General features: G+C 35.0%; 4 protein-coding genes across 5 annotated transcripts; 1 reads left to right on the top strand and 3 right to left on the bottom strand.

The window, feature by feature from the left end:
* Window positions 1-12,716: 12,716 nt before the first annotated feature.
* LOC149898445 (uncharacterized) lies at window positions 12,717-14,471 on the bottom strand. Its single transcript, XM_090114927.1, has 4 exons — window positions 14,408-14,471; window positions 13,862-13,955; window positions 13,391-13,599; window positions 12,717-12,883 (listed from the first exon to the last, which is right to left on the bottom strand). The coding sequence occupies exons 1-4, from the start codon at window positions 14,469-14,471 to the stop codon at window positions 12,717-12,719; spliced, it is 534 nt and encodes a 177-aa protein (XP_089971053.1).
* Window positions 14,472-24,977: 10,506 nt separating this feature from the next.
* LOC149898443 (uncharacterized) lies at window positions 24,978-48,187 on the bottom strand. 2 transcript variants are annotated; one of them, XM_090114974.1, is made up of 6 exons: window positions 48,113-48,187; window positions 39,328-39,474; window positions 38,732-38,872; window positions 27,226-27,313; window positions 25,640-25,757; window positions 24,978-25,161 (listed from the first exon to the last, which is right to left on the bottom strand). In XM_090114974.1, exons 1-6 carry the CDS (start codon window positions 48,185-48,187, stop codon window positions 24,978-24,980), a joined length of 753 nt encoding a protein of 250 aa, XP_089971100.1. The 2 variants fall into 2 exon arrangements, with proteins under 2 accessions (XP_089971100.1, XP_089971101.1); XM_090114975.1 differs by having other exon boundaries at window positions 39,328-39,473; window positions 48,118-48,187.
* Window positions 34,397-38,674, top strand: LOC149898444 (uncharacterized). The gene has a single exon (XM_090114973.1). The coding sequence runs from the start codon at window positions 34,740-34,742 to the stop codon at window positions 35,493-35,495; it is 756 nt and encodes a 251-aa protein (XP_089971099.1). The 5' UTR covers window positions 34,397-34,739; the 3' UTR covers window positions 35,496-38,674.
* Window positions 48,188-66,720: 18,533 nt separating the features above from the next.
* Window positions 66,721-69,692, bottom strand: LOC149898442 (uncharacterized). Its single transcript, XM_090115067.1, has one exon. The coding sequence runs from the start codon at window positions 68,464-68,466 to the stop codon at window positions 67,000-67,002; it is 1,467 nt and encodes a 488-aa protein (XP_089971193.1). The 5' UTR covers window positions 68,467-69,692; the 3' UTR covers window positions 66,721-66,999.
* Window positions 69,693-72,089: the final 2,397 nt, after the last annotated feature.

The following is a 72,089-nucleotide window of genomic DNA, read 5'->3' as shown; positions in this document are numbered from 1 at the left end:
GTACCACGGGCGAAGCCGGGGCGGACCGCTAGTATATTATAAAGACGACTGACGGATTTTTGAATTTTTTGACTGACAGGCTACCGTCACCTACCGCCCGAATTGTTTTCGATTGTGTATGACTCTGAATTGACTCCTATTTCTTTCGAACAAGGTGCAAGATGCAAGTGCATTGTTTAGGGCACTTACGATTCAATGATTCGGGTGTTTCTGGAAATACGATAATTAGCGAAGATCTGCATGCGCATTATTAATTTTGGAGTACTGTAAGTTTATACGTAAACTCTCATAGTTCATAGTACGAAAGCTATGAAATGAATTAATAATTATTAATTATATATTATTAAGACAATTAATAAAAAACAGTGGTTAGTCCCCACCAGTAATCGAACTCAAATACTTGGCTCTACACTTACTATAAATTCCTCTACCAATAGACTTAAGTTTATGAAAAGCTCTATTATTCATATATTTTGTTTATATTTCAGCTATTTATTATTGGTAGAAACATTGTTTATAATAAACATTATCTGGCAAAACTCGAACTGTAATGTGGAACTATTTATTGATACAATTCCGCATAGTTATCTCTACATAATGTTCATCTACAAAAAAATGTTTTAATAACCAAAGAAAAAACAAATACAACGTAAATAAAACCTATAGAGAAGATTCAAGATTAAAAAAAATGATAGTAGAGTGGCTTTCAGCAACACATACTATATCAAAACATTTTTGTTTATTGTAAAAGTCATTGTTTATAAAAATAATACGTAGAGGTTAAAATAATAAGGATTATTAAATGGATAATTAAGTTTGTAGTGTGAATATTTCGTATTGTTAAGATATTCAGCTTGTTGGCAATGATTGCTCTCATCAGAAAACTGTTATATCAGTGATAAGAGCCTATTAATCGATTTGTAGTTTTTGAATATTATATCTACTACACGATCTTCTACAAACAAATAACATCATACTGTAAAAAACAATTCTTGTCCATAGAATATAGTGCAAGTTAATTATTTCATCATAGGTACAGTTGACTACATTTTTCTGAATTTTATAACCACGGCATTCTAAAAGCCCCGCTATAAACATACACCCTTGTATATCCCTGAGTTATATACCGTTGTATGTTTCTCAAAGATAGCATAAACCCGTGACTTCCAAATAAAGCGCGTGAAAGTGATGTGTTGTAGCTACGGCTGCGCTAGTCTGTAGTGCCACGGCGAGGGGTCAGGCTATTCTGGTCGCGTGACGTCACCAACACGTGTTCGAGCCGGTGCCACCAGACGTGGTTAGAGTTTAACTAATGGTTAAACGGAGTTTTTATTTATTTCATAGGAGATAATATAAATATTAAATATACCTACTGTATACATACGAGCTTACCAATGAGATTTTAAAATTATTTCTTGAAAATAATCGTGTTATTTAAATTTGGTTTGGGGCATTTAAATATCTGTAAGACAAAGATTTTTATAAGGAATTGAGTGAGTAAGTCCATTGTTTTTTTTGGAACGCCAAATAATCTTAACATAATAAATAATAATATTATGTAGGTATAATAAAATCGTGGTAAAGTCAAACAGTAGGTACTTACATTAATTTATGTTTTAATTTGTTAAACTAAAATATAAGTAAATTTAAAATAGTTATAACACAATGGAGTTCCATTGCGTAATTCAACTCAATTCCATTTTAAGTAATAAAATATAGGATTTTGATCCACTAGTTTCGTTTACATTTCGACGCCCCCCGCGAATAATCCGGTAATCGTAAAAGTGAAAATGTTCAGGAAAAATAAAAAACCATTTTTCCTTAATAACTCCATTAAACAACAAGTATCAGAGACTTTTAATATCGCATATGGAAGCTAATTTTTTCAGCTATCTGGTTATTTCAACAAAATTTAAGTAGTCCCAAGGGCTTCGTTATAATTTAGCTGGATGCATTTTACTATACTAGTGTAGGTCAAGCTCTGGTCAGTAATGTCACTTACGATATTGTTCGTGTAAATTTATATTTTCGACGGCAACAGTAATATCTTGTTGCGCTAATATTCGTGTTATTTGTTTTGTATACTGAACATTTGTAAAAATCTATTATTTGGTTATTCGATTGTTTAACAGTAACGTACATTTTATTGTTATAACTATTACTGTTTATTCGAATAGTTTACTTAAGTATTATTTGATGATTATTATAGTATATTTTATGAAATACAGGACATTTTAGTAAATGAAACAACTTTGGATTGTTTCACAAAACACGATAGTTATTATTATTATAAAAAATAGACACTGCACTGAAGACACGACTATTACACATGATTACATAATCATGAAAATTATACTATGGTCCTATTACAGTTAAAAATTTAATCAGAATCCTCATCAGAACCTCACAGAATGCGAATCTACCGTGACCAGTCAGTACTTGTGTGGTGTGGTGTGTGATGTCTTTTCCCGACTACCTTCTATGCAGCAGCAGCGCTTGGGAAAAAGAGCTTCGTGACTCCGGCCGTTCCTCCTACATCGTATCTCCTATCCCATTCGCTGATCGTAGCCTGTCTCAAAATACGCTTGACGAATGAAACAGGATACAGATCGTAATCCGATTTCCTCCTCAACCCCAGAGCGGCCTCCTTGGCTAACTCGTCTGCCCGTTCGTTCCCCGCCCTGCGTGCGCCTTAATCCAAAACAGGGAGACCTCCCGCCTCTGCAATGCAGCTTTTCGGAGGGCCGCCCGTGTTTGTACAGTCAGGGGATGAGGGGAACTCAGGGTAACCGCCTGGAGCGCCGATCTGGAGTCAATAAGGACACCGACCTTTGCCGCTCCACTCTTGCAGGCTATGTCTACTGCTCTTTTGAGCGCTAGGAGCTCAGCCTGATAGACGGTACAATACGGTGGCAACGCAAGCTTAATGGCCTTTGTCTTGGCATCACCTTTCCATACGGAAAAGGCGGCTCCGACTCGACCCTCAATCTTGCTGCCGTCCGTATAGACCCTGTGGACGTGGCTGTTAACCACGTCAGCATAGGTGTCCTCATTTATCAAGCCGAGCCCCAGCTCTACCTGCTCTGCCGAATGTGGGTCCTCAATCGCAAGAGCCATTCGTTCCACCTCCCTGTCCCTCAACACCGCCGGGTGCGACACACCCCTCTTGATCTCATAAAGCCTCGAAGCTTCGAGTATCCTGAGGTCAAGAGGGAGAATCCCAGCCAACAGCATCGCAGAGTTCAGGGAGACAGTCCGATATGCTCTGCAGATCTTCTGGGCAAAACCTCGTTGAACGGTGTTAAGCCTCTTTTGGGCCCCCATCTTTTCCGTAGTGGGTGCCCACGCTGCTGATGCATACAAGATAGTCGGTTCTATAACTGCGATATATATAGTCTTAACTACTTGGGAGTTAAGCCCCCAATTTACTCTAGCTGCTCTTGCTAATAGCTAATAACGGGCGATTGCCTTTTTGCAAACGCTCCCGACGTTTCGGTCAATATCAGGCCGCCATCAATAGTAAGGCTCAGTATCTTAATACTTTCGAAATATTGGATGTCCACACTCCCCATTACAAGTCGTGGCATGTCAAATTTTAATTTTCGTGTCGAGAGCAGGGCACATGTCTTGTGTGGTGCGAATTTTTGTTTATTTCTGACACCCCATTCGTCAATTTTCCTCAATGTGCAGTTTGTCTTCGTCTCTACTTCTAAAGCAGTATCTCCATCAAACACTAGCACAATGTCGTCGGCAAAAGCCTGACAAAACACATCCATCTCCTCTAACATCCACAGCAGAGGATCCAGCAAGAGGACCCACAGGAGCGGCCCACCTATGGAACCCTGCACGCACCCCTTGTTGGTCTCTCTGCTCACTTCACACCCGCAGGTATGCGGGGGACAAGAGGTGTGAAAGTTAGGTAACTTTCACACCTCTTCCACTCAGGTATCTGCTGATCACCCGCCTTACGTTCCCCGGACACCCATCTTCGGCCAACCGCACCTTTATGACTGGCCACCAGGCGCTGTCGAAGGCTCCCTTTATGTCCAGAAATACCACAACAGAAATCTTCTTCTCCTCCCTCTTATTTCTGATGTGGCCCACCAGTATATAGAGGGCGTCCTCGGTGCTCCTCTGTGGCATGAAGCCATACTGATGGGGGCTTTTAATTGTGGGCAGCAGGTAGAACCTGAGTCGGACGACCAGCATCTAATGAAGATGAAGGTTTCAATGTGGTCTATTCTGATGCCTGCCTCGTTTATCTATCAAACTTTCATCTCTTTTAATTTTTCTAAGGCCGTGTAAATCATTTGCTCAGTAATAGAAAGTGTTTATACCTTGCATAATACCTTACATACCAATACCTTGCATACTTGCACTCCATAATGAATGTATCTGGAAATCGATTTTTTAATAAAACCCCGAATAAGCCTGTACTAGCACTTACTTAAATAATGTAGAAAACTATTTACCTGAATAATATCGTAACAACGTTTACTGTCGAAGCATATTGATATTACTTTTCGTAAAGATCTAAAACCATATTATTCGTTTAAAATACATTTTAATGTTATTTTATGGAATATACGCGTAATTTTTCATATCTTCGTAAATAAAGATTCTGAAGAGAAAGAAGAAAATTTACATGGTGTATTTTAACTTCTAGATGCCGAAAAACGCATAACATGAAAAACCCCGTAATAGGTCATTACCGGATTATTCGCGGGGGGCGTCGATTTTGTAAACATTGTAACCGTTCGCGTTGTTACCAAAATATATGGTAAGTAACTGAAATGCATATTGGTACATGATTTATCAAATTTATGTTTATAATTTTCAAAATTTATTCTTATTTTTTTGCTAATAATAATAAAGAAAATGAATTGTTTATTATTTTATGTTCATATAATAAAGTGAATGAGAAATTTTGGAAATGTTCAAGCTTAACAATGTCTGCACAAAATATAAGAAAAAAAGTAATGGTTTCTGTACCTCTAAATAAATCATACATTAGCATTTAAATGCTTAAATAGTATTAGCGTGTAGCTTTAAAGCTTTAAAAAACTAAAAATACTTGAACTTTAAAAAGATAAAAAAGTTTTAAAGTTTCTGTGATGTTTATTTGTTTATCATCAATAAAATTAGGCGCGGACAGCTGTGTCTTTATTAAATCGCCAGATTTAAGTTAACTTAGTAAATTTTACTCATTTACATACCTTCGTGTACATTAAATAAATATATAGATTCAATGTTTAAAAAATCAAATATTCAGTAATTGAAAAAGAATATTTTTTCTTAGTTTCGTTGAATAATGCACGCAGAGCACATTTTTCAATAGTTCCCACGAAAGTCTGCAAATTTTTAAACGGTTTGTTAAACTCGGTTTAAAATATTCCCAGAATAGTGTCGACCGTCTCGTGCCGACTCCCGCGCAGTTTTTCAGAGCGCAATCTTTCAGTACCACACCTACTGTTACACATAGCGCATTTCATTTTCGTTTCTTTACAAAAAATAATAATTTTAAAACTCAGTGAATTTGATACTTGACAACACTAGTGTATTTTGTATTTATGTAATGTTTTAACTCGATTTAAATTTTAGTTTTCGTAAATAGCTAATGGTGACTAAAAAAGGCGTGTCAATAGTGTTTATTTATAGTTTTTGTTGACTAAATTACGAGCGTATTGTAGTAGCAATATAATACATGTTTGTTTGATAGTAGCCAGTAGGTTGAAATTCGTAAAATTAAAAATAGGTAACATCCGAAAAGCTTTTGTTGACTCTTTATACGGTGTGGTGCGAACTTTTTATTTTTAAACTTTTTTTCATACTGTTTACTGTACACAAATGTGCACTGACACATTGATAAATATCGTAATTTCATCTTATTTTCAACTAGATGCTTCTTAGCAGTTAGCGAATGTTAAATCTAACGTTGTTAAAACATTAAGACGTTGTTAAAACTATTGTGCCGCTCGCTACTCGTTGAGATCAAAATAAACCATTTATTGCTAGGCTTTGAATTACAACTAATTGCAAGAGCAATTGTATGTAGGAAGTGTTCTGTTATGTGTACATTTTATATATTACGAAATTTCGAACAACATTCAGGCCAAGTCTTGCCAATTTACAACGTTTTTTGTTTACTTTTCTTGGAAATGTTGATGGATATTCAAATAAACATATATGTACATCAAAATCACCTATTGGCAAGGGAAACGAATAATTATTCACATAAACTCGACGTCCTACGTTCTGATATATGATCTGCTTTTATTTGTTAAATTCCGATATCATTACGTTAAGAATTTATTGTTTTACATGTACCTAATACCTATATCCGATAAGCATAAAGTCATCCAGATTATAATCCAACTCTACATCAATTTCCATCTAAATCCTAACAACATTTTTTGTCATTCATGCATCCACCCGAAAGTATTAATTAGTACTACTTAATTCATACACATTTTGTTGTTTACATGTATCAGATAGGCAGACGTTTGAACACAGTGCCACGGCTCCCAGTAAGCAGTCACGCGGTCGATAGTACGATTATGTACAAATAGCGCAGATAAACATGCATGTGCATGATTTGGCTTTTCACATCATAATCTGATGATCTGATGTTAGAATTTAAAACTATGAGCTACCACATATATAATCATAAGTTATATTACCTATTTAACGGTATTTAATATAAAATATCTTTACCGCGCAACAAATAAACAGACATGCCTATCATTTTATAAAATATTCGCATTTATTTATAGGTACCTAACAATACGGTTTTATAATGGTTAAATTTACTCGCAAATTGTAAAAAGGCCATTGAGCGAACAATACAAGAAGTCAGCGGGCGACAATCTACATTTGCTCCAAATACTTGCGCTTTGTGTTTCGGCAATAAATGCGGTTTCTGGGTTAAACGCTTTTCTATCTGAATCACTTACAGGTAATAATAGTTACTTTGCCTCTTTACCCACTGTGCTAACCGATATCGACAACGTTAAAATAAATATGCAGCATAGCATTATAATTAAACAAAAGCTCTACTCCATTATTAGCAACGATAGTCTATTAGCTGGTCTATACTATTTATATTAGCATTGTCTGCACGTTTTATGTGATGAAATGAAATACTATTTGCTGAAAATTCACTTTGATTAATGTTTAGAAAACAATTATGTATTAGGGAGTTTTTGTGCACGATTTAAATTCCTCCTGATTATTCATACAAATACAAAACACACTTTTTTTTAATTACAGTGTTAATAAAAAAATATTTAATGGCCTAGGTTAATTTTCCGTTCAATAGTATTTCAGAAATGCGATAACTTCATCGCGCAGTGAGTGTGGCTGGAAACTGTTGAAGCGTGCAGTAAAGCATCAATGGATCGCGTCTTTGTGACAAATGCCTTATTTTGTGCTTTTCACGTCTGCATGTATCACATTGCCATTGTACTCGATTTTAAATGGCGTATTAATTGTAGTTTTTATATTGCGAATTTCAAATGCTCGCCACAAATACTTAGGTAGGTTATTATGTTGCTGCATGTTATTATGTGAACGTACCATTGATCGACAATCAATAAAGTTGATGTTCGATCTAATTAAATAAATAATTGACTATATAAAAGAAAGGCCATCTGTAAAAAATATTGTCTCTAATACGCTGAATTCATCATGGTGTTTACTTTTCCGGATTGCAGCAGTGAATAATAATTGTAATTCATATTAGAGTTCTTTTGAAAACTTTATTTTTCAAATTTCCTTATCTCCTAAACCACCAACACACGAAAAGCTTTATACTTTAGTGAATTTTAAAAAATATTGCGTAAAATTACTGAGAATATTTGTATAAATCGTGTACATAAGTTTTAATTGTTTACTACATACTTTTAATTGCATCTCTACCCCATTTAAACTGTGTCAAACCGATAGTTAAAAATACAAAACCTACGCTACAACCCACGAACGATCACAATATTAGCAACTCCACTATGTTATTATAACTTTTTAATGATTGCACTCTCTCGCACCCTTTCGCAACATAATATAACAAATACAATAAAAAGTATCGCAAAGCAGTAGCTAATCCCTTCTGACACAATAGGCCATATTTATATTTATTTTTATTTAATACTAGCTGTGCCCGCGACTTCGTCCGCGTGGAATAGTGACTGCATAGTAGTTACTACTTAACACACAATTATTGAGTAAACACGTCTTGAAACACGTACTTTCATATACAACTAAATTATAAGTACTTACACATTATTATAAAGTTAAGAAATAAAATAAATAATAACACAAAAGAACTGTTAGTAAAATTTATTACTAAACTGAGCTAGGTATAAAACTTAGGTACAGAAGAGTTCAAAATTTCCAGGATGTGGTTATTCTCCCGCTCCCATATCCCTTCTACTTTCACAGACGTTCAACTTTTCCCTTTCACCCCTAGTAAATGGCAGAACCGATTTTGATCTAAACCATGTCTATTGTCTAATCATACCTATATATTATGTACATGTCATATCCTTTCGTTTGGTACTCCATTTGGATTATTTATCCCCACTATCACCCCTAAGGTGCCCTATATGTAATAAACAGATTAACCAATTTTGATAAAACATGACTAATTGTAATTCACACGTCATTTGATATGCCGCTTGATTATATTATTTGACCACATTCGATTATTCATTCCCACTTTTACCGCTATAAATCAATAAATGGATGAACCGATTTTGATTAAATATGCCTCATCATACTTCTCACGTCAGGACATGCACTTTCATTTGATATGCCACTTGGGTATATTATTTGACAACTTTTATTCCCACTTTTATACCTATATCCAATAAATGGATGAACCAATTTTGATAAAATATGTCTTATTGTACTTTACACGTCATGTCTTTCATTAGATACGTCACTTGAGTATATTTGATAAAATTCATTTATTTATTCCCACTTTTACCCCTATATCAAATAAATGGATGAACCGATTTTGATAAAATTTGACTAATTGTTTCTGACATGTCGTCTATTTTCATTTGATATATATCACTTGGGTATAACCTACATTAACAACTAACATTCGTTTTTTTCATTCCCACTTACCCCTATATAATATAATAAACAACTAATGTAACAAAAAAACGCATCTAATTGGTATTACCCGTTAGCGAGCTACGGTGGCACAGACAGACACGCAGTGACGCAATACACACATAGCGGACATAACACCCCTCTTTTTGCGTCGGGGGTTAAAAATAATACCTACGACATAATTTCAAAGACCTTTTATATAGAAAATTTACCTAGAAGTAACCATAATGCTGCATATTTGTGCAGGTTTTAGACTTATGAGCAAAAATCTAAATAAAGGTCCTTTGACCCCCCCTACTACCCCCTCAGCATAACCACCCCCCCCCACGCTTTGGGACTTTCGATATGATCATCTGGACATGTCAAGGAATAACTTTAGCGTATAATTTACGTAATAAAGTAATTCATGTATTAGAATGCCTTAGCAAATGTTCGCTGTGATTACTTAAATGGTCATAACTTTTTTATTTATGAACCGATTGACATGAAATAAACACTAAATGTTAAATGAAGCTTACCACAATATATTAGTGAAAACCGCATCTAAATCGGATAAGCCGTTTCTGAGATTAGCGTGTTCAAACATACAGACAAACAGACAAACCGACAAACAGACAAACAGACAAAAATTTTTTTAACAACAGTTTTGGGTTTGGGATCTATTTAGTAATAACCCCTGCTAATTTTTTTTTACATATTTTCATTGTACAGACACCACTTTTCTAGAATTTTATTATATGTATTGATCTGTGCTTGTGGTAGAGGCGCGCCGCGGGCGGTCGCTTGCCATTAAGATTAGCCTTGTGGTTATATTCCATGCTATAATATACTTAAGCTATTAGTTGTGGAAAAAAAATGTTTTATGATGTATGTTATGTTATGTTATGGAAAGCTTCGCATATTATTAATTTACGTCATCCCTACAGACTGATACTTGACCATAAGCCTAGAACATCTTTGTACTCAAAGAACTGCCATGTTATGTGTGTTTAAATATATACCTAATAATATTCCAGACGATTTAAAGAAATTGGACGCAAAACAGTTTAAGACAAAACTTTATATGTGGCTATTAAGAAAAAAAAATAATTTAAGGGACTTTTTGGATGATGAATGTAAATATTGACATGTATAATAATTAATAGATACTTGAACTAAACTATAATAATTAATGTTTAAACCTATAATTTTTTTTTCTGATTATGCGGAGCTGTGAAACGATGTTTGCATGCCAGTGTAACTGGCGAATGTGCTGTACTTTCCTTATTGTAATAACTTGTAAACCACATTTGAGCAAATAAAGATATTTATTTATTTAGATTTTACAAAAAAATAGTGAAGCATTCATAAGTTGTACTTTTCAAGTACCTAGGTAGGTAACTAAAATGATTTTTAAATATTCTATCTTCTAAGAAAGAGATGAATTAATGCCATAATTAAAGATAAATATACTTTATACATGTGTAGTGTGTACAGAAATATCAGATAAGTCTAATATATCATAACTCTACTGTACTATATTAAAATATTTGGCATTTAGTCGTACGCAGAAACAATCGTACAGAAATCGCAATCAAAGCACAATGCTTATCTGAAGGTGGTGTGCAAGCCTTATCTTAAGGCTCATACGACACTCGGAAACCGTCACTTGTATTCATTTGTATTTCATTGTAAAGCTTAAACACACCGCACGTACTTCCGGCCAATCGACACACTAACCTAACACCTTATGAGAATACTCCCACCAAATATCAACCTTATCTCCTGTCGATAAAACTTAGTTTTAATTAAAGCTCATTATTGCGAATTTCTTTGTAATTGATACGTTTCGTAGGATTGTGTTCTCGCACAATGAGGACAATTTGTCGCTCTTTCTAAAGAGTATATTATTAGGAGATCAATTTCAAATGGTATTATTAACTTGGTCGATTCGCCGCCATGACCTTATTTTCCTTTTTACCTGGAACCAAATTATTATTAATAGCTTTATGTTACTTTATTAATTCTTATTTTACTTTATGAAAATATATTTTTTTCAAGAGACAGAATGTTTCTGCTCTAACAAATGATTGATATTTTTATAACACAGCAACCGTAAAAAAATTGAAAGAGACAATTCCAGAATCAAAGTAGGTAAGCAAAGAATATTGTTAGTATCTAAATCAATGATATTTATCAAAAAATTAGCTTAAAGTGGCAAAAGGGGCTCTCAAAAATATAAGGACAAAAAAACTGTCTTCACCTTCCGTCACACACTATCCATTTCAAAAGATAATTTCCCATCACTTAGTTAAAATGTAATTTAAGGAATTACAACCACAATTGACAATACACCTGATAATCCTTTGCAAGTCCCTTGCCCACCCAGCTCGTCTTATTTTTATTTTAATCCTTGTGCTTTTACAATAAGGGCTACAGGAATAGGATACACGCTTGAAGGACAAACCATAGTGTAAATATTTGTATCAATTAGTGAAGTTCAGTGGCAGAATGTTGCCATTCACTACGTTATCTATTCTCAGTTCACGGAAATTTCGATCCTATTTCAACATGTTTGAACTCATTTTCCTGTGAATCTATGTAGCCATATAATTACATTCTGAGACAAGCCAGTTTATAATTAGATATTGTTTCAGAACTGAGTAAAACACAGGTAAAATTCTCCGAAATTTCATTAATTTGAGATAATAGAGCTTTTCAAATTACACGTATTTGTACAATTTCTCTTTCCACGTTTTTATGGGCAAATGGATTATGTATTTGTAACACATTCAAGACCTTTAATGTTGTGTTCAATGTCTTTAACTGGTAAACATTTACAATGCTTAAAAAAACTTTGCACATTGTACAAATAAAAGCTTCTTCTTTATGTTATCATTCCACAACACGCTCATATTATGAACATCGTAAATAAATTAGCTCGTACTTTTAATTTCGTTTTTCTCTTCACCTGACCCATCCAAGTATGTCATGTTTCATGTGTTTAATTTGTATTTCCTGTTCGGTCTACATGAGAGAGTTCTCTAATATTGACGTTATTAATACTCCAGTGAACAACCCGGACGTGTTTACAAAACCTGTGAATTATTCTTTTGTGTGGTCTAAAGAGTTAAAATTAAGGTTTTTGAGACACTTTTAATACCACAAATGTTTATTATAGAATTATTTTATTGTGCATCGTGTGAAAATTAAATAAATAGATGATGGTGGGCAAGCAAGGAGCTTCTTTAATAGTATTATTATTCGGTTTATTTAAACGCTCTATTATGATTTAAAATTTGATAGAAATCTGCAGCTATATCGTTAAAATCGCTTTGATTCTTTAAATTAAATTAAAAAAAAAACTAATTTTCTAAATGCTCATGTCTGCTTGTTTGTAAAGGCAGCTTCCGTCTGTGAAAGAAAGCTTTCACATCGCATATTTTTCATTTCTGGACATTTGCTGGTCATAGTTAGAATAAGGATGTTAGACAGTAATAGCTTATTTTTTATCACAGCAAAACATTTAAATTTCATTTAACTACACACAGCTGCGAGTAACAGCTAGTAGGATAAGCAAATAAAACGACCATTATCACAATATCATTCGATCTTTATTGCCCTCAATAGAACTCGCCATCAGACAGCTTCATGGCGTACAGATGCAGCGCGCGCAGCTCGCAGAACTGGTCGGAGCACCAGCCGCCGTGCCCGTCCGTGCAGCGGCACGAGTCGCACTCGTCCATGTACTTCTCCCCCGGGATGCACTTGAAGAACGGGTTCTTTATCACTGCAACAGACAGAACATTGATCAATCATACAAATCGTCTCCTTGGTCATCTTTATCACGCCAAGTTAATCGGCGATTCCTTGGTTTGTGACTGAGATTCCAAGGCTCAATCGTGAAGTGATGATCCTCTCGTAATAGGCTTTAATATTTAATCAAACCATTAGAAAGTATAAATGTTTGGTAAAGCTTCATTCTGTAGTAACATTTTGGTAACAAACCATGAAGAGTAGAATTTCAAACTCACTTTTGTTTCCTTTGATACCCTGGCAATTTTATTACTTCTGTATCTTCATTCTACACTAATAGCAATATAACTTGGAAATATTTTACATTTCGGGCGTTTGTAATTACTGAATTAAAATTCTTCAAACCAACCAACCTCTGAATTAATTTTAAAGCCATATTATTCTTGTCTAACATGAGCAATGTACTTATATTACTATTTTGGACGAAGTCTTAGCCAGCAGCTACTTCTTTATTAAACGGGCTATCACCTACAAATCTTACCAGTACACCGCAAGCAAGGAGTGCTTCTCTCACACAGCGCGGTGACGGTGGGCTCGCAGTACACGCAGGAGGGCATGGCTCGGCACGCACCGGAGTCCTGGCTCTCGCACAGCAGGCAGTTGCGGTTCTCCGGCACCAGCGACTGCGACGTCTCCTCCTCCCAGTACTGGTGGGGGGGCTTCGGCTTCACGAATTGGGAGACCACGTAGCTGTGGACCAGTGCTTGTTAACTTACGTACTGTTAAACGAAAAGAGATGGGAAGCAATGTAATGGGCACATCAGAATTTTGTGATCGGTGTTATACATATTTTACATTTTGCATCATCAGATGATGCTTATTACATAGTTTGTAAGATTTTTTATTCCTATAATTATTGTATTTTAAGTGCCAATATGGCATAAGGTTTTACTCAGTATGGATAATTGATGTATTTGTAAATTAATTAAGTCTAGTAAAGTTCCATACTCACGCCTGTGAGCCGGGTCGGTATATAGGCGGCGAGTGTTCCCCTCCCGCCCCCACCGAGCTCAGAGTGCCCGCCATGGGGGTCCCGTGACGAGGCTCTATGGAGACAAACATCTAAATGTCACAAGATTCTTTATACATAATTCCTGTTTTCACATTCGAAACATGATCGTATGGTATTGTATGAGAAATCTACGTTATATATATTTTTTACCAAGTTTTACACTTAAAATGATGACTTAATTGTGGAAAAAGCGCAATATTCAGCTTTATGTAAATGAAAATCAAGATGACGATGGAGATGAAGATGAAAATGGAAATTGAATTGATTTCTTAAATAAAAGTTTAAAAGATTTTCAGCTATTAGCTTAGGTATTTTCAAATTTTGTCTTATCTGTTACCCTTAATAAAAAAATGAGCTGATGGCGTATAGCAGATGCGTCTTTCGTTCTTTGATATTAGCTGCTAGCGACAGACAAATACCACACACAAAAACTAAATGATCACAAAATTGGCATTGCGGTAGAAAAGTTTGGGCATATTTACTCACCTGCGGCGTCATAGCCAGCGGCGGTTTGACACAAACAGAAAAGAGCAATTAGCGCTGGATACATGTTTGTGTCGACGCGAGGTTTGGTCGCTATCGATCTCGCTGACCAATTAAATTTGTATTGGCTTAACCTCTAACACCACAGGGTGATTATAAATCTGTGCTCAGGCAAATAATTCGATAAATTTTGCATATGCATTCCAAGCAATATGTTTCGGTTTCAGATACAAAATATTTTGCACATCTGCCCGTGACCACATTCGTTGTAAAGTTTATGAAAATCAAACAAACAAATCAATGTTTTGCAAGGTTTTGGTCGTAGATATGTTATCATCACTTACTACAATTAATTTTAGCATACCTAATAAAGGAACCTATAAAACTTTAACTACACTTTTTAATTTAGAAACGCTTTCATAGATAAAGTTTAAATTTAATGTAAAAAAAACGGCCTGTGGTTTAATCCTTTGGTAAAAAAGAGCACCTGTACAATTGTCGACGATTGAGGCAATTAGCGCACTGCGAGCTCTTATTAGCGAGTAGGATTACGGCCCGATATCGGACCTACTTCCTATGCTCTCGATAACATACGCAACACTCCAAATGCATACAAAGAGGTTATTATTGGAAAATACCAGTAAGCTCTTTAGGCTATAGTCCACATTGGAAAAATTCATTTCAGGAGACATTTTCGTATGTAGGTACTTCTTTTCCAGGATATAAACGCTGATGCCTGATGATTTGATATGATTGATACTTCCAGATGAATAAAGATAAATGGCCTATCTGCTGTAGTCTTAGGTAATACCAAAGAAAACAATATTTTCCATTATTAGGTAGGTCTGTGTAGGTATATAAAATCTCATTATTGTATCAATTTGCGTCAGGTGCGAGTTCCTCCAGGCGTTATCAAAACAAGCATATCATTATGAGTTACTACGAGCATTATTGCCTCATTACTCGATAACGGCTAATCTCAACTCGATAAAACACATCAATTCCTAGAGGCGTCATCGCAACTTCATGGGATGGAATTATCAATTTGATTGCCGAAGTTTGGTATTTGGCTTTAATATCTTAATGTTCAGTATTTACCGTTTACATATATTGCTCGCATTCGATCATATAACGCAGAACTTTGGGTGGTATCACTGGTAACTAATTAGTAATCTGTGGCCAGACTCTACATACTTATTATAGTTGAAACTGCTCAGGCTAAACTTCCTTCCAAGTTTAGTAATGCATTCCAAAATCCGAATGACTGGCAAAAAGTTTCGATTCTCTCCGTTAATCCAACCAATTTGTTATTTTAATTATCAAGCTATCTAACATGTATAGATTATTAAACAATAATATCATTAAACGATTACAAGCAGTGGGCAGTGGGCAGTGGGAGCCCACAGCTGTCCACACTCTGTACTCTTATCAGTTACCTGCCCCGAGTCCCGACGCTTATCGCCTCGGCGCTATCTTGTTGACTCTCCATCAATTATATTTCAGGTTTATTACTTTCTATTACCCCTTCAATTGTCAGGTGTTTGATACGATTAACGGAATCACTTTTCGTACTGTGTTTAGATTAGTTTCATGTATGACACTCATTACTTTATTTTAGATTCATAACATTACTTTTGACCTTTTTGTTTATGTTAATTAGGATAGCACATTAATTTTAATTGTTCACACCATTCCATCGATAATTGTATAACAATATACGATGAACAAATCAAAAGCAAAGGGCATAGAAAGCGCCAACCTCCAGAACAATGTAAATAATGAAATTAAATAAACGAATTGAGCACGTTTATTGGCATAATATTGAATGCGCCGGATAAATGCGTTTCTCACGACGCAGATTATTGTCGAACCAGTGAATATTGACCTTCGTGAGAAGTTCGCACATTCGGACAAATAGCGGAGCTCTCAAAGGGTGAGCCACTGGAGTGAACATCATTTCATTAACTTCAATATTATTGCAAATTATAAAACATCAATGAGAGTAAGCAGCTCAAACTTTACGCTAATATATCTCCTTCGAGTAAATAATAATAAATAAATATTATAGGACATTATTACACAAATCGACCTAGTCCCACAGTAAGCTCAATTAAGGCTTGTGTTGTGGGTACTAGGCGACGATAAATATAATATTATAAATACATATATAGATAATAACACCCAGACCCAAGAACAAATAATTGAGTTCATCACACAAAATATATTTGCCCTGACCGGGGATCGAACCCGGGACCGTCGGCTCAGTAGGCAGTTACTTTACCACTGCGCCAACCGCGTCGTCTAATTATGTAAAAAAATAATTATGTATAAAGCTTGTCTAGTTATAAGTTTCAGCTTCTAGATTTTAAATAATTAATTTGTAATACTCAATTAATGTGAAATCTACAATTCTACTGCTCTTTCAGAAATCTATAAACCTGGAAATTTCAAGTTATTATCGAAAATCGAAATTAAATTTGGATTTATTTTATTTTCAGGATTTTAAACAATTTTTTTCATAATGTCGATTCAATAATATATTAAGTAAGAAGTTAATATTGTGTTAATTTCATGTTAGTGTAGAAAAGTTCTAAAATTTTGGATTTTTAACTTCTAACCTAATCTTATAACAACACATATTTTTTTTATAAAGGTATTCGGAATAATAGCGTACGATCTACAAACTCAGACTTCAATTAAGCAAGATTAATTCATATAAGATTTAATAAAGACATCGGTACTTGTAATGCTAAAGTAAGTAAGTCTGCTGAGAGTAAATAAACCGCAGTATGATCGAGTAATAACGTGAAGATAAATGCTCACTAAACGGTCAGAGAAAGCTCGACGCTCACTGAGCTGCAGACCCTTCTATGATTATTTATTGTTGTCAATTGTTTTGTAGTACTTACTGTAAATATTTCACTTTATAAACAATTTGTTATGTAGACGATACAATAAATATAAATTACTAGCGGTCCGCCCCGGCTTCGCCCGTGGTACATATTTACGTTTTCTCTACATAAAAACCATCCTCGTACTTCAAGGAATATAATAAAAAAAGAATTATCGAAATCGGTTCAGCCGTTCTCGAGTTATGCGCTTACCAACACATTTTGCGATTCATTTTTATATATAAGATAATTATTTTTTCGTATGTGTTAGGTACGCGTTATTTATTAGTTTGTAAGGTATATAAGTATAACCCTTTAACATTATAAGGTGTTTATGGGTCAAATGGAAACAAAATCCAATCTCCAAAAAATAAGTAGCTTAAAATAATTATAACATACGAATTAAATCGTGAAAACTAGTTTTATAGAGTTCATTTGACAAAACATGCACTGCAGCGCGACATAACTATTAAGCAAGTTAAGAAACAAGCGTTTTTAAACATAATTGAATAGCACATATTAACTCCGGTGTAAAGAAGGGTACAAATCGCTGTATAAACTTAATATCGGGCAAATTGCCGGCGGCGGGGTGCGCGGGGGGAGCGCGGGGTGCGGGGGGTGTACGGGGAGAGGGGCCGAGAGGGGGGGGGACAGCGGGCAAACATCTGAAGCTTTTATTGCGATGATCGCGTATTGATTCCGCTCATAAGCTGCTGTTACAAGGATAATTTCATCTAGCGTGCGACATTCGCCCGCCTTGCTGGCAGCTAGGGCTGCCACGGTGGACTTTTTTTTTGGTATAACATTCATAGCTTGTGAAAATCCTATTAAGGTTTTATATTTACAGCTCTCATCAGTTTAAGTTACAATTATTTACAAATTTAAATACTTATTTTTAAAACTTGATTTCTTATTACAATAAGAACCACCAATGTAACCAACAACATCTGAATTTTTCATTTTAAACTTGAAATTTTTGTGTAAAATTAAAATTATTTTACCACCTTTGTTTCATAAATATGATCATTTAAAGTCAAATGGTCTGATTCTATTACAGATTTAAAAAAATCCTTCACGCCTTGCATTCATTTCACAAAATATAAAACAAGATATGTATTACTTTTATCATAATATTATAAAACAATAATATGTTATTTATGGGAGCGCAGCAGCCCTGCGCCGCGAGCGGTTACATTTATTAGTTTATTCAGTGGCTGGCGAGCAGCAGCTTTATGAGTCTCAGATTAACCTTATTTCACTACATATTACGATGTTTGTGCTCGGATTGCGAATGTCATCTCCGAGGGCGCTGTTTATTACTTCTGCCTCAATTAGGGCTGCGGTAATTAAATATTGGAGGAGCTGCCTCATTTGCTTTTTGTGAATTAATAAACCCGACCTTTGTTTGAAATTGCTTTGTGGCGTTTTTTCGTTTTTGTTTCGGAGTCGCAGACAATTGGGGTTACTTTTCATTAAGTTCTGTTTATGTATTGTGTTGGAAAGTATAATTAAACATCGATAAAAAAACTAATTTTCGAAATTGAAAAGCACAGAAGAAAATCAAGAAGAGGTAATTTTTAGAAAGAGCTAAAAAAGAGGTGCTTTTCTCCCTTCTCAAAAAATATTGAAGCTATAACTTTAATTGTGTAAAACATTTAAAACATACACCACAAGGAACTATAGAAATGGCTCAAGTCTCGAATATTCCATGCACAAAGCTAATGATCCGATGGGCTACGATTGCGCGCAATTACTCCTGCAAATGTAATGAATGCTGTAACTACAACAAAGAGTGTCACCAACAGCATCCGATAGACGGCACTGCCAGGGGTCTTTACACCGCACGATTTGTGCACGACACACGACACGACAATGATTAAGTTTATGAGCAATTTGAATATCAGTTGAATAAATTTCATACGTACCGTACCTATATCTAATAATTTTCATTCGCTTAGTTTTATTGTACAACTAGCGGTCCGCCCCGGCTTCGCCCGTGGTACATGTTTACGTTTTCTCTACATAAAAACCATCCTCGTGCTTCAAGGAATATAATAAAAAAAGAATTATCGAAATCGGTTCAGCCGTTCTCGAGTTATGCGCTTACCAACACATTTTGCGATTCATTTTTATATATAAGAAGATGAACAATGTGCAAATTCTCTTACATTCAATACAAGTAAATACCTACATAAACTGTATGGGTGGTTTATATGAGAAAAAGGAAATAATTACACCTAGCAAGGACGAATCAAAAGAATGCACTGGTATATAATATCATCAATATTGTATTTTAATTAAAACAGCAGCGGCTCTATAAAAGCTGCAGTCTTTCATTCTCACTCAAAAAAAAATCTTCTCGTTAGTTAGCTTACACTAGTCTGATTTAAAACTAATTTTCATGATGATTACCCGATTTTCGTATCGGAGCGTGTACGTAATCTATAAGCTACAGAAATCTTACTGAGCCTTCTTAAACGATCTGTTACTATCTGTTGCTGTTGCTGAGCTGTTGAAACTAAAAAATATTATATGTAGTATGTATTTCCTTTTAAGTATGACCAGCCGTGCGCATAAATCGGTCAATGTAAAGATCCTTTAGAGCATTCAATGAAATGAGATTCTTTTGTCAGATATTCCAATTTCATTGTATCCTTCATCATCAACTTCAATAAATTGATAATTAATTTTTTGATGTAATATTACAATAATGTATTATGTTACAGAAAAGTTGCAGATGACTAGCTTTGATTAACAGCCTAGGCTCTTTATTTATCAGGGCCATTTTATTAATTGTCTAAATAGTATCCTTTATTTAATGAACTGTACCTAAGTATTCAATTATGTATTATGATAATTTTAAAGCGGTTCTGTAAGTAAATTATTGTACCTAAATTTCTAAATCTTGCATGAGCAAGTAACCCTTTTCAGTAGAGAAAATTGCCAAACGTTAATCACCAAAATATGTAACTGCAATATAAATAGGATCGTACCTTTTCGGTATAGCAAATATTTTAGTGTCCCTGTAAAATGAAATGGTGTGAATGTCAAACAACGACCGATGTTTGTCGATAATCACGCGGGTGCATTTGACGCTCACACCGATAAACAATGTCATCCCGTTACACTCCCCTCCCGCGCCTCCCTCCAAAGCCTCTGCAAGCTTTATTTCATTACAGGATTACTAACTATGCAAAATATATCCAGGTATTATAATATTATAAAAACGTTGGTAATTGTAAGTTAAACATTACAGAGACAGTTATGGGCTCTTCTAGATAGAGCCATAGAATAATGGTCCAAGATCCCAGAGCCGCAAGACACAATTTATTTTCTAAAGCATATAAGTTTTGAGTTATATTTGGTCATTGAAATTTGTCTGACTGATTAAAATATATAACATTGTAATAGTTACCTATCTTAATAACATAAAAAATCAGACATTTAAAAATAAATTAAGTTCATTTATTGGAGCTTTAAAGCGTCTGATAAAAGTTTTGGCTCAGGTGGCGCAGGTGTCACTGGTAGAGCTCCTCAAATATTCAGATATTAAAAAGTACACTAGAGACTACTGTGAACAGAAACTTATATGCTTTAGAAAATAAGTTGTGTCTTACGGCTCTGGGATCTTACTCTATAATAACTAGTAGCTATAGAGCTAGGGTCCGCACGATGCAGACCGGAGTTAAAGAATGAATTTATACATTTTAATAATTATAAAGACGTAAGCTTGGATGCTAACTCAGGGAAATCGGACCAACATTCTATTCCCGTGCGAACGGCGTATTCATCAGTTTCGTATGAAGGCAGGGCCGTAACTAGCACGTAATTATGTTGTTTTTATTATTTCAATTACGTATACTTTGTTATAAACTCGGTACTTAGCATAGAAATCTAAATAACAAGACACATAGAAGTGCTATAATGTCATAATTCGTATGAAAACCGCTGTCGCCAAAATCAACACATTCAAACCGAAAGCTAAACAGTACACACAAGTAAACTATGCCTTTTATTGGACAGCTTGATTTTAGTGAAAACTAACTTATCTATTAAATTAAGCTTTTGAACTAACGCACGAATTTACGGTTTATTTTAGAATAACATCCCTAAGTATATGAGACTTTTTGCTCCAATACGAACAAACGTGATAATAAGAATGGTCGACTGTGTCATTCATTGTTATTTCGATTACTATGGTGACACTCGTAATACTTGTAAATATTCTATAATTTTAAGGAAAAACGGCATTATCTAAAAAAAAATATTTTCCGATGAAATATTATTCCTTTATAAGTATAATTACAACTTGTGGAAGAATTTCCGCAATGGGAATTGCTGAAACACACCATGTATACACTCATACGTCTCCAGAGCAACTGAACAGTGACGAATGCACTGGTGATGTGAAAATCACCTGAGTGGCGACTTGACTCACGCACGCTTACGACTTCTAGTGTCTTGTTATTTAGATTTCTATGGTACTTAGTTATTACTTATTCCTATAATTTTTCCACTGAGAGAATAAACTTCCTTAAACGTACAAATTTAATTTTAAGATCGAAATAAAACCAAAGTTTGAATGAAACTTCAGAAGAAATTGTTTGAATACAGTAATGCTAATCCCATGTTCCCACAATGTGAATTTAATAAAAAGTTATAACAGACAAGATAAATCTTCGAAAAGTTCCAAGTGTGCACAGCGTAGCTTGCCGCCGGGTATTATCGTGAAAGTTTCACAATAGGTATTAGGGAGTACCGGGGCTCATAACTCGGGAGCTAATGCGCTAAACTGTTTATCGGAGGAGGCTCGCTAGGTTAATGGCGGCCCAATTACGGGTCGGTCCGCCCCGAGCCACTCCGCGTGACTCCGCGCCGCTGCTGCGCGCCTGGTACCCCACCATCGCTTGTTCTTGTGTGTCTAGCTTTAGAAAACAACATTTATTTTTATTATATCTTCCTAGTATTTTCTTGTTTCATTTTATCCAAGTATACATAAAAACACCCTGTAAGCCTACCTACTCGTCAAAAAATCAAATGGTATTTATCTTCAGATTTATTACATACTAGCTTTCCACCCGCGGCATCGCCCGCGCAGTCAAAGAAAAACCCGCATAGTTCCCGTTCCCGTGGGATTTCCGGGATAAAACCTATCCTATGTCCTTTCTCGGGTATCAAAATATCTATATACCCAATTTCATGCAAATTAGTTCAGTAGTTAAGGCGTGATTGAGTAACAGACAGACAGACAGAATTACTTTCGCATTTATAATATTAAGTATGGATTTTATGGTTTCAAACTTCACGTTGAGTGACATCCAGTAAGCAACCAGCAGTTCTTTTAAATTAACACTATTCAAGTTATTTATTCATTCTATGTAACAAGAGTCAGGCTTTCTTTGTAGGTAATAGACAAAAATACAATTTAAATTCATAATCATAATCGCTCTACACGACTAGAAGGTTCGTATACATTGTATGGCACAAAATGAAATTAAAGCGCACAATGGAGGCAGCCGTAAGCCGAGTGCTTAGCGCCCAATTTTTGCCAAATTAATCTTTCTTCAAACACTCCTCGCTGAGAGCTGGAGACGCAAAGTTAATCTTCGCTTCACTCCGCACCGCACTCGGTCTAGACAAAGAGGCGGGAATCGATCAATTTTTTACTTTATTGAGTTTCAAAACAATACTCATTTAATTGATTATATTCTTAAACGGTGTTTATAAAAGAGTAGACACTAAATATAAATTTATGAATATAAAGAGTAGACACTATATTTTACTAGAATTCTAACGCTTATGATGAAGAATAATAATAAGCTGCTCACTAGATTCAGTAATCGTGATTGAGGTTGCAACTTACAAGAGCTACACACTCCTACATCTGTAAGTACCGATAATAATATCCTGTAGGTACCTAACAATGCATTCATACTCACTTGTGTACAAGCTTGATCGAAATACTGTATCAAGTACGAATTAATTAACATTAAACAATAGCTGCAAAGAATCCCTTCTCTCGTAATTTTCAAAGGACTTTTTCAAGTCTATGTTTCTGCTTTTGGTGCATGATTGCTTAAATTATATACCTACCAGCGCGGCGATAGTACACATTCGCTTTGCAGAAATTATAGTATATTTTACACATTGTTTGTTACCGTCGTAGCGTTGATTGACACCAATGCAATGGCTCGTCTCTCAGGACAGATTACTAGGAGCACAGAAGAGGGAAGCTGAAGGAGCTCAAACAATAGACTCCACAATACAACGCCGTGGACCCCACACTCTAATGTTTTATGGTGAACAAGAGACGTGCACACACCGAACAATGAAATTAATACAAGAGGGATTACATTTGTTTGTCAACTCTTATTTCGTCTTATTAAGTTTATGGAAAGGGACAGTGTAAATAAAATAACCAGAAATTATATTCATCTAATATAATATTTAAAGTGCTACAATGTCAATTATTGCAAACCCACTAAATATCTACTTCAATAAATAGTTGCTACAGAGCCTTAATCTAATTGTTCTTACTATACCTAGAGCCACAAAGTCAGAAATATATTACAAAACTGAATTTTATTAAGTCCTTCAAAATTCGAAAAACGACTATTTTACACAAAATGAAATCAATTATGGATGTACTCTCTCTTTGGGCAATTAACATTACATAATTTACAGAATGTACAATCTTAAAATACACTTACATTTCTATTATTTACAATTAATTTTATGAAAACTTATGTTATATGTAATCGTTACAGCTATTTATTAAGTAACTACCAAAATCATAAATATGTAAATCTAAGGATTTTCGTGGTGTAGCAATTCCGTTGACTCTTAAGACAACATAATATTATATTATATACTTTTGGCATACAAAGAAAGTGTAAATAATTGTAACGTAACGCAATTAAAGAAACAAAATATTATAGTTTTCTTATTAAAGTCAACAGACATGCTGCATGTATCGATAGTGAGATCAGAACTAGGACATGTATATACTTATTTAAGGCACACGTAACTTTAGGGAAATAAACATAATGTTATCTATTTTTTATATTTACACAATAAGTTTTATATTGGTAGTACATAAATAATTTAGATTATTTCTAAATATTAAAAAAATCAATGACAGTAGATGAATTTATATCTACTTGTAGATTATACAATTATATTTTCACATTGCTTGGGACATAACCGATTGGTTCAAAAGTTTAAACGCTAAAACACATATCGTAAACATGAATGAACGATAAAATATTGATTAATATTTAATGGAAGGTGTGAACAAAGTAAATAATAACTGTTAGCACATTTCACGTACCAAATATCAGTTCTGTAGTGAAAATCAGTTTACAATTTACAATACTAACACTATGAATTCAAACTGTATCGTATAAACCGTGTAGATATAAAATACTTTAAAAATCATTTAACACTTATGAAAATTTTAATAGTCCACAAAATAAAATATAAATACCTTTAAAAACAACGACCGAACTAAGATTGAACTATCGATCAGATGAATACATAGGAAATACTATATGCGATACAAACAAACGTGCGTTTTAATATAGTATTTTTTTCGACTATCTTTACCCATTAAGTATAGAAAGAAATAACTCATGATGTAGTGTGTGTGTGTGTGCACGGTGAAGCGAGACGTGTGGAGCGGGTTACGTGTGCACGCGGCTGTACCGCTCGTGCAGCAGGCGCAGTGCGTCCGGCGCGGCCCCGAGCGGGCCCGCGGCGAGCCCGCTCGGCGCGCCGGGCGGGGCGGGCGCGGCGGGCGCGGCCGGCGGGGGCGACGGGGACCGCGCGGGCGACAGCGGCGCCGCCGGCGGCAGCCGCAGCACGTACCTGCGGGCCGCGAGAGGTTAGGTCATACGGGAAGACGCATTGCTTCGAGTAAAACGCACAGTCGGACAAAATACACACAGACATCGTACATGCACAAAATTCACGAACAGACATAAATCACATACATATAAACACACATATTATCTCATACGGACGAAGCACTCGCTCGGGAACATAACACACATAAATATATATAGCGAACGCCCAGACATAAATCACATACATATAAACACACAGTAATATCTCGCCCGGGAACATAACACACATAAATAGATATAGCGAACGCCCGAACGAACGTGAGAAACACACCCACATAGTGGATATAACACACGTACAGATATTATATATCCGCTATGATATTTACAGAGATTTAAAACACGCACTCACACTCAGACATAACACACGCACGTAGACTAATGAACTCAACATTCCCCTAGCATCCTGTAGCGGGCGCACAGCGAGCAGCCCTGGGACTCACCGGTGCAGCAGCGCGGTGAAGGCGGGCTCGTGCCAGGGCGCGGGCGCCAGCGCGCCGAGCCCCAGCGCCCACCACTCGCCGCCCGAGCTCACCGGCGCCACGCCCCACTCGCCCACGCCTGCACCGAACGACACGGTTTAACTCAAACTCAATCAAAATTAAAAAAAAAAAGTTTTTAAACTACCTTCGGATTCGAAAAGGAACAGCAAGAAGTCGATTTCTAAAATTTTCGTTCATGCAGTACAATTGAACATAATTTAAATTTATTGGCTGCCTACTAAAAGTCCTCCGGATAATACGACCTCACAATTCTGATTCATTTATCATTAACATAAGTTAAAAATAAAGACGGACCTAGCATAGAACCTTGCGGCACACCTGTTTGCTGTGTAAAACCTTTTCTCAGTTTCGGTAAGTTAAAAACTGTATGTATTAAATAAATGTATGTCGAGATTATGGGGATGATGGTGCGCATTATCCATGTACTGAATAAATAAAATAATAGTGATGATCACATAAAATAAAAAAATAATAATATGGTCACTATTAAATCCAATGTAATAGTCTGAATAGAAATATTATAATCAAAACTGACAACACTCTTTCTTTGTAACGATTTATGATTAAAATGATACGTTATTACAACGTATATCGATAAGTGAGACAATGTTTCCCATTGAGTGCGAGCCGCGAGGTGAGGCCACCTGCCCGCACCGCGCGCCGCTGAGGGGCGATTACACCTCACACTATAAACTGTTTTATTTAAACAAATACTGATTTTGACATTTTATTCTACCAGCTAATCTATATGAACCCTTGTGTAAACTTTCGTGTAGATCTAATCCAATGTAAACTCAAGTTGTAACTTTTAATTATTAAATATTAAATATGTTTGCTGTTTATATAGTACCTATACATACTTATAAGGTAACTTCATTTATAAATTAGGCATTACTTCTAAAATATCTCTATGATAGAAAGTTAAGTATTACAATTTTGAGTTCAAAATAAATACAAAAGTATAAAACAAAACTATTGATTGAACCCATTAATTACATTCACAAATACCTGTTTAGAAACATAAACGTGTTAAATCGTTAACAAGCAGTGTGCGGGGCGGAGCCGCAGCGACACGTCACACGACACGCGTCTCCCGATATCGGACCAATTAATGGCATTATAATAACACCTTACCGGGACATCCGCCGTAATGATACGTGTTAAAAGCAGATTTGTAAATAGATACACAACATGTGAACGAAATCGAAAAATAATGACCAAATTAACAATTTTTAGTTCGATTTATCTATCAAATTGGTATTTTACGCGCTGTAATTGTTTAGGCAACGAGCCATTTGCTGGAAGTTCATCAATTATAAATTGGAAATCAGAATCAGGCGGAGTAATTATAGTATCCAATAGTTCTGCATTAAATATGATATAGAAACTTATAGAATTGGGTCACTTTAATGACGTGTTAAATACAAACCTGGGATTTGGTTCAACTTATTTTTCGACATCTTTTTAAAAATATTTTGAATAAAAATATCAGACTATGGAATATCGGCCTTCAGTACGGCACTCACCATGTTCGTGATGCAGGAAGGGCGCGTGCTCCCGGCCCAGCGCCTTCTCCCGCTTGCGCCACTTCGCTCGTCTGTTCTGGAACCAAACCTGCAACATAGCTTGCCTTTACTAACTGTTTTTCAGATTGTTAATATAGCATCGAATCGGGGAATGATATCATTTCAAAAATAAATTAATTTGGGTTAGGCCTATGTCCTGCAGAGGGCGTCGCGTGGAATGGCGTCACATTCATGATTCACAACATGATTATGTTGAGAATTGTGATTCATCATCATCATTTATTTATTTATTTCATCATCAAAAATTAGTAACGATTCTAACTAATGTTCCTACATGAATCAAAATGATTATAAACTTGACAGTGAACATAATCGTGATTCGTGATAAAGTGATCCCACTTTATTCAGAAACTGTTCACTATTAAAATATCCCAATACGAGTCAGGAAGTATGATCGCAAATGGTGACGGTAACAACTGACAATGGGCCGCGCGGGCAGTCGGCAGACGCAGCAAGGGCGCGCTAAATGTCTCAACCCCGTCCACTTTTAATTTTTTTATCGCATAATTGCCGCCAATTTGTCGCCCGCTCTCCACTACAATGGGGACGTAATGAAAAGCAATTACGCATACGTGGTTTTCGCGCGATACAGTGCGCGACGCGAACCCGACCCTCGGCCGAGCGCTTTAGGGTTCACATTGCAGCGGCGTCAGCGGAGAATAGAAACAAATTGAGCTAGTCGAGCCACATTGCGCTAATAAAAAGACATTGTAACGCGAAGGCAAAAATGGCATAATTTGATAATTTCCAAATGAGTCCGTTCCGCTGCGGATCTCGACTCAAGCAAATTAGAGTTCACGCTCGATTGGCTGCCATCACAATTCACAATTGCCATTTGATTTGAACTTAATGGCGCGGTGCATTCTTCCTTGTGTTGACTTTTGCTTTTTACAGTATGTACTCGTATATAGACGACCATGCACGAAAATTCCCACCATAGCTAATAAAAAAAGAGCACAACTAATGTCACACAATATTAATATACCTACCAATATAATACGAGAAACTCCGTACGAACGCCAGTTTTTACTCTTTCACGCATAATCAGCTGATCGGATCCGTATAATAACATAATACACATGTATAATCTAGTCTGCATAAACTGGATCATCTTTTTTGCGGGTAGCTAGATTCTATATAAAATATTATGTAAAAGGGTAAACATGCAGTAAACTAATTGAAAGAGTTAATGGAAATTAAACACTAGATATTGAGTTAATTACGGGTTCTCACTTTGCCCAGTGTTTCGTGAACATTAATAGCAATTAAATAATTGAGCAAATGGTTGCGCGCACTACAGCGCGGTGGAGGGCCGCCGAGTGTCGCCTCTCGCACCGATCACTCAAACTCTTTAATACTTCTCAATTGCTTTCTGAAACCACACTTTGCGACGATCCCGCCCAGTTAAAATCGATCTTACATCTACACGATAAGGCTCAATGCCGGCGGCGCGGCCCGGCGTCGAGAGGCTTCGTGGCTCGTTTGTCGGCGAGCGCCATCTATGGAGTGGATTAAAAGCAATTTGCCGCTTAGAGTGCGATTTAGGGAGCGCTTTTGTTCCGGAGCTCGCCAGTATCGCGGCAAAACAATTTTCAAACGACCATAATAAATTCAAGAAGCCACAAAATTAACCGCATCGCAATTATCGCCGGAACCGTAATTACACTCTCTTAAAGTTTCATCAGTGCATCTGAAAGCGAATGAATTCCTCGTTACGTCCGCCTCCGCTCCCCGCGCACCTCGCAGCCCTGTGCTGTGTTTTTAAGTGTTTTATTGTCTGTGCGGTTCAAATTCCGCTCGAGTGTCCACGATATTAACAAGGGTTGCCAACAACTGTTAACTGTTTTCACTTTACCAACGATTGCTGTTGTAAAAACTTTTGGAAACTTATTGTCACTAGATGTAATCATCAATTTGGTTGCATTTTCTCATAAATCTCTTACCTATTGTTTATTTAATACAAAAAGATAATATAATTTAAAATAATTAAATTATAGATTATATTACCTAACCATTTCAATGTCTTTTGCATTCCTAAACATTGCCACATTTGTAGCATCATCAAAAATCTAATAATTGCGTATAGCATAATAATATGATATTTTTATTTCTTCCATAAGTAAACAACATATTAACTTTCAGACGAGAGGCAGCCCGAGACCCCCCCGGCCCCCCTCCCACTGGTAATTACCAAATTGCAGCGGCGCTCGCTTTAACTGCACCCGAAGAGCTCTCGGCGCTCAAACCGCTTAATTAAACTATTGTTACTTGCGCACTTGTACTCCATTGCCCATATCATACCTAACGAACGCTTATTTACGATTCAATTCTATTGTGATCGCAATACATGACTCTAATGGTAAACAGAATTAATAAAGCATCATACATAGTCTTGATTATTGTGAGAAAAAATTTACATTTACCTATAGTTCGAAATGAAATGCGTGGTGTAAATGAGAAAAGTTTGAAACGCAACTGTTCCAGTCGTCGCTAACTCGATATCGGAGCAAAGGGCCCTCGCGTCATGAATGAGATTCATCAAGCTAAGCCGAAGACGCTAAGCCCGACGAGTGTAAAGGATCAGAACTTGGGAGACAATGGAAACGAAATTCTAATGAGCGCCGTGAATGCACCTAACGAGCTGAGAGCAGATCGACGCGACGCGCCGTGCAGCGCTCGGCGAGACCAGGATACTGCCACACTCGAGTGTGTGCTACAGATCGCCATTCAGTGCATATTTCTAACCACAAAAGTTAAACGTTACTTGAGCGTTAGGATAAGGTACTTGTTAGTAGTTTAGCATTTAAACTGAAGAAATTACTGAAACATAATATGATCGTGAGGAAGATCGTCTGTGATATTTTCATTAAAATTCAAAGGTACCCGTCATTTCAAAGAAAAAATTAATTCAGTTAGATATATATACCTACCTACAGAAATATGTATAGACGCACCTCGGCAGTTTAACATCATATCTTATAAAAGTGAAGGTGTCAGTATTGTATTTCTTTTATTTATGAAGTGCTCACCCAACCAATAAGCACAATACCCGTGGCCGCTGCGAGGCGGAGTCAACGTGCCCACCGAGTGGCGAAACGCATAAAAAATTACATAAAACCGCTCAAATTATCACAATTAACCGCTACAAAAAATTTAATCGTTTATTTCTATTTAGCGTAACTAGTTGGACGTTTAAAGTAAACTACTGTGAATTAAGTCATTTATGAAATTGTGCATAATTATAAGATTTCATGCAATTGTTAGGGATTGCAAGCGGAGGAGGTAATCAGAGGCGATTAGCGAGGCGGAGGCGCGGCAAACATTAGCGCTGTCGACGCGAGAGCATAATGAGCGGAATTAGCGGCCATTGTACGGAACCCCCCCACCACCGCACCCCGCGCCCCGCCGGCGTGCACCCCCGCACCCGCCCGGTGCATACGTGGTGCTGACCATGATTTAATAAAATATGGTAAATATACAGGGTGTCCCAAAAAGTAGTGATGAACGGAAGCTGGGAGGTAGAGGACCTAGAGAGCTATCCGAATCACCCCCATGTATGTTATGCGATTTTTCGTATTTTCGGAGTTATGACATTTTTTTCAATTTTTCATCTATCGCTGAGTACGATGAGATTTTTATTTATGGTGACGTGACTTATTGCGCTAGATGCTTGATTTTTTTTTGTGTGGTAAGCTGAAAGATAGGCCAATTCAGTATGGTAACATTTACTATCGTTAGATCTTCGAATGGAATAAAAAAAGAATTAAATGCCAAGAAAGATAAAATTACCCAGTATGTTCACAACTTCAAGGGCCCATAAAAAAATAAAATCACATAAAAAAAGTTTTCCATTTGGCTTTTAAAAACTTGCTCTATCTATCAGGTAGCTACCCTAAAAATTTCATTTTATTATTCAGAAGGCTTCAATCGAAAAATTGAAATCTAAATGTGGTAAGTGCAAAAATTTTATTAACATGATGATCATTAAAACCAAATTAAAACCCATAAATAGGTGTTTAATTACCAGAAATTTTTAAAATAACCCCGCTGTTGCTCAATGCAAGTGCGACATCACCGTAAAAAGTTGTCTTTTAAATGTCTGAATGCCCTTTTATCATTTTTAATGGTTTCTTCTGCTACTATGAATTTCCTGGTTATTTCGTCCAAATTGTAGCATTCTCTCAAGTAGCCGAGGTCTTTTTAGTATCCCCATTGAAACAAATCAATGGGGTTTAGGTCGAGGGACCGTGCAGGCCAGGCTTTAAGGCAGGCGTCACCAGCGCATGCGCAGGCTGCAACGACCAATCCATCTTTCGGGGTATCTTTGCCCTTTAGCCTGGCCTCGACGGTCCCCGGACATAAACCCTATTGATTTTTTTCCGTGGGGATACTACAAAGACGAGAGACTGCCACAATTTGAACGAAATAACCTGGAAATTCATAGTAGCAGAAGAAACCATTAAAAATGATAAAAGGGCATTCAGACATTTAAAAGACAACTTTTTACGGTGATGTCGCACTTGCACTGAGCAATAGCGGGGTCATTTTAAAAATTTCTGGTAATTAAACACCTTGTTATTGGTTTTAATTTGTTTTTATTAATCATCATGTTAATTCAATTTTTGCACTTACCTCATTTAGATTTCAATTTTTCGATTGAAGCCTTCTGAATAATAAAATGAAATTTTCAGGGTAGCTACCTGATAGATAGAGCAAGTTTTTAAAAGCCAAATGGAAACCTTTTTTTATGTGATTTTATTTTTTTACGGGCCCTTGAAGTGGAGAACATACTGGGTAATTTTATCTTTCTTGGCATTTTAATTTTTTTTTTTATTCCATTCAAAGATCTAACGATAGTAAATGTTACCATACTGAATTGGCCTATCTTTCAGCTTAGCACACAAAAAAAATCAAGCACCTTCCGCAATAATTGACGTCACCATGAGTGAAAATATCACCGTACTCGGCGATAGGTGAAAAATTGAAAAAAACGTCATAACTCCGAAAATACGAAAAATCGCATAACATACATGGGGGTGATTCGGATAGCCCTTTAGGTCCTCTACCTCCCAGCTTCCGTTCATCACTACTTTTTGGGACACCCTGTATTTAGAAAATGCAATATTTGGTTATTTATAACACTTATGACACTGCTATAATCTATAAGAGCATTTAATTTGACAATCGGATGCGGTCGTTCGTTAGCGGAGGGTAGTCTGCAAATGATTAGACATTAAAACTCGAGGTGTGACGCAATCTAGCGCGCATTGTCCGCGCTGCGGTCGGCCACAATGCACGTAATGCTAATTACCGCGCGATTGTCGCCGCCAGAGCACCGCCCGAGCCGTGCCCACTGCCCGCTGCCACTAGCCCACGTATTGTCTGATTCTTAACACACCGCTATTCATCGTTCATATACGCCTACAAATTAAATTCACTAGAATTGCCAGTTTATTAAGTGTTTTGTTTATCTTCCTGGCCATAATTATCATGAGGCAAAGGAATGTTTAGTACAATTATTTGCAGTCTGTCTAATTATATTGTTTACATTTTGATAATCTTATTCGAACCAAAACATACAACAGAAACATTTAGTCCGTCGATATTAGGTTCCTCTTATTATTCTATGAATACCTTTTATACTCGGTTTTTAAAAGTACCAAAATACACCTTTACCCAATTAGACACGTAATTAATCTCTTGAATTCCATTCAGTTAAACGTGGCTAATTGCTATTAATATATGAAAACCGCACAATTACTGCGCTAATAACGCTTTATTACAAAATTGAGACCAATTTAGATTAAGCCCAAATGTGTTACGTGATATTTCTCCCTAATGAAATTAAACTGTTCACTCATAATAATTATGCATATTACATTTCTGTTACGAAATTGATATGTTTTTCGTGAAAATGTTGTAATTGACTTCAGTTTTGTAGAGGCAATCGTATTATTCAGTGTATAAACTGGATTTTGATAAATGTACGTATAGGTAAGCATTCACTTATATTTTTATTTTGCAATAAAATTAATAGAGGAGTTTTTAACATTCAGTCTACAAAGTGCTTGGTAGATGAAACAATTGCTACCAGACTAAAAAAAGTGAAATTTAAGTACATAATATGTACATGTTGGATTTAATAAACAATATAAAAAAATGTCCATCAAATCAAAACAATGTAGAATTTCGTAGCAATTTCGTAGTCCGCAAGAATATCTATTTTTACTTATTGCACGCCTCATAAGCGAAGCGGTGGGTAGGTACTACTGTCACTTCGCGCAAAACATCTGATTTTTCAAACTTAAAATGTCTTTATGTATCATACATTGCACTTGTAAGATAATACATACACACACATATTAAGAAAAAACACTATTTTTAACATTCATGATATTTTTGATGTCATTTTTGTTATTTAAACTAGTTAAAAAACAGTTTAAAAAAGTTCTGTCTTGGACGTCCGTGTGTCTGTATGTGCGGAGGATTTTCTTGTTAACACGATAGCGACCGAAATACTTTACTAATCGAGTCTTTTTTTTTTCTCTTACGCTTGAGTATGCTCAGGAATAGAACCCTTTCATTTTTAGGGTCTGATTCGATGTGGTTTAATTGTTATTAAATAAACAAAAATAATAATTAATAAATAATTATTAAAAAAAATTATGAGGCGTGCACTTTTGGATTTTCCAAATTATTTTTTTTAATTTATTATAATTTGCTTCACAGCTGGAAAATAACACATCTGTCTATCTCCGAAAATCACGTTTAATTATGTTACTTAGATCATTCACAAATAAAATTAACAACGTGGACCCCAAATGAGATCCTTGGGAAACTCCCGCTAGTATCGAATTTTTCCTTGTAACATACGCGTGAATCTTATTAACAAGGTGAGTACGATTTTGATACAACGCACGTACCATAGATATCGTGACCCGTAGATACTGTTTCAGATATCTTTTCCAACAAAATTTTATGGTCTATTAAATCAAACGCCTCGCTTCAGTTTCAAGTGAAAATAGCGAATGAATCTAGCCAGTATTTTCTTTTGTACGATTTTACGCGAGTATTGCACATTTAGAAATTAATAATTATTATTAATTTTGCTGTCTCGAGTCGTAAACATCACTTTATTGTCAGTCCGCATTTAATCTGATTTAAAAATAGTTCAAGTAATCCACTAAATACAATTTGCTGCGAATAATAACGGTGTAGTGGTGAAGTGCAAACTACAACAACAATTTGTGGCATTTTTATAAATTTGCACTGGAAACAAGATAAAACTATCCGCAAAAGAGTGAGGTTAGTAAACCGGCACATATCTGTCAATACAAAACACGACGAGTAATACGTCATTTGTGACTTTTTGACTTTGACACATTGTCAAAACAGCACCAGTGTTGCCATAGAATAAATTTAACTGATAAAGCGTCTCATTATACGATTATAACATGGAAGAACAATTTCAATTGTTATTTGATAAAATGAAAATTGAGATGCAAAACCAATCAGAAAAATTAACAGATACCATAACTACTACAATAATGGATAGAATAGATATTAAATTGGAACCTATTGTAGCGGAAAACAAAAGTTTGAAATTAAAAGTTGAACGACTTGAGAAAGAGATAGAATATATGAAGAGGGAAAAAAGAAACAATAATATTGTAATTTTTGGTATAAAGGAGAGGAATAATTCCACTACAGAATTATTGCATACGGTAATAGAAATGTTCCGAGATGATCTGGAATTAAACGTGAAACAATGTGACGTTAATAAAATACATCGCATTGGAAGATTTAATAAAGAAGGTGACAAAGCGAGGCCTATTTTAATTTCCTTTTTAAATAGCCTGAAGAAAAATGAAATCATGAAAAAGAAAAAAATACTTAAAAACAAACAAATTTATATTACTGAAGATTATCCCAGAGAAGTTTTGGAATTAAGAAAAGCTTTACAACCTAAATTAATTGAAGAAAGAAACAAGGGAAATATAGCTTACATAAATTACGATAAGTTGGTTATCAAAGAAAACAAAACAAATAATGATAAGCGCAAAAGGGAAGTATCTATGTCACCCCAACCTAACAACCAACCAAAAAGACAACAAACGACATCATCTAAAGTAAACCGTATAAATGCTTTTGATATAATGCGTGGTCGATCCAACTCTCTTTCTAACTACCCTTCAGGAACAAACCAATAACAACTAACCATCGGCAAACGGAATTCCACCAATAAAAAACAAAAACAGAATCAAACTAGCGCTAACAATAACTCTCCCCCAAGCCGACTGGTCATCGTGGGGGATAATGACCACGACCCTCTAAGGATGAATTGTATCACACAGAATAAAATGAAAAATATCTATATAGCTGCCTTGAATGTTAGATCACTGAGAACCCCAGAAAAATTATTAGAACTAGATACAGCATTATCTAAAAATAAGTGGGATATATTGGGTATCAGCGAAATGAGACGTCTTGGAGAAGGTATATTGGATAATGGACAGTATATTTTACATTATAAAGGCGAGACTCCGGGTATGTATGGAGTAGGTTTTCTGATTAAAAAGCACTTGGCGGACAAAATAGAAGAAATTAAAGGGATCTCAGAAAGAATAGCTGTCCTTAATATAAACATACCGACACAAAATAACAATACACTGTGGTCTATCATTCAAGTGTATGCCCCAACTGAATCTAACAAACCTGAAGGCATCGAAAAAATCGAACTTTTCTATAAAGAATTACAAGAAACTCTTAATAAGTGCAAGAAAAACATCATTATAATGGGTGATTTTAACGGACAAATTGGAGTATGCAATAAAGGAGAAGAATACGTTATTGGGAAATATGGATATGGCAGAAGAAGTAGTAATGGCACAAAATTAGTGACTTTTTCGATGGAAAATAAATTAAGTATCCTGAATAGCCTTTTTAAGAAAAAACCTGCGAGAAAATGGACTTGGGTTTCTCCCAATGGCGTAAATAGGAATGAAATTGATTTCATTTTATCTAATAATCCGAAAGCTTTTAATGACGTTACTGTAATAAAAAATCTAAATTTTAACACAGACCACAGAATGGTTAGAGCCACTTTTAAAGTAGGGAATATAAATAAAAGCCGAAGATTTCATAACAAATATGCAGCTCCCGCATACAATATAAAAAACACAGACACATTTTTAGATAACCTTAAAATTTCTCTAACTAAAAATGTAAAAGAAAATATACCAACACAAGAAAAATACGACAAGTTATTAAATACACTCAAAACCGAAACTAGGAAAATAAACAAGTCAAAGAACATACTATCGATAGAAACCAAAAATTTGCTTTGCGAAAGGAAAGAACTGATAAGAGAGAATAAATCAAATACTAACAGACAAAAAATATCAGAAATCAGTAAACAAATTAATGAACAGATAAGGAAAGACCGAAAATTAAGAAGAACGAATACAATGAGAAAGTATATTGAAAGAACGGGAGGCATTAAAAAAGCCCTGAAGGAACTAGATCAAATCAAATCATGGATGCCAAATGTTACGACTAAAGACGGGATTTGCACTGCAAAAAGACCAGAAATAATCAAAATTGCTTCCGATTATTATAGAAACTTGTACCAAAACCCTAATCCTAGTTCGCAAGTTTTCACGATAAAACGGGATAGACCTAATCAAGAAGTTGTACCAGATATAATGAAGGAAGAAACAGCCAGGGCTATAAATTCATTAAAGCTCGAGAAAGCTACCGGCCCTGATCATATTACAAACGAAATTCTCAAAAGTTCTAGCACAGTCATCACCCCACATCTAACGGAGCTATTTAATGAAATCGTAAGAACCGAATACATCCCACATGACTGGACCAAATCAACAATAATTCTCTTGCATAAAAAAGGGGACAAGGGGAATATCGGAAATTACAGACCGATAAGCCTTATTTCAAACATCTATAAAGTATTTTCAAAAATTATACTCTCTAGAATTACTATGACACTCGACGAGAACCAACCGAAGGAGCAGGCAGGTTTCCGAAGAAATTACTCGACGATAGATCACATTCATGTATTGAGACAAGTTATTCAAAAATATCAGGAATACAATAAAAAATATTATTTGGGATTCGTCGATTTCAACAAGGCTTTCGATTGTTTGCAACATGAATATATTTGGGAAGCTTTGGACAGACAGGGAGTACCTTCGAAATATATAAGACTGTTGGAAAATATTTACACAAAAAGTACTGCGCAGGTGAGACTGGAAACAACAGGAGAAGAGTTCCCAATAGAAAGAGGTGTTCGTCAAGGCGACCCGATTTCTCCAAAACTATTCTCGGCTGTCCTAGAGATGATTTTTAGGGGTCTGCAGTGGACAGAATTCGGCTTGAATATAAACGGCGAAAAACTAAATCACCTACGTTTTGCAGACGATCTGATCTTGTTCTCCGAGTGCCCAAGAGTTCTAGAACAAATGCTGCAGCAATTAAGTGTCGCCAGTGCTAAAGCCGGACTGTCAATGAACACATCTAAAACCAAAATTATGACAAATTCAACACAAACATATATAATAAAAATAGACAATAATGAAATAGAGTATGTAAACGAATATGTATATTTAGGGCAACTAATATCGCCATCAAATACCATGCAAAAAGAAATAGATAGAAGAGTAGCAAATACCTGGAGAAAGTACTGGTCCCTAAGTGAAGTCATGAAAAACAATCAAATGCCTATGGAATGTAAGAGAAGAGTATACAACACATGCATTTTACCATGTTTAACATATGGTTGCCAAACATGGGCACTGACCGATCGACAACTAAATAAATTAAATGTATGTCAAAACAAAATAGAAAGAAGCGTTATTGGTGTTCGGAGAATAGAAAGAATAAAATTGAATATAATTAAAAGTAAAACTAAATTCAAAAATGTACAAACTATATCTAAAATACTCAAATGGAGATGGACTGGGCATATGTTGAGAGATAAGGAAGAAAAATGGACAAGGACTATAACAGAATGGTACCCCCGTGATGGTATACGAAAAAGAGGAAGACAGTTCAAGCGGTGGGAAGACGATATTAAAAAGATAGCTGGCCCGGAATGGATCAGAATAGCTAAAAATAGAGTGAAATGGAAATCCTTAGAGGAGGCCTTTGTCGGAAGACAAGCTGCCATAGAAGAACCAAGTTTGCCGATTATATAGATTAACAACTAACGTAATAATATAATAGAGAAAATAGTTTAGAAACGTTTAAAATAATATACAATATAATATAATATAGGAATAAATAAGGAATACTGTCAACGGCATATAGTAGTATAAGATTTTTTGTAGTAGTTTGTAATGTTTTTGCAGTAATAAAGGCTTATTTTATTTTATTTTATTTTATTAATTATTATTAGACAAAAAATATTATCTGGTGCGTGTGAACGTACCTGCACGCGCGCCTCGCTGAGGTCGAGGCGCAGGGCGAGCTCCTCGCGCGTGAACACGTCGGGGTACTGCGTCTTGTCGAACGCGCGCTCCAGCTCGTGCAGCTGGTACGTGGTGAATGTGGTCCGGCTGCGGCGCACCTGCTTCAGAACGACCGATATTCATCCCTTCAATTTTATACTTCTTAGAGTTACTCTAATTTCCTAATCATCTTACTCTTACACTGATTTCATTGCTTCTACTACCTACACATTAGTAGAGGCTCGAAGAAGCTAGATGTTCTTTACTCAAATAATTTAGAAAACATGGAATTGAGCTCAAGCTTGAATGTTGACATTCATTTTAGACACACTAAAATTTGATTTTGTGACTCGAAAATCTCGACTAAATTTTCGATAATCCTTTCAGTAATGGACTAATATAGTAAAATTCACACACATGTTACTAAACTGATTGCGTTGAAATTGAGGTGTAAAAAATTCTTGCTTTAATTAAATTTCATCATCATATTCTTTCAGAATCTTGATCGGTTGATTTTGGCCAAACTCGTCAAAAACATGCTTACATATACCTACATAAGATAAGTTAAGCAAGCTACCTTGCGCGGTCTGCTGGCATCCAGCTCCAGGTGGTCGGGCAGCTCGGCGCTCGGCTCGGCGTCCGGCTCGACGCTGGGCTCGGTGTCTGGCTCCACCTCATGTTCGGAGTCTGAGTGCACGCTCTCGCTTTTCAACTCCACGCTGTCTGTTGTAAAGGAATTTGGAATTGGAATTTAAATCAAAATTAAAAATACTTCTGGATAAGATGTAGTTCTATCATCAGTTTTTCAAATTGCAACCGATTAGAAACAGAAAGATAATCCGTTCAATGAAATTGTACAGAAATAATCTTTAACAGTCATTGTTAATGTAAATCATGAATTATAATGAATATGTGGGTACATTTCTAGTGAATATTAATTTACGTATTTAAAGCATTAACTATCTACTTAAAGAATCAGAGAAACAAATAATAAAAGAAGCTAGGCTTAAAAAATACATGACAAAAATAGAACATAATTATTTAATAACAGAACAATTTTATAATTCACGGACGCACTATTTCATATTCTAAGTTCTAAACTTCTAACATGTATCCGTAATCATAGTGTTTCAAGTAATATTTCAATGAAACTAACATAAATGATGAATAATACTGGCATAATATTATAAGGGAACGCCAAACAAAGCCACGTGGAGTTTGCGAATAACATTATATTATAATCAATGGTACAATGCGACATGATAAACATGTTCATTTCAATTAGCATGCGATTACCGGGGAGGTCAATTGCTAAAACTTTTCCCATCGACCACGTGACATCGATCTTTTAATCCGAACTGAACCCGCTCCGAGCGGCCACCCCAAGCCCTGTAATTACCAAACCGTTCAACGTAAAGCCGACCCACTGGCCCGACAATAAGCCGCAAATTAGCGTGCGGCCGCGTCGCGATAGGGCTACCAGCAGTCAGTTGTCGACAAACAAAATACGCTTTTTGTAAAGCACTTAGCGTCACTCGACGTTAGTTGCGCTATTTATTTATTGTAATAGTATTTTTGTAGTTTTGTAATTGTTGCGAGGAATTAGTGCAATACAAAGAGATTACAAGTTATTGTGCAGAGACGAGGGGCGACTAATGCGGCACAGTTAGATCTCAACTCTCGACTTCACTGACAGTCAACGGCACATCTCCATCCTACATGTAAAACTAATGTAAAACTAATTTAACTATAAACACGGTAAAAAGGTCGCAAATATATAGAAATGATACAATAATTAATTAACACGTTCACTGCGGCACCTAAAATGCCAAACTTACCGTTGGTGCGGCATGTCTTCAATACTTCACATCGGCAAGTTCACCACTGTGCGTCATGAGCCATTTTTATCACATCGCACCTACTGACTTTGAAGGTTAATAATTTCATGAAATTTCAAGATATTTCAAAAAATTTTTTTTCGGATAATAGTATATATAGTCTTGTATATACCGCATAAATAGCTTTTAGTTTGACTCAATAGTTTAAAAGATATGAGGGAAAATGTAAACCCCTGATTTTGTGAAAAATTATTTGCCATCCCGCACTGCGTTGATACGGCATGTTTACAGTAATAGCGATGGGAAACACTGTAAAATAAAACATCGATATCGATATAAATCAATTTTGTATATTTCAGTCTGTTTGTTAACAGATAACGAGATCGTCGATACAAAAAAAAACACATATAAAACAAGGTACTTGATAGAGTACTATCAGGAAATTGTTCAGTAACTTTTGTTTTAATTTGTTCAGTAACTTTTGTTTTAATGTTTTATATTATTTTCACAACTGTCATCACATTTTTGCATTTATGCTACGAAATAAAAGAAAGTAAAAAAACTAAAGTCTCTAAGGTATCATTGTCATTTAAAAATTTGATAACGACGCGTGCGGTCCTGGTACATCACTATGCGAGATTGACACGCGGCGCGCTCGCAGTACAGTGCGGCATGAGGTGCTTGTCCATGGCAAAATATTTGACATGCCGCACACAAAAGAAACGGTTTCTTTTCTATGCGTGTGTCCAATATTTTGCCATACGATTTTTAAACGAAATTGAGTCCTACTTCAAACTGTGATCACAAAAATATATTTGTCTCTTTTCTAGTCATTCATTAACATATAAAAAACCTCGCCGCACCACGGTGAAAACTGCGATTTTGGGCGCCGCACTGTGGTGTAGTCGCTGATGGCCCGATACTGGACATGCCGCAGTGAACGTGTTAATTATACATTTCTGTGAAGTTTGGAGCTCGCATAAAATTATCAAACATTCATTGAAAATTTTAACAGGATCCAACCACTTTTCGTAATAAAGATACAATAGCACTTTTAGATTGTAGTGATTTCATAATGTAGGTAAATATTTCTCATGAATAAATTCATAATTCTTGAAAAAAGCTACAAAACGGTTCAAGAGTCATAGTCAAAGAAGATAAAACATTCATTGAAGTTGTTCTTGCTCAATGATTCAGGCAATATAATGAGTTAAAATAAAATAAACATTGAAATAAATCGTACCTACTCACCAGTCTGAAAAGCCTTTATCGTATAAAATGCTTGTTAAATTGATCCGATCAAATATATCGACGAACAGAGACAATATTTTATAAAAACGAACGAGTGCATCGCTGCTTCAAAAGCAGATTTGCACGGAGGCCGGTCTGTTGTTGGATTTTGAACCGTTTCCGGTTGTGATACGGGTATTCGGCGGTCGGAGGGGCAGCCGGAGGTAGGCAGTAGATACTCACCGGAGGCAGCGTAACGAGCAACACGTTGAGTGGCAATTTGACAGGATTAGCGCACACGTAGAGATCATCGGCGAGCCTTTGTATGTAATTGGCCAAAAGGTATACGACAATTTGTTTATCAATATAAATTGGCTACAAGTGCCCTGTATGTATCGGCCGAGATAAAACACCGTCACTGTTTCATTAAGTGTATCTACCACTGAAATAGTTCATATAGATTTTGAGAAAAATTTAAATAGATATTCAAACTCAACAATATTAATAGGTTGTAAATAGTAATGATAAACCGTCTCAATATGGTTTTCCTTTATTTCTCACACACATTCCTAGTCTATACTTATAATAATATTATAAAGAGGGAGAGAAAGGTTTGTAATTATGTATGTATGTATTGTATTCACGCATAAACTACTGGACCGATTTAAAAAATTCTTTCACTATTAGAAAGCTGCATCTTCACTGAGCAACATAGGCTATATTGCATTTTCAAAAAAATTAGAGATCCTTACCAAAAATGCAATAGGTAATGTAACCCTAGGGCGTTTAGCTACTATTATGTATTCTGTGCCCTAGGTGTAAAAATTCCTTAATAAAAATTCTGTCATCGCGTGCGCTGCGGAATCTATTCCTTGAAGTACAAGGATGGTTCTTATAAAAAAAAAAAAAACGTAAACATGTAGGTACCACGGGCGAAGCCGGGGCGGACGGAAAATAAGTAGAAGAAAAACTGCTATCACTGTAAGAAGAACAAGAAGCGGCGTAAGCAAGTATCGGTTATGTTCATCATTCCTATAACCTATTAGGTAGGTACCTATTCTATAAAAATATTGTTAAGCAAATTAATTTTTCAAATCAAATCAATCAGACAACAATCAGACAACAAAATCAAAATTACGTAACCAATTTACCTACATGAAAACAGTGGAATATGTATATAGAGGTGATGGGGTGCGTCTTACCGCTTACGATAGCTGAAACAATCCGTCTATGACAACTTTATATTATCAGCAGATGCATTTGAGTAACAGCTAACAACCTTCAATGCTAATCTTCATTTTCCTAAACTATTTGATATGGAATGAATTTCTCTCCTGCGTCTGTCTTCAGCATGTAGGTACCCTATAATAAGTACCTACTACCTACTACCTAGTAGTCTCGTAGGTTGATTCATTACGGGACAGCGATTAGAACTCGAAGCAAGAAAATATTCTTGCTTAGAAATAAGGAAAGAAACATACCTATTGTGTTTTGACTCCACAAATAAAATAATGCCATGAAAAAAAAACAATTGAAAGATGATTGAAAGAGAAATATTAAGAAAAACTTAAAATTGAAAACTGAGCCTACGCCGCGCTGTAACGAAGTTTCAACACTGATTATTATCAATTTTTATATCTCACAACTGGCCCAAAATTTGGTATTGTATAAGGTTATGAATCTCCTTGAGCACAATGCGCCCTCATTATGTTGCGCAGCCTCTTGCTGTCCGATCCCTGGCGTGTCTACTTGTCTGCTAGCGTGGAGTGCTCTCAGCGGCCGCGGGACGATAAGCACAATATTTGCCTCACACACAATGTGTCAACACAATATTACTAATACCCGCCATCATTCGGCTATTGCGACCCGCCCTACCGTGAACTATTACATATTTCAATAAGCATTATACCCCGACCCTCACGCGCTACTTTAATCTTTATCATAAATATTTAAAGCCTAAAATGCAGTGCATTATGTCATTTTGTAAAACTAATACAAATCCGATATAATGAAGCCGCGGGGGGCCGAGGGTGCTTTCAAAGAAAAATCGAAAATTACGAGTTATTAAAGATTATTTATAGAGTTATGATTTTTATATTTTAAAGAGTAGAGATAATGTTTGTGGTTATGTTGATACTGATAGATATTAGATATAATATTTTTGGGTTTATTTTGGACATGTATAGGTATTTTATTTCTAAATCTAATATCGATAATATAAATTATACCTATCTATGGTTACAAGGTTTTTATATTAAAATGGATCAATAATTAAATTATGAGTTCAATTAATTGAACTAGGTGATTTACGTAGTTATGGTAATTAATAATTATAAAATTTTAATTCAATCAATAATAATTAATTGAATGATACAGGACACATTATTTGTTAATTATTAATTAATTGGTGTAGGTATATTAGAATAAAAAGTAAGTATTATAATTAATTGATATAAACATAATATTTCAATTAATTATAATACCTTTTATTCTAGGTAGGTAATGCAATGGCATTACAAAAATAAAATAGTAATTACTAATTAGGTACCTACCTATAGATAATAATTGGTCAAATATTGTATCATATACCTACAATATACATAGATAAAGTTGTATCTAAAAAACTAAGCCTAGGATAAAAAAATATATTTTTATCTAATTATTTTACCTACAATCTACAGTTGTAATAAAAAGTAACCAATAATAAGTTTAACCCTCCAATGCCATCTACGGCTAGAATATTCGGACAACAATTAATTAAATATTATTTCAAAAATGTCATTTCGTATAAAAGTTATCTATAACGAACATCAATTGATAAGGTATCTGCAATTTTAACCTAGGGGTATTTTATATACTCGTACTTAGATAATATGGATTGTGGAGTGTTAGGTATAGTCTACTTATTTAGTGATTTACGAAATGTGATAAATAGTAATTAATAATATCAAATCTTTTTTATTTTTTACTTTTCTGTTTTTGAAGTCGGTTGTTTTTATCGCAGTTATTTTTATTTAATACTTTTTAGTGTATTTTTCAACGCGAATCAAACGAGCCCAATCTCGATAAAATTGAGTCAATATATTAGTGAGTTCCTATGGCCACCTTCCGATTCCATCATCAAATCAGCTCTATGTCATGATAATGTTTCATCGCTATCCAATTTACATACCTACGTATACAAAATTTCAGCTCAATCGGATACCGGGAAGTGAATCAAAGTTACTTGCTACATTTCAATTAAGTCATCGAGTACAGACAAAAATGCTCATAAAATAAAAACTACTGGGCTTATCCGAATAAATTTTTTATGGGACTAATTCGACACCATCCCGCATCGAACAAAAAAAGAATCACGTAAATTGGTTAAGAAACCTAGGAGTAGTCGGTGTACATACATAAAAAAAAGACGGGTTGCACTCCGGGAGTGCCGGCAGAAGTGAAAACTTGATTATTAACGTTGAGCATGTTTGATATCCATCCGTCTTACGCTTTTTCGATCAGGTCACGTGTCCTGACGCGAGTTTAAGATTTTATACCCAACGCCCGCCGCTAAAGAAGTTTTCACTTCAAAAAATATACCGGCCGAATTGATAACCTTCTCGTTTTTTTTTGAAGTCGGTTAATTAATGTTGTTAATTCGAGGGTAAAATATCTTCTCTGACAATTCTTTTTAGCTTCAAATAACTTCTACTTCTTCTACTGCTTTTATACAGGTGGAATCGACGAAGTTAAAAGTTTCGTTCAATTGTCACGCGATATAATATACCCACCGGCACAATTAGCGGAACAGAAAAAAAAGTGAGACTACGAGATAATAACGCATATATTTGACGAAAATGTAATTAGACACAAAATAACAAATTAATTAACATCTTTTAACAACGACTTTGAGAAGTCTTTCGTTATTTTTTATTGAAAAATAAAGAAATTTGAAATTTGTGAAATTTTTAGATGATTATGATTTATGACCCATCACAAAAAATAAAAAAAGTAAACATTAAATGATTTAACAATAAAATTAAAGCAAAATTAATAACGAGTGTTTCCCCCTCTTGCTCTGATTGCGGTTTCCATTCGTCTGGGCATGCTAAAGATTATGTTATCGATGATTTCTTGAGGCAACCGCTTCCACTCCTCAAGTAATGCGTTTCCAAGTTCATTCAGATTGTTGGGGGGTGGCATTCTGGATTTAACCCTTCTTTTTAGCAAGTCCCAGACATGCTCTATCGGATTCAAATCGGGGGAATTTGCTGGCCACTGCATCACCGGTATACCTACGTGGTTCAGACCGATTGTGCACTATGAGCACGAGCATTATCTTGCATTAGAATAAAGTCGTCACTCGTCACCAATAAATGGGGCAAATGGTACAACATGTTCTTCTAAAATGTCTCTGATGTATCGATCTGCTGTCATGGTCCCTCCTGTGACTATCACTAACTCCGTGCGAGCTCCCAAACATATCCCTCCCCAAACCATAATCGAGCCGCCACCATAAGCCACTGTGTGTTCAAAATTAGACTGTATGTGGCGTTCTCTTTTGAGTCTCCATATTCTTTGTCTCCCATCGATCTATTTTAAAAGAACTCTGCACTCATCAGTAAAGAGAACCTGCTGCCATTCGTTCAAATCCCAGACGATGTTCTCGCGCATCGGTTTCTGTTCCGCTAATTGTGCCGGTGTGTGTATAATGTCATAATGAATACAATGAGTGCAAATGTTCTTGGAATAGGTACCTACCACGTGACATCTGCAGAATATCTGATTTCACAGCAACTCAAGCGCTAGCTGCTGAGTAGGTAATAGGTATTAGGTACCTACCATCAACTATACTAAGATTATAAAGAGGTCAGAATTTTATGTAAGTTAATGTTTGTCCGCGCGCACAGCTTGTAGTAATAAACTTTTTCAAGAGCAATTTAAGTATAGAATGGGGCGGCAGGAAAATTTAAGTAGGTAGTAGGTACCCACATAGTTTCACGTTTCGTTTATTTTTAAAATACATAATAAAAGCTAATATTTAAATACTGATTAAGGTTATTCTTAATCTGTATTAAAATACATATTAGGTATTTTTCAAGTCCTGTCTCCTTATGGAGTAAGGAGACAGGACTTAAAAATTAGAGATTTGTTAAGCTGATCAGGTACAAACAAATTCAGTTTATGTCAGAAAATTCTACAAAATCTTATCTGCTTAATAATATATATGGAATGTACATTATTAAATTTTTAATATAATTTTTAGAAAAACTTCTAGATTATAATTATGCGGCTAATTTTTATTTCGTCGAATACATAATATTATAACCTTTAAGTAGGTAGGTACAGCTTAGTGCTTACAATTAATGATGGCTTAAAATTTTAATTTTTAATGTTGGAAATTATAAATATAAATTCATTTTATAACGCTTCTAGAAAAATCTGAGTGCCTAAAGAAATTAGTTCAATTAATTATAAAATAACCTTTTTCTCTACAGTAACTAATTGTGAATATTCTCTTCCTGACTATTTATCAGTGACTTGTATTGTTCTCTATTTATCTATTCCGAATTTGCTCGATATTAGTTTTAATAAATACTATAATGAAGCATTCCAATTAGGTAAGAAACTGTGCTCTATAAACCTACATAGGTATATTTTTACTAACACTCTATTTTTGAGCGATTTAATAGACTGATAAAAAAAGAAAATAGATAATAAATCCTTCCTATCTTTACTAATATTATAAATGCGAACATGTAAACACATTCGTTCGTATTTCTTTCACCTGGAAATCGACCGATTTTATGATTTTTAGTTTTTACGTATGGAGATAGCGAAAGCCTTCATTTGAAACATTTAATCACTTATAATACCACAAGAGCTTCAAAATTATCGGGTATTTTCCGATAGGTTCGTTGCAAACAAATGAAGGAGTCAAGTTTTTAGTCCAGGTTAAAAAATCACGAGCGCGAAGCGCGAGTGATTTTTCCTGAAAAACTTGACAACTTTATTTGTTTGCAGGGAACCTTGAGGGAAATGCCAGATAATTTTGAAGCTCGTGTGGTATTCGGGGGATTATTTTTCCGTCCCAAATGTCGGCCAATAATTTCACAATTGAATTCAACCTGTCAGTTTGACATCAACGACCAGAGAAAATTTTCAAAAAATTATCAGTATAATACCATGTAGGTTGTACCACGTGACGTCGAATGGTGCAATTCTATTGGTCGATATTTGGGTCGGAAAAATAATCATGAGAATTCCTTTTACCTCGCAAAGTCGCAGGTAAAAGCTAGTAAAAACATGATGATTACCATTAGAGACATGCCGATGTCCCAGTATGCTGTCGATGGTGTAGGCCACGCCGCGCCGCGCACTCGACATGCCGACACTATCGCACTAACGCACTACGCACTACGCACTATCGCACTTGCTGTCCCACACGGTACGTTTGTTTTATTGTCCTTTCCAGTCACTTTCACTTCATTATTCAAAAAACTAAAACCAAACTGTCAATAAATAAATCACGTTAATCTAACTAAAATTAGTGAAATTCTGTATTCGCTCGAAAAAATTAATAAATAATTATTTCAATAAAAATGTAATTGAATAATTGAATTCGCGCCTGCAACTCTGAAGTTTCGTAAGACGGCAATGAAATTCGCGATTGACGTGTGACCTCGCAGAACTTTTGTCAAACTTTGAGTGAGGTCTGTAACTCGACGCAGAGGTCCCGCCTCGCGAGGGTTAGCGGCTGTCCCGCTCTGGCGCGCGCGCGGGCCGTAGCGCCGTCCCGCTCGCGAGCCCGCCCCGGAGCGCCGCCATTGGCCGCCCGCAGTGGGAGGGGAAAGTGCAGCTCACTGCTACTTGATGTCAGTAAGATGCAACTAACCTCGCCGCTTATTAAATTAGCCCGTAACTATTCTAATTAGTTCGACTATATTTGGCCATTTAGTATTGTGGCTTTTCTATAGCATTTTTCTTTTCTTTTCTATATCTCGTCAGCCTTTTAACAAATAACACACGATATGCACTTATTTTGAACTTATTGATTAATCCTTTTTTTTAATTTCTATGCCACCGAGTTGAGAGATTAATAAGTATAAATAATGTATATTTAACTAGCGGTCCGCCCCGGCTTCGCCCGTGGTACATATTTATGTTTTCTCTACATAAGAACCATCCTGGTACTTCAAGGAATATACATAATAAAAAAAGAATTATCGAAATCGGTCCACCCGTTCTCGAGTTATGCGCTTACAAACACATTTTGCGATTCATTTTTATATTATAGATTACATTAACGAACGCAATTTTTTTTTCACAATTTAAAATTTTATAGTCAAACTGTAAATGAACCAACATTAGGTATGCACAAACCTACCTCATGCGTGCACAGAAAATCCGCTTCGTTTAACGAGATCATGGCAAACGCTTCTCTATCGTAGCTACCCACATAAAAAACAAACCCCACAAATTCCTGTCCTGCCAAATATCTATCCTAAGAATTCACGTAGGTAATCATAATTAGGATAACACATCGCCATTGTTTATCTACTAATCGTGTCTCTTACATAGGTTTGAGGTTGAGCCTCGAGCCTCGAGTAATCTTAAAGCCGAGTATTATTTGCAGATTTAAAATGAGATTAAGGAAATGCGTCATCGAGTCCATCGCTGGGGCGTGAGAACCGCTCTCGAGCCTCACTAATGCTGCGACGTAATCTTGAGATTACGTCTCGTTTTCGATTAATTTGAAGCATTGAAACACGAGCAGCATTGTTTGCGAGGCATTAGCAGGTGTAATCGGTTTGTCGAGAGCTGCCTCGCTGCAGCTTACGCCTTCCCAGTTCCCAGGAACACCGCATTAACCGATTTACCATTTATCCGTGTTGTTCTGCTCTTCACCACTTATTGCAAACGATTAATATATTTTATCGAGTATACCTTATATTAGAGAGCTTGTGTGACTTGTTAAATCTGATAATACCATATACCCATAATTCCATTCGCAGGATTTCGCTATGAACTTACATGCATAAGTGGTATTATTAGTACCTAGTAAGTATCTTATAATATGTGCTTTATTATTTTTATTTTAAATCGGACTGAAAATTGTAATGATTGTTTGCTTTGTTTGCAACGCCTACACTGCAATGTAGGTAGCATACTGTATAATGTATATCGTAGCTGTATAGGGAATATCTGGCTCGATAATCGCATTAGTTGTATGATGTATCTACATAGGTAGGTATCTAGATACGCATCTAGATATCTGCCCACTAGCCAGCCGTCTCCGGCGAGCTCTCGAGGCACAACATTCGATGACAACGAGCGACAAAGACAGTTCCGTTCGCGTCTCTTTGCCACGAATTAAGGCAATTTTCTCAAAGCCGGAAAATAAAATAATAGTCGGCCCATTAGCGATCTGTTGTGTGCTCACCCCCCCCCCCCCCTCCCCCGCCGCGAACCCCGCTACGGGCCGCTAATCGGCGGAAATGAGCGCGGAGTGAGTCTCTTTGAGCGGAGAGGAGTTTCGTTCCGACTCATTTAACGTCTCCGCCAGCGCCAGCGACTTGCCAACTCGCCAATTAAATACAGTCAATGACTCGTCTCTTCTTTACATGTGTCACTTTGGATATTCCATTGTGAGGGTTCTTATTGTTCTCCCGCGACTTCAACAGCCGTCGGCTCACCTCCGGCATCTGCTGTGAATTCTGATAAAAAATACGTAAATATATAATAGCGTAAATAAGATTTTAACAATATTGTGGTCAAACTAATCTATGTAACTAATTATCAATCATTTGATATGATACCTAGGTAGGTATATGATATTATGATCATGAATTTTGTCCTCACTAAAAGAAAAAACAATGTACCGAATAAAAACCAATAGGTACCCACTTATCACGATACACAATCATCATTATACTACCACTTCTGGGACACGGCCACAGGGGCCTCCCAGGAATCAGGCCTTAATCCACCACGCTGGCTAAGTTCGGGTTGGCAGTTGTCACATGTCGTCGAACTATTTGATCCTTCGACATGTCGGTTTCCTCACGACGCGACGTTTTCCTCCACCGTTCGAGCAGTGGTAATGTTATAAACATGCGCAAACATTGAAAAATCAGTTTAACTGCACACGCTCGCCTTGTCTCGAAACCGATTTGAAGTCAGAGTTCCTCACCACTGAACCACCATATGAATAGGTATGCTGACTACGAACCTTCACGAAAAAAGGTAATTCATATAATGCCATGCCGCACGATACCTTCATAATATTATGCAGCCTAACGGGTAACAGTAAACTAATTCACAACAATCAAGTAATTTTGATCTACTACCACAGCTACTACTGCCGGTCGTATTTTAATAATAATTTATACATGAAGATCGTGATTGTGAAAAACACAGACAAAGTCAGTAAGTATTTTGTCGCTCGGTCTCCAGTTATGAATGTTTGTTTGTTCTAAGTAGTTTACAAGCACTAGCTTTTAGGCTTTAGCCCACAGCTTCGCCCGAGTCGTCAAAGATAAACCTGCAATTTTTCCCGTTCCCATGGGATTTTTGGGATAAAACTATCCTAAGTGTTAATTGTGGCAAATTACAGGAAAATTTTCAGTCACGTCAGCAGTTTTTGCGTAAAGGAATAACAAACGAAGTACGAACATACAAAGTATCGCACAATTACGATATGAGTAGATTTGTCATTTGAGAGCAGCGTATACTCGTATAGCAGTGGCGGTAGGGAAGGCTTGCACATCCGCGCACGGGCGGCTGCAGCGGCTGATCGCGTCCGCTGAGCCGCCGCGGCCGCCGACAGCGAGTGAGGACATCCGCCGGCAGGGCTGCCTCACGCACTTATGACTTATCAATTATAATCATCCTATTAGATATAAAGGACAATTTGTTTGCTTTTTATTTATTTGACGTCGTGTCGTTGTATTTAATATTGTTCACTCAAGTACCTACGTTACATTATAGTTGGTTTGAATCAATTACAATATTATAACTTTAGTTTCATAGTTCGATCAAGTGTTTTACGTTGCCGATTTTATTTTTCATTTTTTTTCTCTTTTGCTATTTTTAGCACTACTACGTATAAAATTTAAAAACTTAGAATGTACTTTGCAATTTTTATCATTTACCGGATAGTAGGTACTCCAAAGCTCGCAAAAAAAGGACACAGAAAATACACTTTCGCCTTTATATTATTATTGGTAAGGAAGTAAGAATGTCAGTTCCAGTTTTAGATTTACGTGAAATGCGTGTATTTTGATGAATTAATTGCAATATTATCATAATACCTTCACACAGTTGCAGCAAATAGACGAGTGGGCAGCGTGGCAGCCCTGCGGCCGCGTCGCGCGCGACATCACACGCGACACGAACCCGCTAATTGCGACACCACCCCGTGTGTATGTGCGCCTGGTACTATCTACTCTCTGCGTAATACAATATTATACTATCTACAATATATTTCATTTTAAAAATATGTAAGTTTATAGAGATTGGTGAGGCTTGAAATTATAATTTGAATTTAAATAATAAACGAGAATGGCAAACTCCCATAGGACTCTGGGCCTGATAGTTACACTGATGATTTATGGGGGATTAAATAGATAAAAATATACAGATTCTATGAATATAATAATTATAGATCTGTTCTATGGGATAACAGAGATATTGGGGTGTAAAGTAACAAAAATAAAAATTAGTTTGCTTGAATTAAATGAATAGCATTGCCTTTTTCTAGATCCAGGTAAGTTTATTTTCTATCTACATTGTCTAGCTAATAATAGTGTAACAGCGGAACAGTCAGGTAATAGAAATATTGGATCCAAAACATATTATTCAACACACATTTTAACTTACCAAAACATCAACAATCACTAGGTCAACATTTCTTATATACATATCTTTATAAATGGATGAATCAGGATTCGCATTCATAATAAGACTAATCAATTCAAATAATATCTTTAGACTAAAAATAGACGATGTATGCAATTTTGAATATAACGTTACTAAAACTTCACTCAAAAGTCAAACAACAAACATAACAAATCACTCATCACTGACACAATTATGATTAATAATTTGACATTTATTAATGGCCAGCTACCTAAATAAAAATGTTATAATTATTATTGATTAAGGCTGCAGTCTAGCAAAATTGCGTTTTCAACAAGTTATTTGACAATTTTTTCCCGGCTAATGAAATGATAAACTGAATTTTTTTTTCTTGTTTATCAATAAGTGTTATATACGCAATGCGCGTGAATTTTTTCACATTTATAAAGTTACTTTATTTTACCTTAATCAGGCCTTCAAGATAAGTCTCTTTCCCCCAAAGACATTTCGAGCTAAGTTTGTGCACTCACTACGTTGCAACCGATTACAATTTACACAATCTGATCAGCGCATTATTATCCTTATATAGTCGTTATTAAAAACTGCTGAATACAATTGCCGAAAAACTTATGATTTTCTTAATTAGAACGTTATAAATTCATTATATTTCCCATTTTTTGCCTTACAAAATCTATTGATAAATACTGCTAAAAGTTATTTTTTCCATTAATTTATTCGAGTTGGTTGAAGACCAATGAGTATTAATCCTTTAAAAACATTTTTTTTGAATTTTGATAATTCTTTAAATATTAAAAAAATATTTAAAATAATTAGGAAAAATTCTAGCGAATTTCTTTAGTCGCGCTCCTTGGGCCGGAGCGTTCTGACGTGTGCTCTACGCTCGATTTTCCTTCATACCGAAGTGAAAGTTGTCATTAAATTTAATATTTTTGTTAATTGTTTATTTTTATCTTAGTTTTGTGCAAATATTCGTATTTTTAAACATTTGATTTCGATATGGAAAATAAACGAAAAAAATACGCGTGTAACTACTAGAAAAAAAATTATCTTCGAACATAAAGTTAATGAAACCAAATAGATTGCAAAGGTGATTGGCAATAATTTCTTTATTTTACGGGGTGTCAGTAAAAGGGTGTATATTTCTTTAAAACTAAAGTAAGTTCATAAATTTTCTTATAATATAATTTTTTTGAAGTTCCAAAAATGTTTATTTTTCGTTTGAGAAATACGAAATATAATATAAACTTGTATTGAGAACTTGAACTTCCCAAGTTCATCCGGGGAAATCCCCATACGAGGAAAATGATTTGTTTACTCCAAAATTGATACGAGGTGTTTAAATTTTTTCTTCTAGTCATTTTCAACGTAGCGGCATTTTTTTTGATTATTAATTTTGTAACTTAAATACAGGATGTTGGTTTTATATTCTGATCTTACAGACGCGCTGACAAATTTAGTCCGCCATTTCTAGTTTAGTCTACCAACTCTAAGTACCAATATTAAAACGAATGGATTATCATCACATCATCAAAACTCAGAGGTAATGGAAGATCACAATAACATAGAAAATTCAGTGGGTGTTGAGAACTAAACAAACAGAAGTAACAGAGACGCGAAGAATAAAAAAAGAGGACGAAAACGATAATTCGTTGATGCTTTCCCTTTTCGACGTATTGTTAGGGTACATCACCAATCTGCAAAAAACAAAACTGATGATTCCCAATTGCTGATTAAAAATGAAAAACAAATAATCGACAACAGTGGTGAAAATTTGCTGATCACAATGAAACATCCTTCAGTGGTAGCAGATTTACTCATTTAAAATGTATCGGTGAACAGCGTAAAGGAGAGGAGGACAGGAAAACATTATGAATGTGGATGGTGGATTGTATACAGGGTGTAATCGATAAGTATGTGCAGGCGATTATGACGTTCCTTATTATTGCAGGTATCAAAAAACTTAAAACTGATATCGAAATTACTTTACCTGATGAGCAAAATGACAATAATAACTTTTTAAAAGTATAACGAGAAATATCTAAAAAAATTACTTTATACACTCCCATATCAAAAAGGGAAAATGGGACTAGTAGAAGTTAAATGTCTAATGCCGGCAAAAGACATGAATGCGGAAGATGCGGTTAAAAAAAATTAATTAATATTTGAAATACAATGCAAAAAATAACACTTTTGTCATAGATAAGAATCATGACTATTTTTTCCAAATTCAGGGACAACTAAACGTTGCAGAAGCAGAAGTCTGCTTATTTGCTGTTTGGACTGGAGTGAATCATTCGTTAAAAATAGAATATATAAAAAAGTATGTAACGTTTAGGCAAAATAAAATGATGGACCATTATCAAGATTTTACATAAATTGCCTACTGTCAGAATTGATTGATTCGAGACTTCAGCATTCGATGTCCATCAAGGACCCATCCTATATCATTCAAGCGATTGAAAAAAAAGAGATAAATCCAGTGCAACCGATAAAGCATCAGAATGCTAGCAAAAGATTTATTAGGTTTATCAATATAAATCTATATATTATACATAATATGTATAATAAATCTGTAGAAGACGCGAAGACTGACATCTGCGCGGACGGAGTCGCGGGCGGAAGCTAGTCAGAAATAAATATCTTTTGTTTTCATTTGTGTATTTTTCTATTTAATATTTTTTTAACACAAACATTACATTTTTTTTATTATATACAAAATTTGTTTATCCGTTTTATTAGTTAAACTGAACAACTTTTACTAAGAAACTTAGGTCGAAAAAAATGTATAGAGTTATGCATTTTGTATGGAAAGCTTATTAGGGTTCCGTAGCCAAAATGGCAAAAACGGAACCTTATAGTTTCGTCATGTCCGTCTGTCCGTCTGTCCGTCTGTCCGTCTGTCACAGCCGATTTACTCGGAAACTATAAGTACTACAGTGATGAAATTTGATGGGAATATGTGTTGTATGAACCGCTACAAAAATATGACACTAAATAGTAAAAAAAAGAATTGGGGGTGGGGCCCCCCATACATGTAACTGAGGGATGAAATTTTTTTTTTCGATGTACATACCCGTGTGGGGTATCAATGGAAAGGTCTTTTAAAATGATATAAAGTTTTCTAAAAAACATTTTTCTTAAAGTGAACGGTTTTTGAGATATCAGCTCTCAAAGTCGTAAAAAGTATGTCCCCCCCCCTCTATTTTTATAACTACGGGGTATAAAATTCTAAAAAAAATAGAGGTGATGCATGCTAATTAACTCTTTCAACGATTTTTGGTTTGATCAAAGTATCTCTTATAGTTTTTGAGATAGGTTGATTTAACTGTAATTTATTATATTTGCTGCTACGGAACCCTTTGTGCGCGAGCCCGACTCGCACTTGGCCGGTTTTATTTTTTTTTATATTTCGTCCAAATTTCTTTGTAAAAGTTGATCAGATATATAAACATGAAGTTGAAGATATCAATAGAAAGTATTCGCAAATTTTGTGTACTGATAAAAAAAAAATCACCCGGTGTAATTTTCACGAAAATTGTTTCAAATTGTCATTTTTGGTACTTATTACGAATATTAAATTATGCATACGAATGATTTAATTTTTAAAAAAATTAAGTGGAGCAACTTTCCCTTAGTACATTTGTATTATTTACATATAAGATGACAGGATGCATTTGTTTGCACTACTAGACCAAGCCCTTAAGTAAAATATGTTTTTATTTTATAGAATGACCTAAATAAATTAAGATGTGTTAAAAAAAGTTAAGTTTTGCTTCTGATTTTTATAGCATTTGAATTCAATAAAACTAAAAATGAAAAATAAACATTCTAGACTACAAGCCCGCATAGGACAAAAATATGGGTCAAATGAACCAGCAGGGGACATATCTAGAACGATAGCAGAGCAAAAAATAATAAGATTCATCACTATGCCGTCACTTGTAAGCTGTCCAACTGAGTGCAGATGAGAATTGAAAAGTACAGGTACACTCGGTAAATTTTGGTCATATATTTTTGTACGGCATTCTTAACCATCGATAGATCCATTAAAAATAATAAGAAACCGCTCAGTGCCGTACAAAAATGGTGGTCCACCAAGTCGGAATTTTTATTTAATTTCCGAGAGTTACCGGGGGTAAATTTGGTCATTTGACCATGTACGGCATCTGTGTCATACTATTGCTATACTGCTCTTAATCCATTATTCCGCAACGCCGTACAAAAATCATGGGGACAAGGGGAAAAAATCGAGAGTTGTAATCCCCTCTCTTTCCCCACTCCAGGGGGTCATTTGACACAACACGAAATAAATTTATTTTTAAAGTATTTTATACATAGATAATATTTTTTCATGTGCCGTACATTTTCGTTGGTTCAAAGGGGAAAAATCTGAAAAAGAAAAAAATCCATATAACGAAATGTTTGCTTTATATTTTTATAATAAAATATAAATATACATTAATATTAAGAAGCTCGAGGTGGTTAATTATCACCTTGGAAAGTCGGAGTCAGGTGGAATGGACTCCGTTAAATTGATGAACTAATAAAAGAGCTATGAACGAAAAGATGCGAATTATATGCAATCAGCCCATGAATACAGGTAAAGTCACAAGCAAATGCTAGTAATATATACATATTCAAAATGTACAAGTAAAGCGCTTTCAAATGATACCAAACACTGCATATTTATCTTAACTTTATTTTTTTACTCTGTATGTTTTGTCCGCTAGAGGGCGCCAAGATTTTGTGAAACCCCATATAGCCTTTAGCTAGCTGGTCGCTGGTTATCCAGTGAACAATTCAGACGCTTCTAATGATATGTTATTTGTCGAATTCTGATAAGTAGTTTAGAAGTTACGAGGGAATAGATGAACATACATACATGACCTGTAAACAACCATAACCCTCCTTTTGCTTTGCCGTAGTTGGGTAAGAATATGTTAATGCCGTACTGTATCAAATGGCCCTAAAGCACCCTTAAAATTGTAGCTTTCGTCGCTTTCATCAGCCTAAAAGATGTGGTCTGCACAAAAATGTACGGCATCGTTTTTTCCTAATTTATCTATGTTAATACTATTTAAAACAACGGATAAAGTGTAGAAAACTATTATATTTCATTAATCTACGATGTTTAAACTTTAACAAAATTTCTGGTTTTGCATTTCCCTATAACTTTTTTTAGAACGGTTTCTTTTGAACGGCAATACTATACAACAATTGAATTTTACAATATCATGTTAAAAAAAAAGTTCCCGTACAGGGTCAAATAACCTTACAGCTCTTTATATCAAGAATTCGATGAAATTAAGATGATTATTGGTATACATTTAAAAGAACAATTATTTTTTGACGGCATTGCTTTTAATAGTACTTTTGAGTGCTAGATAATGTTTTGGAACCGAAGCCGTACTTAGTCAAATGACCCCCAGGAGTGGGGAAAGAGAGGGGATTGCAACTCTCGATTTTTTCCCCTTGTCCCCATGATTTTTGTACGGCGTTGCGGAATAATGGATTAAGAGCAGTATAGCAATAGTATGACACAGATGCCGTACATGGTCAAATGACCAAATTTACCCCCGGTAACTCTCGGAAATTAAATAAAAATTCCGACTTGGTGGACCACCATTTTTGTACGGCACTGAGCGGTTTCTTATTATTTTTAATGGATCTATCGATGGTTAAGAATGCCGTACAAAAATATATGACCAAAATTTACCGAGTGTACCTGTACTTTTCAATTCTCATCTGCACTCAGTTGGACAGCTTACAAGTGACGGCATAGTGATGAATCTTATTATTTTTTGCTCTGCTATTGTTCTAGATATGTCCCATGGTGGTTCATTTGACCCATATTTTTGTCCTATGCGGGCTTGTAGTCTATTCATTCGTATTAAGGCTGCAGTCTAGCAAAATTGCGTTTTCAACAAGTTATTTGACAATTTTTTCCCGGCTAATGAAATGATAAACTGAATTTTTTTTTCTTGTTTATCAATAAGTGTTATATACGCAATGCGCGTGAATTTTTTCACATTTGTAAAGTTACTTTATGTTACCTTAATCAGGCCTTCAAGATAAGTCTCTTTCCCCCAAAGACATTTCGAGCTAAGTTTGTGCACTCACTACGTTGCAACCGATTACAATTTACACAATCTGATCAGCGCATTATTATCCTTATATAGTCGTTATTAAAAACTGCTGAATACAATTTGCGAAAAACTTATGATTTTCTTAATTAGAACGTTATAAATTCATTAAATTTCCCATTTTTTGCCTTACAAAATCTATTGATAAATACTGCTAAAAGTTATTTTTTCCATTAATTTATTCGAGTTGGTTGAAGACCAATGAGTATTAATCCTTTAAAAATTTTTTTTTTGAATTTTGATAATTCTTTAAATATTAAAAAAATATTTAAAATAATTAGGAAAAATCCTAGCGAATTTCTTTAGTCGCGCTCCTTGGGCCGGAGCGTTCTGACGTGTGCTCTACGCTCGATTTTCCTTCATACCGAAGTGAAAGTTGCTCTACTTCATTAAATTTAATATTTTTGTTAATTGATTATTTTTATCTTAGTTTTGTGCAAATATTCGTATTTTTAAACATTTGATTTCGATATGGAAAATAAACGAAAAAAATACGCGTGTAACTACTAGAAAAAAAATTATCTTCGAACATAAAGTTAATGAAACCAAATAGATTGCAAAGGTGATTGGCAATAATTTCTTTATTTTACGGGGTGTCAGTAAAAGGGTGTATATTTCTTTAAAACTAAAGTAAGCTCATAAATTTTCTTATAATATAATTTTTTTGAAGTTCCAAAAATGTTTATTTTTCGTTTGAGAAATACGAAATATAATATAAACTTGTATTGAGAACTTGAACTTCCCAAGTTCATCCGGGGAAATCCCCATACGGGGAAAATGATTTGTTTACTCCAAAATTGATCCGAGGTGTTTTAATTTTTTCTTCTAGTCATTTTCAACGTAGCGGCATGTTGTTTGATTATTAATTTTGTAACTTAAATACAGGATGTTGGTTTTATATTCTGATCTTACAGACGCGCTGACAAATTTAGTCCGCCATTTCTAGTTTAGTCTACCAACTCTAAGTACCAATATTAAAACGAATGGATTATCATCACATCATCAAAACTCAGATGTAATGGAAGATCACAATAACATAGAAAATTCAGTGGGTGTTGAGAACTAAACAAACAGAAGTAACAGAGACGCGAAGAATAAAAAAAGAGGACGAAAACGATAATTCGTTGATGCTTTCCCTTTTCGACGTATTGTTAGGGTACATCACCAATCTGCAAAAAACAAAACTGATGATTCCCAATTGCTGATTAAAAATGAAAAACAAATAATCAACAACAGTGGTGAAAATATGCTGATCACAATGAAACATCCTTCAGTGGTAGCAGATTTACTCATTTAAAATGTATCGGTGAACAGCGTAAAGGAGAGGAGGACAGGAAAACATTATGAATGTGGTTGGTGGATTGTATACAGGGTGTAATCGATAAGTATGTGCAGGCGATTATGACGTTATTATTGCAGGTATCAAAAAACTTAAAACTGATATCGAAATTACTTTACCTAATGAGCAAAATGACAATAATAACTTTTGCACGCCTCATAAGCGAAGCGTTGAGGTGGGTACTACTGTCACTTCGCGCAAAACATCTGATTTTTCAAACTTAAAATGTCTTTATGTATCATACATTGCACTTGTAAGATAATACATACACACACATATTAAGAAAAAACACTATTTTTAACGTTCATGACATTTTTGATGTCATTTTTGTTATTTAAACTAGTTAAAAAACAGTTTAAAAAAGTTCTGTCTTGGACGTCCGTGTGTCTGTATGTGCGGATCCTTTTTCTTGTTAACACGATAGCGACCGAAATACTTTAGTAATCGAGTCTTTTTCTTTCTCTTACGCTCGAGTATGCTCAGGAATAGAACCCTTTCATTTTTCAGGGTCTGATTCGATGTGGTTTAATTGTTATTAAATAAACAAAAATAATAATTAATAAATATTTATTAAAAAAAAATTATGAGGCGTGCACTTTTGGATTTTCCAAATTATTTAAAAGTATAACGAGAAATATCTAAAAAATTTACTTTATACACTCCCATATCAAAAAGGGAAAATGGGACTAGTAGAAGTTAAATGTCTAATTCCGGCAAAAGACATGAATGCGGAAGATGCGGTTAAAAAAAATTAATTAATATTTGAAATACAATGCAAAAAATAACACTTTTGTCATAGATAAGAATCATGACTATTTTTTCCAAATTCAGGGACAACTAAACGTTGCAGAAGCAGAAGTCTGCTTATTTGCTGTTTGGACTGGAGTGAATCATTCGTTAAAAATAGAATATATAAAAAAGTATGTAACGTTTAGGCAAAATAAAATGATGGACCATTATCAAGATTTTATATAAATTGCCTACTGTCAGAATTGATTGATTCGAGACTTCAGCATTCGATGCCCATCAAGGACCCATCCTATATCATTCAAGCGATTGAAAAAAAAGAGATAAATCCAGTGCAACCGATAAAGCATCAGAATGCTAGCAAAAGATTTATTAGGTTTATAAATATAAATCTATATATTATACATAATATAATAAATCTGTAGAAGACGCGAAGAGTGACATCCACGCGGACGGAGTCGCGGGCGGAAGCTAGTCAGAAATAAATATCTTTTGTTTTCATTTGCGTATTTTTCTATTTTATAATTTTTTAACACAAACATTACATTTTTTTTATTATATACAAAATTTGTTTATCCGTTTTATTAGTTAAACTGAACAACTTTCACTAAGAAACTTAGGTCGAAAAAAATGTATAGAGTTATGCATTTTGTATGGAAAGCTTATTTTTGCACGCCTCATAAGCGAAGCGTTGAGGTGGGTACTACTGTCACTTCGCGCAAAACATCTGATTTTTCAAACTTAACATGTCTTTATGTATCATACATTGCACTTGTAAGATAATACATACACACACATATTAAGAAAAAACACTATTTTTAACGTTCATGATATTTTTGATGTCATTTTTGTTATTTAAACTAGTTAAAAAACAGTTTAAAAAAGTTCTGTCTTGGACGTCCGTGTGTCTGTATGTGCGGATCCTTTTTCTTGTTAACACGATAGCGACCGAAATACTTTACTAATCGAGTCTTTTTTTTTCTCTTACGCTTGAGTATGCTCAGGAATAGAACCCTTTCATTTTTCAGGGTCTGATTCGATGTGGTTTAATTGTTATTAAATAAACAAAAATAATAATTAATAAATATTTATTAAAAAAAAATTATGAGGCGTGCACTTTTGGATTTTCCAAATTATTGCACGCCTCATAAGCGAAGCGTTGAGGTGGGTACTACTGTCACTTCGCGCAAAACATCTGATTTTTCAAACTTAAAATGTCTTTATGTATCATACATTGCACTTGTAAGATAATACATACACACACATATTAAGAAAAAACACTATTTTTAACGTTCATGATATTTTTGATGTCATTTTTGTTATTTAAACTAGTTAAAAAACAGTTTAAAAAGTTCTGTCTTGGACGTCCGTGTGTCTGTATGTGCGGATCCTTTTTCTTGTTAACACGATAGCGACCGAAATACTTTACTAATCGAGTCTTTTTTTTTCTCTTACGCTTGAGTATGCTCAGGAATAGAACCCTTTCATTTTTCAGGGTCTGATTCGATGTGGTTTAATTGTTATTAAATAAACAAAAATAATAATTAATAAATATTTATTAAAAAAAAATTATGAGGCGTGTACTTTTGGATTTTCCAAATTATTTTTATATTTCGTCCAAATTTCTTTGTAAAAGTTGATCAGTTATATAAACATGAAGTTGAAGATATCAATAGAAAGTATTCGCAAATTTTGTGTACTGATAAAAAAATCACCCGGTGTAATTTTCACGAAAATTGTTTCAAATTGTCATTTTTGGTACTTATTACGAATATTAAATTATACGAATGATTTAATTTTTAAAAATTAAGTGGAGCAACTTTCCCTTAGTACCTACATTTGTATTATTTACATATAGGATGACAGGATGCATTTGTTTGCACTACTAGACCAAGCCCTTAATCTATATATATTTGACTATTTTACTCCTGAAGTCCTGACAACACTGACATCTCTGCTTGATAAGACCGGTAGTAAACGAATTATCTTTTTTTTTTTCAATGATTTGTTTTCCCATAGAATCAGAAGTCAATATTTTACAAATAATTATTAAAATTAACATAATGAATTTTAAATATATTATGATTTCTGTAACAGTTAGGCCCAGTTTCGCCATTCTCCTTTTAAAATTAAAAATATACTAAATTGGATGATCTACTCACTAATATAATTACCTATTGTATAAGTATTGAGAAGTTTACCGTCGCGGAGTTTATATTCTATCTATGTCATTGTCAGGCTATACTTAGTATCTACTTAGTAGTAATAACAATATGTAGGTAGTGTAAATTCCAATTCGCGGTGGCCCTAACATCGTGAACTTGACTTTCCATCAGGCGACCCGCCTGATCGTTTGCCTGCTAAGGCGATTAAAAAAATCCAGTCTAAAAATCCAAACTCCAAAGTAACTCGATGTACGTACAATCTACATAGCTAAACACGTTAACCACTAGAGCGGCGAAGCAGTGAACATTAGAACGAGTGGTTCAGTTGGTAGTTGGCACTAATCGCAGCGGAGTCTCAGCGCCGCATTGTGGCGTCGAGAGCCCGGCCTCCGCCCCGGCCCTCCGCCCTCGACCCTCAGGTGCCGAACAATGCTAAGCGGATAACACGCTATTGAGTACTTAATGGCACCCTGCGATCCATTAGCGATCGCCTTCGCGCCAATATACCGATCGCGATATACCACGAGCCGTCACCGATTTCAATTTTTTGCAATAAACATTCACCGTGGCTTCTTCCGAGTAATTTTATTTAGTTTTTGTAGTTTTCGTTGTAGTAATCCAGTGAAAATCACCAGAATTTCTACACGGGTTATGGTTTGACTATACTAATAAATCGCTTAATGCCTTACGTCGTGACTCGTGTCATCACTACATAGCTTAGCTACATAGTATAAAACAAAGTCGCTTTCTCTGTCCCTATGTCCCTTTGTACGCTTAAATCTTTGAAACTACGCAACGGATTTTGATGCGGTTTTTTTTATAGATAGAGTGATTCAAGAGGAAGGTTTATAATTTATATGTATAATAACATCCATTAAATAGTGGAAAAGTACTGTTATTTTTGAGGTTTCTAATGTGATGTCGTAAAAAATTACATTTTTTCCGCTTACATTGCAAACGCAGGCTGAACCCTACGAGTTTTATCAAAATAATGTACTAAGTTTTATACACATTGAAAAGGTCTACAGAAAACTAGACCGGGAGATACTGACACAAAATTTCGAGTCATTTGTAACAGGATGGCGGTTCTACAGGGGTCTTAGTACGCAATGACAAAAAGAAAAATGATGGTGTGAACGCTGGTACCGGTGGGTTAGTCGCGTGGGCGTTAGTCGAACTCGTCGGAAAAATAGCGAAAGTCAAACGATTTGTAACACAAAAATTTTAGAATTTACCGATAGCCCATAAAAAAGAAGTAGGCGGTAGTGTCATGCCATACTTTTCCGGTATGACTTACAGCCCGCCATACCGACGCGAATGTGTTGATTTAAAAAAAACAATTATTCAACCATTTGTACCAAGCTAACTTTTGCACAGGTAACCATCGTCGTGCAGCCATTTACGAAAATCGCCATGCCATACTTTTCGGACGATACCAAATGGTCGCCATACCGCCGAAAATCTGCAAATTTTTTTTATTTCGCCTATCTTTTTGTACCAGTATTGCATTTGGCTTTTTGGAGAGTATTTGATAAAATGTGACCATTATTATATTTGCCATACTTCTAGTAGGGGGAAAAAGTGCTGTCATACTTGAAAAATAAATTTATTATTAATTTATATAAGTGAAGATTTCCAACACCTAGATCTTTGAAATTTTGTATTTATATTCGTTGATCCTCAAACTTACAGGAAAAATAAGTGCCATACTGTTACAAATCGTTTGACTTTCGCTATTTTCCGACGAGTTCGACTAACGCCCACGCGACTAAGCCGCCAGTACCAGCGTTCACACCATCATTTTTCTTTTTGTCATTGCGTACTAAGAACCCTGTAGAACCGCCATCCTGTTACAAATGACTCGAAATTTTGTGTCAGTATCTCCCGGTCTATAACATTAGTTTATAAGTCACGTACTAACATTAATGGATCTCTGTCATCTAATTGTTTAAAATAAATAAATTTAATAGTAATATTTAATACGTTATTTGATATTTCGTATAGTTTTGAATAATAACACGAAATAATGAGAGCAATAAAATATTCTCGAACCGGTGCGGTGGTTAGTGTTTTGACGATTCAAAAGCATTCGTGCTTTTCGTTCTCAATTGAAACCACATAAGCGCAGAAAGGCGTAATGGGGTAGCGATCAAGATTAAATATTATTTAGCAAACCGATTACATACTTTGGAAACAATTAGGAGCGATTGGAATCCATTACAGCACGGCTCGGTATCGGTTAATGCGAAAGCACTCAGGGCCGAGGGTCTCGCGGCACAATGCGCGGCAACAATGCGCTAATGGGTCGCGCTACGTCGCGCCGCTCGCGCCGCGCCAGCCAGGGCTGCCTCCGCTCGACCACCCGTGTCTTCCTGCGAACTGTCAGACGTTTACAAAGTTAATACTATTTTTTTTTTAACAATCACATCAAAAAGGATTGTCGAAATCGGTCCAGCCGTTCACGCGTGTTGCGGAGACGATAAATAGGGATTCTTTTTTATACAGGTATAGACATGAACAGCACTGCTTTGATTTCGTATTTATATTTAGATATTTTCTACCCAATACTACATTAAAAAGTAACGCTATTAATGCGTTATTAATTATTATTAAAGAAACTCAACTTGCCCCACTCAGCGCGAAATCACACTGAAATCAAATGTGTTATTTAATCATTTAATTCCATATACTTACGTATTACGTAATGCGTACAAATCGAAAGGTACCTATTGATTCAATTTTCTTATATGTATAAATTTATTGAAAAGAAATGAAAATTTAGCAACCCTGAATAAAACATGCAAAATATATCAATATTGGAGTGAGTATTGAGAGGTTTAAGTAATTACTCTTTCACAAGTAGGCATTGCTCCTTCCACAATACAATGCTCGCTTAACCTCCCCCCCCCCCCCCCCGCACCAAGCACCGAAAACGAAATACATATTACATATTTAATTATTTAGATTTTAGATCTTTATGCGTTTAATATCAAATGCTTGAGGAGTGATTTACGATTTATAGCGCACTTAGCTAGCTAAACTTTTTGCTAAATAGGTAGGTAGGTATGTACTTATGTATAAAAAGTCCAAAACATTGTAGCACAAACTACCTATTGAAGCTGTTCCTTCAGAGTTCTGCCACTCGCCAGTTGAACGTGCATGGGCAGTACAGTTAGCTAGCTACTAGCTGTTATTATTCTGACATTCTGTGGTACAGTGCCACTGTTTTTTTGCGATTATATACGTCCGGGAGTCGGGATCGCAGGGAATACCTAGGTGTGCAAAAAAATACGCGTGACCTGTCCCGATAAAAACGTTTGTTATAAGAAAAGTATATGTAGCTCAGATTTAGAAAATATATTAATAGATAGGTAATCAAGTAAGTCATCATGTATGAAAAAATATATACTTACCTACTTTGAACTTACAATTTGATATAATAAAAAAATACATACCTAATTGTACTTTTTTGACTGATTTACTGGAAATTTAATTCTATTACGACAAATTTATGCCCTCGAGTCCACTTTTAGTAACTTATTTTGAAACTAGACTATACGTCCTTTGAAATAATGTCAAATGATACATGATAAGTCTAATAAATAAACAAATTTGATGACTCGGCACTACACTACACTAGGTACCTAGTCAAGTTCGAGCGACCGCGTGATGTCTTTTTAAAAAAAGATTTATTTAATTTAAATAAGACTTTAATTAGCGTCTTTACAGTGAGAAGCTTAAAGTATAACTGACTAAACTTAGACTAAAACAATATCATGGTATGAAGATCTCGTCTTCTTGGAAACGATTAAGGATGTCGTCGCGACGTTCGAGTGGGCGATTCTCCATAATCATTCCCTTACAAATCATAACACTGCAACAAAGAAAACACATTCCTGCACGTATTACTATTTATGTAAACTATTAAAATATAGAGTCAGCGGGTTTTGGCTGCATAACTCCTCCCTCCGTAAGTTCGAGATTATCCTCAAGGGGATGGGGATGATTTCGAACATTACTGTTTCGCGTAACCTTCTTAAATGATTTCCTATAAACTATGAATACAAGACATAAAATTATAATTAAAATTGTTAGAACTATGTTTCCTATACTTATACCCTTAAAATCTATAGCACTATTTTCACTATTTTCACTGATTGTCCTTTCACTCATAACTTCACTTTTCTTCAACAGTAAATTTAAAAGTTGGATATCAGTGATGTCGATTTCCTTTAAGTTTAACGGTTTTCTTTCACCGGTTGATGCTGCTTTCCTTATATGTGGTAAATTAATAATCGGTATATTGGTGGAAACAATGTCCTTCCCTTGAGATTGTTTCTTTCTCAAAGTGCGGTCTTGTATTTTGACATAGCAGTAATCATCTATAGTGATCAGGTAAGTACCACGGAGTTTTTCATGGCTTACCTCATTATTACAAAACTTTGATATAATTATTTCATTTCTGGTGTAGACGAGCCATCGATCAAGTTGTAAAAATTCAATCTTTAGATCTCCAATGCTAACTGGTAATAAAAGGCATGTACTTATATTTGTTGAGAAATTAATAAGATCTATAATGCATTTGTCCTGCAGTAGGGATGTGCTTTCCGTTTCAGGACAAAGGAATCGTGCCTCATCTAGTTCTGCACAGGGCTGCGCGAGCATGCTTATTTTCAATCCTTTCACTAAGGTATAGGGATACTTAGGAAGGATGATGGAAGTAATGTTATCAAAATCATTATGAACAGGTAACGGTATCAATTTATAGTAATTATAAGTTTCATTATTAATTAAAGGTATATGCATTATGAATTTAACCTGGTTTTGCTTTACATAAGCTTTAAGCTCGATACTTTGCTCTATTTTAACAATATTCTCTAAGTTTACAGGATACACTAATTTATTCGTAATTTCTATTTCTTTAAGGATATACACAAGTTCATCGGTATCAATAATTGATTGATGCAAAAGTTTAATTTTTGCAAAAGATAATGCGGTTTCAATCTCATTCAATTTAGTATAAATTATTTGAAAATTATGTGTAAAAATATTATAAAAATGAATTAACTTATGACTTAATAATAATGTTTCCGTTTTATTTAAATTTATATTAATTTCATTAAGTTTTTCTTTAATTTGAATGAAATTGCTTCCTGTAACATTTATAATATTGCTAAATTTTCCCATCATTTCTGTAATGACAGTCACCTTGTAATCCATAGCGTTTTGCTTGTTATTTAATTTACTAATTAACTGTTCATATTTTATGGCATCGTCATTATCCATATTACCAGTAATTGCTTTAATAAAAGAACCAATTGGATTAAGTAAACCACGTTTTATCCTAACTGATGGCACTAATTGCTTATATTTATTAATAGTAATATTCATTATAAAATCTGTTTGAATTTGTGCCTCTTTAAAATCTAAATCAAAATTCTTAATATTAAAACAACTATTTATGTATTTCTTTAATTCTATATAATTATTTAAATTTAATTCTAAATCCTCGTATATAGGTTCTAAATCTAATATCTTAATAACTATCCATGTGTCGTACGTAATTACGGCATTTCCTTCTTTTAAGGGTAGAAGGCCTGGATTGTCCCTAATCTGCTGCACGTGAAGGGCCTGGCTGAGGATCGCCTGAGCTACCAGCAGTACACACCTGCGAAGGGCGTTTTATGTCTTTAATTGGAACTGTAGTCTTTCGTTTTTGAGTAACGATAGGTACCACGTTCCTATGAACTGGTCCTGCTACCTGAGCTTTTTGATAGCGGGGTTTATCCTTACTACGACGTGTATTTACGCCTTTTATAAATACCGTATCGCCTAAATCAATGTCTATTTCTTTTTCACCACCTCGTTTATCGATGGTTTGTTGTTTTTGGTCAATTATTTTATTAGTTAAATATTTATAAAGATATCTAGTTTTTCTAACATGATCTTTAACTAACTGTTGAGTATATTGTTTATTAAAATCTACGTGAAATGCGTCATTTGACTCTGTATGACCGAAAACTACCTCGAATGGCGTTAATCCCGTTGTACTATGTATGGTATGATTATATGACATTATTGCATATGTCATTACTGATGCGGCGTCGGTAATCTTCCGCTCATATTTCGCGATTCTATATATTTCTATGATAGTAGAATGAAAACGTTCTACTATTCCCATCGAATTTGGGTTATGCGGTGTCCCTATATGTATTTTAATTTTGTAAAATGCTAATAATTCTTTTAATAACGTGTTGTTAAATTCGGCGCCTGGGTCTGCGCTTATTTTTAGTGGTACACCGTATAATGAAAAGTATTTTATCAGTGCTCTTACCACTTCGGGGGTTGATCTAGTATCAATTTCGAATGCTTGACCTAATTTACTAAAAGCGTCTACTATAGTGAGGTAATATTTTCCTTCTATAGTAAATGTGTCGATGAATAATTCCTGAAAAGGGTATTCTTGAGTCTGTGATAACTGTAATTCCGGTTTTAATGGATTTCTGTCGTATTTCATTCTTTTACAAATTTCACACGAATTTATCACACTCGCTACTGTTTGATCCATGTTATTCCAATAATACGTTCGTTTTAAATGAGTTAATGTTTCTTTAATACCTCTATGACTATTTTTACCTTCATGATATTTTAAAACTATTTCGCGTTGTTCCTGTTCGTTACTAACATAGATAACGCGTTTTGTACATTCATAAAATTTAACTGTTCCCTTTTTAAAGAGGTTAATTGTAGCTGTGGTAAATTGTTTCCTATGCGTTTCGTTTTCGAAAAAGAAAAAGTATTTTATTTTTGGTTTAGTATACTCTTTAAGAAATTGTTTAACAAGATTTACATTATCTAAAGGTAAGTGTACTTGCATTATTTTTTGTCTAATTCTATTTGTGATTTTAACTGATAATTCATTTCTATTCCAGGGAAATACGAGAACCTGATTGGGCTTCGTGTCCACGGCTTCTTGTAAAATAAGTATACCTTCTGTGTCTATATCTTCAGCAGAATGTATAGTGCTACTAATATCATTTTTTGATTTTTCAGATGCAGTTATGGTGCTACTTCCTATAGATAAAATACTATCGGTTTTTTCTGAATTTGGAGGAATTTCCATTGGAGTTTGATTTATATTTTCTAAATTCCTATTTGAATCTAATGGTGTATTTAAATTACGTCGAGGACTATGATTACTTTTATCGACGTTTACCATCATTGATATATTATCCTGTTCGCCTAATGCGTTAATCCTAATTCTTGATAATGCATCAGCGTTTAAATTTTGTTTTCCATTTTTGTACACAATATTATAATCAAATTCTGATAAGCGTAATTTCCATCTTGTAAGCTTGCTATTCGGTTCTTTAATTGAATTTAACCACGCTAATGGTCTATGGTCTGTGTAAATTGTAAATTTATTACCATATAAGTATGGACGAAAATGTTTCGTAGCCCATACAATAGCTAATAATTCTTTTTCTATTGTACTATATCTTGTTTCGGCATCATTTAAAGTTCTACTTGCGAAAGCTATCGGTTTATCGCTACCAATAGGTCCTTGCGAAAGTACGGCGCCTAATGCAAAGTTAGAGGCGTCGGTAGTTAATACAAATGGCTTTGAAAAATCGGGAAATTGTAAAATTGGTGCATTAACTAATAATTGTTTACATTTTTCAAAAGCTTCTACGTATTCTTTTTTTGTATAATCTATTTTATTCTTTTTCTTTAAACAAAAAGTTAAAGGTTGTGTTACCTTTGAGAAATCTTTAATAAATTTACGATAATAACCGACTAAACCTAAAAAGCTCTTAATTTCAGTTGCTGTTTTAGGCAAAGGAAATTTTAATACTGCATTGATTTTATCATTATTTGGCATAAGGCCATTTTTTGTAATTGTGTGACCTAGATAAAGGACTTCCTTTCTTAAAAATTCACACTTATCTAGCGTAACTTTGAGATTTGTTTCCCTAAGTCTTTCAAAAATTTTCCTTAATTTTTCCATATGTTCCTGTAAGCTACTAGAATAAACTATAATATCATCTAAATAAACCATGCAATGTATCCCTTGTAATCCACGCAAGACATTATCCATAGCACGTTGGAATGTTGCGGGGGCTGTTTTCAAACCAAACGGCATTCTTTTAAATTCGTAATGACCCGTTTGCGTTGTGAACGCTGTTTTATGTTGGTCCTCATTATTTACTTCAATTTGGTGGTACCCACTCGCTAAATCGATGGTACTAAAATATTGCGATTTTCCAAGCTTATCAAATAGTTCGGAAATATTCGGTAAAGGATATTTATCATCAATAGTTACATCATTTAAACGCCTATAGTCAATAACCATGCGAAATTTTTGTTCGCCAGAGGCGTCCATTTTCTTTGGAACTAAATGCACTGGGGCACTATAAGGAGAATGAGAATTTTGAATTACGTTATCTGCTAATAATTTTTCAATTTGTTTTTGTATTTCCGCGTTTTGAGAGGGCGGATGCCTATAAGGCCTAATATAAATCGGATCCTCATTGGTTGTCCTTATTTTATGTTTAACTTGGTTTGTGAATGTTAACGGTATGTTCTCACAATAAAATATATCACGATACTCGAAACACAATTTTTCTATTTGTTTCCTTTCCTCGTAATTAACATGATCTAAACGAAGCTTAGAGAGATTCTGTCTTAACATAGAATCAATTGAATTTCTTTCGTAATTATCTGAAGTAAAATTAATATTACAATTTTCATCGTTAAACGGAATTGCTTGTAACGGTTTTGTAAACGTTATTTTTGAAGGCTGTTCAGTTAGATTTTGTATAATAGTGGTAGCAAAGAAATTTTCGCACGTAACGATTGCTGCGGGCATTCGCACGCCTTCGTAAAAATCTTCAAATTCAATAATCGCATCACCCGTTTGCAAGTTAGTGGGGATTTTTACTTTATTTTCCGATCTGGGTTGTAAATGTACCTCATACGGTGGACTATACATTATTGGAATTTGAGCTGTTTTA

Source organism: Colias eurytheme, chromosome 22 (assembly GCF_061535395.1).
Source record: "Colias eurytheme isolate Ceu_HAF_F1 chromosome 22, ilColEury1 Martin Lab GWU primary, whole genome shotgun sequence".
Taxonomy (NCBI): domain Eukaryota; kingdom Metazoa; phylum Arthropoda; class Insecta; order Lepidoptera; family Pieridae; genus Colias; species Colias eurytheme.
The sequence above is the reverse complement of the archived record's forward strand: the minus strand, read 5'-3'. Positions and strand labels throughout refer to the sequence as shown.

Excerpts from the sequence above, each read along its gene's own strand:
- LOC149898442 (XM_090115067.1), bottom strand. The coding sequence starts at position 68,466 with ATGAATATTACTATTAATAAATATAAGCAATTAGTGCCATCAGTTAGG.
- LOC149898444 (XM_090114973.1), top strand. The coding sequence starts at position 34,740 with ATGGAAGAACAATTTCAATTGTTATTTGATAAAATGAAAATTGAGATG.
- LOC149898445 (XM_090114927.1), bottom strand. The coding sequence starts at position 14,471 with ATGTATCCAGCGCTAATTGCTCTTTTCTGTTTGTGTCAAACCGCCGCT. Across the intron at positions 13,956-14,407 it reads CGCTGGCTATGACGCCGCAG|AGCCTCGTCACGGGACCCCC; the intron begins GTGAGTAAATAT and ends TTGTCTCCATAG. Across the intron at positions 12,884-13,390 it reads TCCTTGCTTGCGGTGTACTG|TGATAAAGAACCCGTTCTTC; the intron begins GTAAGATTTGTA and ends TGTCTGTTGCAG.
- LOC149898443 (XM_090114974.1), bottom strand. The coding sequence starts at position 48,187 with ATGTCGAGTGCGCGGCGCGGCGTGGCCTACACCATCGACAGCATACTG. Across the intron at positions 39,475-48,112 it reads GGCATGTCTCTAATGGTAAT|GACAGCGTGGAGTTGAAAAG; the intron begins CATCATGTTTTT and ends TCCTTTACAACA. Across the intron at positions 25,162-25,639 it reads TTCACCGCGCTGCTGCACCG|GTACGTGCTGCGGCTGCCGC; the intron begins GTGAGTCCCAGG and ends CGCGGCCCGCAG.